At 36.1% G+C, this 55,018-nt stretch overlaps 1 protein-coding gene across 4 annotated transcripts; it reads right to left on the bottom strand.

Moving 5' to 3' along the window:
- Positions 1-2,626: 2,626 nt before the first annotated feature.
- Positions 2,627-44,612, bottom strand: SLTM (SAFB like transcription modulator). Of its 4 annotated transcripts, none has more exons than XM_057722568.1 (21): positions 44,256-44,612; positions 43,195-43,282; positions 33,174-33,238; positions 30,186-30,383; positions 29,237-29,284; positions 21,795-21,822; positions 20,000-20,240; positions 19,330-19,379; positions 17,068-17,186; positions 15,006-15,155; positions 14,676-14,779; positions 14,411-14,577; positions 13,856-13,941; positions 13,473-13,636; positions 10,911-11,091; positions 10,045-10,169; positions 8,783-8,953; positions 7,938-8,249; positions 7,688-7,832; positions 5,525-5,685; positions 2,627-3,693 (listed from the first exon to the last, which is right to left on the bottom strand). In XM_057722568.1, the coding sequence occupies exons 1-21, from the start codon at positions 44,415-44,417 to the stop codon at positions 3,585-3,587; spliced, it is 2,874 nt and encodes a 957-aa protein (XP_057578551.1). In that variant the 5' UTR covers positions 44,418-44,612; the 3' UTR covers positions 2,627-3,584. The 4 variants fall into 4 exon arrangements, with proteins under 4 accessions (XP_057578551.1, XP_057578549.1, XP_057578547.1 ...); XM_057722566.1 differs by having other exon boundaries at positions 20,000-20,414; positions 44,256-44,528; XM_057722564.1 differs by having other exon boundaries at positions 20,000-20,468; positions 44,256-44,528.
- Positions 44,613-55,018: the final 10,406 nt, after the last annotated feature.

Consider the following 55,018-nt stretch of genomic DNA (forward strand, 5'->3'; position numbering starts at 1 on the left):
CAATGCAATTTCAAGATAAAGCCCAGATCCCCACTCCAATCCCTATTCCTACCAGACTGCAGCCCCTAAGCCCCTTCTACAAAAACTCTGAATTCTCCATATATTTATTCGACAAATATTGAGTAGCTACTAAGTGCCAGGTGCTCAGGATATGGCAGTGAAAACAAAACAAAACCAAAAAACAGACAGACAAAAATTGCTGCCCTCTTAAAGCTAAAATCCAAGTTGGAAGAAACAAATGATAAATGTCAGATGGGAAAGGGGAGGGAGAATACTGAGGGTGGGCTAAGAGTATGGCAGCTTTAAATGTAATACCAGGGAAGGCATCACTGAGAAAACATTTTCACAAAGACTTGAAGTGAGATATAGGGGAAGTGCATTCTAGAGCAACGAATCAACGCAAAAGGCCAGAGATGGGATGCTGTATTCAAGAAACAGGAAGAAGCCAATGTGACGGAAACAAAGTAAGCAAGAAGAGTAGAAGGAAATGAGGTGAGAGAAGTAGTGTAACTCCAAAGACTCTGGATTTATTCCAAGGGAGATGAGGTGATACTTGAAGGTTTAAAACAGAGTAGAGAAAAATATATGCCGTTTGGTGGTATAGTATAAGATAAAGGTAATTGGTACAGAATACACAGGTGAAAATTAACTGTTTGGAACCTGTTAAGCCTGGTTAAAAGGGCTAAGTATAACAGAGAGAGAACGGAAAGATAGCTTATTTTGCAGGATGCACTTAAGGATTTCAGAAAAAAATTTGTTTCAGGTAAAAATAAGCAGTATTTGTTGACTGATGTAGTTTAGGTGATGTAGGAAAGAGAATTTTATGGATGGCAGCCTTACTGACTTTGAAGATAGTGACTAAACATTTGTGAGGATTAGCTAGTTTGTGGGGGGTAACAACATGTTAAGTTAGAGGCACCAAGAGGAAAGCTAATTAAGCACTGTTGGAGGTATTGGGAAAGACTCATCTTGAGGTAAGGAGATGGATTAGATGAGATTTTAAAAGAATGCAAAAGTAACTTGACATCTTCACAGTAAGGTTTCAATAAATGTTGAATTGTTGGAACAGGCTTATGTATGGAGGAACTGAGTCAAGTGACAGTCTAGCAAGGGATACAAATACAGGCAAGAAGGGTTTCTAAAATTTTCTATGAAACTCTGAAGTTTTTTTCTTTTGAAATTATTTTTGTCATGTGTAGTTTCTGACTTCAGTGTCTTGCCCAAGCTTATTAAGACTGGCTCTTTCTTGACCCACTGTAAGCTGTCTGTTACTCCTGTATCACTGAAACCCTTCTACATTATGCTAAAACATTTTTGGATTGTTCAACAAGTATATGAAGAGTAAAAAAACTTCCTCCTTTCCCTTGGTTTTGGGGAACCCATCTTCCTTTATAAAATCTCTAAAATTGGTTTTCACTACTAATCCTTAGCCAGCTAGATCTCTATCTAACTGGTGTCCCTGAACCCTGAGGGCTACTCCCAGACTCAATGCCAAAATTTCACAATGTGGCTTTGTTGGTTTTGAGAATGCTATACCCTGGCAACCTGAGGAAAAAATAACTACCTACCAGTCTGTGGACTGTCGAACCATTCAGTGTAGGTATAGAGAAGATTACGACAAATCAAAGATCTAATATTTAAGAGATAAATTCTCACATCCCCATCTGAAAAAATAGGTAGGACAATAACTGTTACAGCTAGTAGGATTCTTTCGCGTATTAGGCAAAAATGCTTAAAAATGCTTAAAATGCTTAGTACACTGCCCAGCACATAAAGTGCTCAGCAAATCCTAGCAACTGTGTGATCCCTTGTGGTAAGCATAGCTCCACTCTACAAATGAGGAAAAAGACCAAAAGTGACATAAAGACTCAAAGTCACAAAGAGAGGCAGAGCAGAAGTTAGTTCACTCCAATACATACTAAGGCGTCTCTTGTGCCATTCTACAAAGTGTGATGGGGATCAGGAAATGAAGAAGTAGACCCCTACACACACACACACCCACACACACACCCACTTGCTCCCACAGTTGTAGAGTTACAAAGGGAAGAAAGGAGTATGAAATCCAGAACAATACAAAAAGTGCCAGTTCCCCAAAGAGTCAAAGACGAGGGTACCCTGGCTACCCACAGCACTCAGAAGTCTGAGCCATCTCATGAGCACAGCCATATCCACCCAGGGACATTTATTTATAAGAACTTCTATAAAGACTCCTTCTCAAATCAAAAGGTGGCCTCAGAACAATCCCTTGGCATCCATCTTTTACTTTGTATGAGCATACAGACTGCTGAGTTTTCCAAGAATCTAGACCATTCGAATTACTCATCAGTGATTTATATGAAGGAATATGGAAGGCTTTAAGAGGTGGTATTCTCAATTTACCTTGAAGGATTTTCCTGGAAAAGTGCCTTAAAAAAAAAAAAAGGCTGTAAGATTAGTGCTTAAGTTTCCAACACTTCAACAGAGTGTGCTACCCAGCTACTGAGGTAAATAGTGAAAGTTAGACTTATTTTCTAGCAACAAAAACCAAAAGACTGTCATTAAGGCTCTAAACCTAGTCAGTTACTCACAGTAAGGAAAAGGGCTGGAGGACTAACACCTAAAAAGCTGGAGACAAAGACACATACACTTCCAGGTGTGGATTTTTATTTTCACAAAGAGACAACAATGCCTTCCCACATACAAGTATTTACAAAACCCAACTGATTCACCAATCTAGAACCCGGGTTTTTTTTTTCCACTTCTCAACATAGTTGGGAATATGGAAACATTAATACCCACACAATTCCCAGAGATGGAATTTATCCATCAAACAGTGCAGATTACCTAAAAGTGCACTTACCTGCACAACTCAGTCTAAGAACCTCAGTGATACAAACCTCATGGCCAAGGTTTCGTTAATCTATTTGGTTTCATACCATGCAAACCTGAACAAGGGTGCTGCTACACTAAACTGAAAAATCGGTTCTCGTTTTACAATTAAAAAGGTTCTCAACGCTTTAGCAACTATACAGAATATGAAGGTTTATTTCAAAAAAGAGTACATTTTTTAAAACCAGGATACACAGATGCACTTAATGTAACAGTACCTTCTGCAAAAATAGGTTACATAATACTCAGAAATGCAAGGAACAATCTTATTCTCTAAAAATTAAACAGCAGACTTTTTAAGCTTAAACAGCCTTCAAAATGGAGGCTGAAAATGCTTGGTGACAAGAAGTAACTCTAGAGCCTGACACCACAGAGCTAATGCTGGAAATTAAACTATTACCACACACCTGCAAACTACTCTTTATAGTCACACAGCGTTAAACAAAATGGTCTTGATTCCTATCTTTTCAAATGTGTCTCGGTGCTGCAAGAAAAAAAGTTGAATGATACACAAAACTATTAAAAGTTACAACAGAACTATTTAAACATCTTCTCCAAAATTGAGAAAAGCAATCATGTTAAATTTTAAAAAAAGAGAAAAAAAGGAAAAGTCTGACAACTCTCAAGCAAGTCAGAAGTCCTCTTCATAAGTAGTCAAGTAAAGTTTACAGGAGATTTCAATAAATTATCTTGAAACCATGGCAGAGAGCTAATCTTCAGAATCGTCGTGGAGGTCCACCCTTAAATGGCTTAAATCCGGAGCCACTTCCTCTCGGCATGGAATTGCCACTGATCTGTACAATTCTATTAATTGGGGATGCGTTACTGAAAAAGGTTTAAAAGAAAAAATGTCAGAACAAAAGAACAAATAATTATAGCTAATACCTAAAAAGTGATTATCATTTAACAGACACTGTTCTTTGTCCTTTACCCATATAAAATAATTTATTCTTTTCAACAGTCCTGTGAGGTATTTACCATTACTAACCCCACTCTCCTGATGAAGACAGATCTGGAAGTTAAGTAACTTGCCCAAGATCACAATGGTGGTCTGATAATAAATGGTGGTGTCAGGATTTCAACTCAGGCAGCCTCATGTCAGAGCCTCTGCCTCTGAGTAAGCCCTTTAATGGTCTGTGCATGAATGGGCTGCAGTGGTTCTCAGAGTGCGACCCCCAGATCTGCAGCATCAGCATCAACTAGGAACCTGAACCTCTGAACTATAGGACATCATTCAAGAAATATTTCTGGAATTTCTTTTATAATGCAACATAGTTGGTACAAATGAATAATACAGGAATAAACACCCACCCCAAAACCCTGTAAAAAATTTGAGAGAGAAAAACCCATGGTGAAATGGTTTAAGTAGGATAAAACCAGATTACAGAAAGGTTTGGATGCCAGGCTGAGGAATCTGGATTAGATCCTGTAACCTAAAGAAGCTGTCTGTAGTTTTGGAGCAAGTCCCAACAGTTTAAATTTAGAAATAATGTGAAAAATGGAGGAGAGAAAAGACTCATTTGGGAAGATCTGATAGAAGCTGAAATAAGGAAGAAGATAAAGGAACCACAAATATTTTTTTTAACTGAACCATACTTAGAAATTTATGCTGAGAATGAAGAAAGATAAAGATGAGGCCCATGTTTTTCCATTCTGGCAATGGCAAATTAAAAGCTGGAGACAACAACTGAAACATAAAGATTTGAAACAGGAGAGGAATGAGTTTGCTTATGACCCTGAATTTATGGAGACATCCAAGCATTTACATGCAGATCACAATATAAAACTAAGAATAGTGTCTAAAATCCAACCATGTGAAGCAGCCAATAAAGTAAATTAAAAAGGTAGAAAAGAAAATTATGGCACATTAGAAAACAGAGGAATGTTTTAAAAAGGAAAAGCAAGGAGCCCCAGAACTAAAAAAATAAAGGCATCTATATATATCAAGAAAAAATGTTATTGGTGACCTTTAAAAACCAAGGACAGAATGAGTGATGAGGTTGTGCAGGCACAAGTATAGTAAACACTCACTTAAGTTTGATGGTAGAAGCAACCAAGAGAATAGTAGTAACTGGATCACTGAGCCAAGCCACTGTCTCTTCCAAGACAGATGAATGGGAAAGAAAAAGTCATGGAAGAGACATAGGGAGGCCTAAGACTTGCCAGCTGAAGGGCCACAATGGATGTTGGTATGAAGAAAAAACAAAGTTTACCTCCTAGCATCTGAACAGGCTTTGGGACAAAAGTCCAGAAATTCTGCTAGAGCTATTTGAAAAGGAAGGAAGCAGAACATACTTTCAGCTTCTTCTTTCTTTCTAGGAATTTTCAGAATGATGGTAAACAAGAAGACGGTTCCAATATGAAATTAATATTCATTATCTACTCGATTCTGACATACATACCTACCTGTATCGAGATCGATGTGCCAAAATGCCAATCAATTAACTTACAATGAGGAGTATTAACTAACAAATTAACATCAGCGGCCCTGCATATAATCTCCTGGAGACTTTGAGTTAATATCAGGAAATATCTGGGCAGACCTAGAGTTGTTACTAGTTGCAATTCAATCTCTCAGAAACTATAATGACCTTTAAGGAAAGGAAAAAGGTTTGGTTGCATGCTGGCAGAAAGTCTTAACTGATTAACTACTTACCTTGTATGTTGGGTTATCATGCCTGCTCCCGTCCGGCCATCACCCATTCGCCTCGCATCATGATAGCCAGGCCCCTGAGAAGGTGGACCATGCCATTCTTTCCTTGGTCCACTTGTGTCTCGTCCATGGCGTTCGACCACATGTCGTTCTTCAGGATAGTGCTAAAGAATAATGTATTAAAAGAAAAGTCAGCGAGGGAGGGAGGGAATATGGGGATATGTGTATAAAAACAGATGATTGAACTTGGTGTACCCCCCCCAAAAAATAATAAATAAATAAATAAATAAATAAATAAAATTAAAAAAAGAAAAAGAAAAAAGAAAAGTCAGGACAGCCTCAGCCTCAGGCCAATTTACTTATAGTGTACGTTTAACGTCAGAAGGAAATAAGATGTCTGAGAAGATGAAAGAATGAATAATATGAGAAAAGGTTTCCATTTACTTTGAACTGAGAAGCTTATCAGGCTTCAGGCTATAAAAGGTAGAAAGACAGAAAATGATTCAACACTTATTTCTCTACCTTCTAGCATCCATCTACTTTTTTGACCCTTGACTATTTCTGGATCTATATATAATGCCTGAATCTATATATATGTAAGAAGGTATACTGAGAGATCAAAACAAATCAAGATGGGGTATATGATCAACATGCAAATACCACACATAAACAGGAGCTGTCATCTTATTTTATACAGTACTATACTTAGTGCTATAGCTCTCACAAAGTCTTACATCCATGACTAGGAAAAAAAAAGAACAGTGAACATAAAGAAACGAAAGCAGAGAACTAAGGATCTAAGGGGGAAAAAGTAATAAGTTATGATACTTAACCTACAGAAATCTGAAAGCGCCCTACACAGATATACTACTGTCAGAACAGCTTATAAGACCAACACCATGAAAACCAAATTTCCAAGGGAGGAAAGGATCTCTTCCCTCAGGATACCTTTGGCAAAAAGGGTATCTGAATGCAGGAGGGCTAGCCTATGAGACTGCCTTAAATTTTACTCTAAATAAGGCAGAATATCTGGATTATGTAACAAATCTTAAATATTCTATTCAGGGTAGATAGCTCAGTGAATTGATCTATTGAACATTTCTACTTACTAGAAACATTAAACTTATAAATCCCAGCAAGGCCCAAATCTGTTTCAAAAATGCTTTGTATGAAATGGAAAACACATAGCTGTATTAACCAGAACACCAAGAGATTAAAAAATTTTCTGGTAAAAAATGTTACAAAACCTAGTATGTATTTAAATACAAAACAGAGCACTAGAATACAGGTTGATGGATGGATACACACATACACACACACTTCAGAATTCTTTTTGTATGTAATTTAAGAGAATATTCTATCTCCACTGTCAACCCATATTATACCAGTATTTCATCACAAAATGCTTTCATATCAAGTAAAAGGTTTTGCTCATTTGAATTGCTGAGATGTCCTCTGTCGAGGTTCATTAACTTATTAATACAAAATATTCAAGTCAATAAAGTGTCACAAGAGTAAAAAGCAATTAAAAAATACAAAATATTCCACTTACCTACCTTTAAAAATAAAAGAGCAAAAAAGAGACAAGTGTTTTATTTCAGTTCTACACTTTAAGCTACTTAATAAAGTGGGAGAAAGGAGAGAATATTATTTGAAAAAAAAGAAAAAAGGAAAAGGTGAAAGGAAAACAAGAAGTAGGGGCCCAAGATTTCCCATCCAGTTTGAAAGCTTCAATTTCTTAAAAAAGAAATAAAGCCAAAGTCATCATTAGGAAGGCTCATCGACCAAATATAACAATTCTCAGATTTCAACAGGAAGTTGAATGAAAATTTCAGGACTATAATCATTTCATGAGGTATGTAAGTCAAATCATTATGTTGTACACCTTAAACTTACACAGTTCTTTCTGCATGTCAATTATATCTCAATAAAACTGGAAGAAACAAAAATTTGAGAGCTAGTATCCTGCTTCTCTGGACTACTGTGTTCAACTACTGACTTGAAAATACAAGAAGCACTAAGATCTTCCAAAAGAAACGAGACTCTCAATCATTCTTACCTAACTAGTTAGGGCCACACCCAAATGATACTATAGATACAATGTGTCTCATAAGTCCCCTAAATTTATTTCTGAAGAGTTGACAATAAACCTTCATAAGCATTTACCTGTGCTCCACTTCCTCGGTCTGTGATTACTCCTCGGTCTCCCTCTCTGTTTCCATAGCCTGAAGCATTACTGCGATTCCCAGGGGGAGCCCCTCTCACACTGTGCCCTGATACTTCTCTCCCAGATCTTTCTGGCCTTTCAACTCTGTTAAACAAAATCCAAAAACATATACCATCAAACTCATATAGCTTTTTTTGAAAAAACCCAAATATACCACCACTAGCTAGTCATTAGAAACTATGCAAATACCTTGCTTCCCGTTTGTCACTGGACATGCCTCCTTCACTTTTCCAGGAGGTTGGTCTAGATGGATTGGGCCCGCCCTCTCGAGGATGTCTAGGGTGAGTGATATCAGGCCTGTCATGAATGATCACTGTTCTCCTCTCATCTCGTTCCCCTCGAACTTCTCGCCTGTCTGTTTCTCTAAGTTCATTTCTTGGTGGAGGCTCATTTCTTCTGGAATCACTGAAATTTTTGGGATACCTTTCAAAACCTGGATCTTCTCTTCGTGTAGAAGGACGTGTTTTTTTCCCTTCACTCTGACCAACAAAACGTTCTCGCCTGTTATCCAAAACAAAGAACACAGGTCCTAGAAGTACTTACTTGGCTTTATTCTTAACTTTATTTGCATAACCTACAATAATAACACATTCTTTAAACATTAACTTAGGGCAAAATGACCAAAATGGCCACAATTATTGATTATAATAACCTATATTCTTTTAAATTGAGCTAAATGTATAGCACGAAGGCTGGTTTTTTGCCATGTAAGGGAAATCACATCAAATACTCAAGTTATTACTAACCTGAAAGATACTTACTGTTCTTCACAACTGAGGCACATCCAAAGTTAACAGTACTCCCTCTTAGTTTTAAAGGTTAAGAAGATAAAACCAACCTACTTAACCACGTTATGGTGGCTGATAAAACTAATTTTGAATACTGAATCACATAAACAAATATAAAAACCAAACATATGATTTGTTCTGAACACTCAGTTATGACCTGTACTTCTTAAGATTTTAATAGAGAGGCAAACTATCAGTAACAAGGCTCATATACCAAATACAGCACTTTTCAACGTATCTGTTTACCTTTCAAAAGAGGAAGACTGTATTGATGAACTCTCAGGAAACCTGCCCCTCTCTCGGTGATCAAAGTCATTAAATCTATTCTGTTGGCGAGAGTAGTCAGATCCATGGCTGAATCGTGCATCTGTATCTAGAGACAACTTTTTATTCTCGCTCCAGTAAGGATCATCTCGCCTTAAAGAGAAATATTTGCTTGTTTATATAAATTAGTTTTACAACACTCAAACAACACTTGCTTGGAGTCACACATACCACATGCTAGGAACTGTGGATACAGAGGGCTAAGACAAAACATTGTTACAAGAACAAGCTAGCAAAAAATTAAGTTAGATGAAGCCATATAGTATTAGAGGAATTTCACAGGAAAGAAAATACTTGAAAAATTGTTTGTTTTCAAATTACTAAAGAGAAAACACAAGGTAAATACTTGAGGACTTTCCTGGTGGTACAGTGGTTAAGCCAATGCAGGGGACACAGGCCTGAGCCCTGGTCCGGGAAGATCCCACATGCCACGGAGCAACTAAGCCCGTGCACCACAACTACTGAGCCTGTGCTCTAGAGCCTGAGAGCCACAACTACTGAGGCCTGCGCGCCTAAAGCCCATGCTCCGCAACAAGAGAAGCTACCACACTGAGAAGGCCTGTGCACCACAGTGAACAGTAGCCCCCCGTACTCTGCAGCTAGAGAAAGCCCTCGCGTAGCAATGAAGACCTAACACAGCCAAAAATTAATTAATTAATTATTTTAAAAAAGATAAATACTTGAAACCATTTTATAATAAAATTCTAACCAGGAGTATACAACCTTTTCGGTTATACTTAAGTTCGGAACAGTTAGAGCACTTAAGTCGCAAACACAACTCATTCACTCCACTTATTTCTCAACACAAACAACTAAATCTCACAGAATTTATAATAAGAAAATTAAAAGTCTTCCCAAATTTATGACTTTAATTTCTGTACTATCTGCACTACCCTGTAAGAATTTTCAAAATGGGTCTGAGTTTGAGAGCCATCACTGAAGTCTACCATGTATTTCCAATCACAGGGGAAAACCATTTGCATTAGGAAGGGAAACGGAAAGAAGAGCAGACTCTTCTACTTGACAATGCACTGGATCCAATTCAATACTGCAATCATTCCCATCCCTGTAGATCATGACCTTTTATTCCAGTGATGAGTGCCTATACTTTCTACTTATAGAGTTAGTCTTAGCTTGAAAGAAGTAAGATAGCAAGTAACTGTTAAAAAAAAGCAAGCAACTACCTATGATCTACATCACGTGGACGTTTCAAAGAATTCCTTTTTTCTTGTTCATAACGAAGCTGCTGCTGCTGCCTTCTCAGTTCCTCTCGTTCTCGAGCAATACGTTCAGCTTCCTTACGTCGTTCCTTCAGACAACACAGAAGGAAGAACCAACCAATGCAAAATGAAAACATAAGGTAAGTATACATGCAACCTTGTTTTAATCCTGTCATTAAGAAACCATCATAGGCAAGCACCAGGCAAAACACACACCTGGGACAAATAAACAAATCTGACTTCAGTAATTAGCAATCTAAGCTATGACTATTGTTTTGCAACATTAAAATTAACAGAGATTGGGTGTTGAAAGCTGGCAAATTTTTTAAATTTGGAAGGTCAGATTTAGTTTAATAATTTGAAACAAAAGCACCTAAAGGGAATTGGAAATAGAATTCTTAATATGTATGAAGACTAAGTGCCTTAAAACCCTGGATACAATTCTGCAAAGAGAGGCATTATTTCCTTCCAGCCTTGGGAAATCATTCCCACTATAATATGTAAGGAAATAGTTATTATTTTCTAAGAATGGGATGGTGACAGAGCCTGGATTACAACTACTCTGGACTCATAGTCCTATGCTCAGACTATTACGCTGCCATGATATTGCAGAGCTCAAGTTATTACCAATTGGCTAGAACAAAGTCATGACTAAACGTATTTTTAACTAGCACCTAATTCACTGTTATCTTTCAGGGACACTTAATAAATGCTCATTAGCTAAATTTATTCTATAGAAGCTTTACAACATGTAAAGCAAATTTTAGGGCAAAAATCACAGGGTTTGAAAAAGGTCAGTTATTTAAGATGAAAAGATTTTCTGACTGCACCTGTTCAATACGAATGCGTTCCCTTTCCAAGCGTTCGCGTTCCATTCTCTCTCTCTCTAGTTTTTGCCTTTCAATTTCTAGGCGCTCTCTCTCTCTCTGTAAGCGTTCCCGTTCTTCCCGTTCACGAATTATTCTAATGCGTTCTCGCTCTCGACGCTCTCTTTCTGCAATCTCTCTTCGTCTAACAAAAATCAGTATTTAGAAATACTTAAATTATGCTAGCACTGTGTGAAAGAGAATAGCTTTTGAATTTGTATTTTTCCTTGAGGTTGGCAATTTTAAACTTCAACTTATTCTAAGTAGTTTTAATGTAATTGGAAAGAGAACTCAAAATAAAACTTTAAACAGATTTCAATACTGTCACTTATTTATTAAGACTGTCAACTGAACAGCTGAATTTTATAGAGTAGTTGCCTCTTAGATGATTCCAGTTTAAATAAAAATCCCACTATAATAGCCCATTAATTAATCAACACTTTTAAAAGGAGATATTCTACATACATGAATTTACAAAACTACAACCTCTGTTTCTGATAGGAAAATGGGATATATTCTATCTCCTTAAATGAGGTAGGCCTTATTTTTGATGACTTGGGATCATAACCATCAGCCTGAATTAGAGCAAATGCTGTACGTGATAAATGGTTGCCCGCTAGGCCTCTTTTGGAGTGTTCACAGCCCGTAACAGATGGCTCCAAGTAACATGCTTCTTTGATTCAGGAGGTACTTCAAATGTTTGTTCAACTAAATTATCATATTAAGACTTAACAGTTTTTTTTTTAATCATTTCCTCACTTTATTAAGGCACCTACTGTATTTCGTCTATCAGCATGTCTTCCCCTAGTAACCCAACGGTTCTCAATGGTTCAGTACTGCCCCCATGGAAATCTGAGGGGCATTTTTAATGATCACAATGACCATGGGGCTTTACCAGCAATTAGCGAAAGGGACCAAGGATTCTAAATACCTTTAGATGCATGGAATTGTCACGATAGTCCTGCATAACAAAAAAACTGTCCAACACTCCTAATACCTTTCAAATGCCATAACGGACATTCATATCATCAAAACAAAATCACCTCTAGAAAAAAAAGAATCTGGCTCTAGAACTTAACTCTTTTTTAATAAATGCTAGGTTCATTTGCTTTGGCGTAGTTTTATGTACACTAAAATTTCCAGGAATGCAACTTCATATAAGTAAGAGGGAAAATTATACTTGAGAACATCACCAAGAGTTGTCCACCATTTCAGAAATCATGTCATATCGTCAACAACACTCCTGGTATTTGACTCACCAGTACGACAAACCAGTATCAATCTGTGTTTGTAGCTGTCACATTCTCACTGAGTCTTAAGAGGGGTGCAAACATCTGACTACCTCATTAGATCTTCTAGAGAGTCATGCCTAAACATTCAAATCTGGAATATACGCTTCACTATAAATTATTTTTCCTTCATATTAGAGTTAAGGCTTTATATTGATTTTTTTTGTATATCAGTATAGGTAAGTATGTATCAATTTCACTTCAGGTAAGTAAAGAAGGTGCTGCAACTTTTTTTTTTTAAAACTATGAAAAGGGTGCTGGTCTAATGGGTTTGAGAAGTGCTGCCTAATAACTCCCACTCTCACGCTCCTCTCAACTTGTGGTCATCTAAACAGGAAGCTAAGCATATTGAGACTTTATTAAAAAAAAAAGGTTCTGAATAATGCAAGTATTATTTCCTTTTAGTAAACTGTGCGGCAATCATAGTATTATTTAAGTTGCTAAAAGTATCTCTGGTAGTTCCTAGCACTCTTGTGAATGAATAGATGAAATTTCATAAGTGACCACTTGACAGTATAGTTTAATATCTGGAAATGTTTATTATGAAACACTTTCACAAGAATATTTTAAGTGGCATCCAAAAATTGATATATGAAAGCAAACTGGCACTCATGATGAACTGTTGAGATATTGCCACTAAAAATAGAAATGTTTTGTTCTCGTTTTATTTTAAAGAGAATGCCTGCTTTGGGACAGAGCTTGGACACAATAAGGTTCCCAGGGTAAACCTGCCTTCACTTGGGCTCCAATTCAAAGTACAATAAATTTTTCCTAAAATGTCAACACATTATTTGACCACTATAGTACTTACATTGAGACTATCATCTCAAAATCAATTTTTCCTTTAAAGTCATGTTTTTTATGGCGGCAGCTCTGGAGTAGAGGAAAGAGCATTGGACTTGGAGTCAGAAGACTTGGGTCTGAGTCCCGACTCTGCCACTCATTAGCCATGTGGCATTGGAAGAGTCATTTAGCCTCTCTGGGCCTCCATTTTTTTCACTTACATAATGGGCATAACTAACCTTACAGAACTGTCAAGATAGAGATAATAGATGGATAGGTATTTTGTAAATTGTAAAATACTATGCAAACTTAAGAAATCATTAGGTTTTACTGCAGTTCTTAAAAGTGACAAATATCTTTCTACAGAAATACAATTTCCAGAAATCTGGTTTTTAACTAGTGTTAAAGATGTACCTATAGTTAAGGACAAGTATAAAATAGACTCTTTTCCTACCTTCGAAGTTCCATTGCTCGTCGCAATCTTTCAAAACGAACTAAATGTTCTCTCAATCTTTGCTCCTTCATCTTTTCAAAAGGCAAGATGTCTTTCCTCCTGTAGTCTTTGTCCCTTTTTTTATCTAAGCTAGCTCTCTCCTTTTCCTTGCTTCTTCCATGAATCTACAGAAAAATATATATATATATCTCTCTCTCAACAGGACTAGAAGTTAAAATAATTTTGATTTTTCAAGTTGATCATTTAAAAAGCTTAAATGAGTAATGACATTCCCTTTTTCTTAGGTTTTCTAGCATAGCAGTATGCAAAATGGTTAGAGATACTGAATTATCTTCTTTTGGAAACAGGTGGAATAGTATACAACATCCCTCTCAGAGACTTACTTTCTCATATCTTCCTCTTCTTGATGGCCTACAATGATCTCCTTTAGTTTGGTCTAGTATTACCATATGTCCTGGACTCTTTGAACCTAAGAGAAAAAAAAATTAGATAAGCAAACGTCTAAAAATATTTCAGTAAAAAAGAAAAATATAATGTAAAAATGCTGAATTCTTAGACAACAAAATATTCACAAACCAATACATGAAATATAAAATTTACTCTATGAGAACTTAAATGTAAAGAGTTTTTAAAGCTCTATCAGCTAACATAAATACTTTCAGAGATACCCAAAGATCAATTACATAGCTATTACTCAATGACTGCTTTCAGTCAGCCCAGATTTAACAGTAAATGGACTTAGGTGGAAGAAGACATCTGTTTCCTAAGAGTGGAAAAGGAGACAATCAGTCCTATTAGACCCCCTTTCCTACCAGTGACACCTAATAATGAAGTTTAAATATTTATCTGGATTATAATCTCAAGTTTCCCCTTCCACTATAAAAATTAAGTTGTACAATGCATTAGAAAGGGACTGAGAAGAAAGATACATAGCATACTTATTCGTTTCTTTTCTTCGCTTTTTTTAATCGATTCTGAAGTTTGGCCACTTGATCCATTATCATTCTTCTCATCTTTACCTTCTATTTTCTTAGTATCCTTGCTTTCTTTTTTTTCAGCTTTCTCAGACGACCTTTTCTCTTCTTTTTTGACTGAGGCTTGTGTCCTGACCATACCACCCCACACGAGAAAACAACAAAATGAGGACTACTTCATCAGTGTACCAAAAAAGTCTACATGCTTATCAACAAAATACATCCTTACTTGCTACTTCTATCACTCATGTTTTTTTTGTCTCCAGAACTTCTTGAACTACTCTTTTCATCATTTTCTTTCTTCAATTCTTTCTTAGAAGGATCACCTTTAACCTGAAAGGTTTAAACAGAAAAAAATATGTTTTAAAGTTACATTTTTATGTTTGTAAAAAGTATGTTCATGGTAGAAAATTTGGAAAACAAAAGTAAAAAAATAAAAATGAATATATAAATATAAAAATCATTCCTAATTCTACCCTCTACCAGTATAACATCTTTAAACTGAGAATTACTAGCCCTCAAAGTAACCTCCCATTTATAAACAGTTAAGCAAGCTTACTTTTTCAACAGAAATTAGCTGTCCATGCAGCTCAGTGCGATGAAGATGTGCAATACATCTGGACACCTCTGTGCTTGAAGACATAGTTACAATGCCATAGCACTTGGCCCCTGGACTTCGGGCATTTGTGACTACCTTTGCACTGAGAACCTGTAAAATGAGATTATACTTTAGAAAGTTTTACAACTTTACAACCACACACATTTTTAAATAGATTAAACTTCAGAATGGAAACTATTCAAATTAAAGGATATGTTCAGGATGTATAAATTCAGGATAGAGGATAAATTTAGGACATATATTATTCTGTGATCAGCATCTACCCTGCCTATAAGTACTTAGTAAATATTCAGGGGAACAATTTTAAATGTCAAAAAGCAATTTAACCTACTTTTAGTTTTTTCTTTTTATTTTTTTCAAATACACTTGCAAAACAGTCAGTCACGTCAATGAAATAATGGCACAATTAACGAAGGCGAAGAAATAATATCTTCAATTAGATTTGGGCCAAAAGTTCCCTATCAAAGGCCCACCCTGAATCTCTTAAAGACATTAAAACAAAAAGGGTAAGTTCCTAGAAAGTGTCTAGGTAAATGTTAACACTTGTCCATAATGAGTCTTCCAAAAATAAAGAATGTGTCACATGTAAAAAAGCAGCCTTAAAAATACACCCTTAAAAACACACTCTGAAAAGACACACTTTATACATCTATGTACTTCTAAAATGTATACCAATATAAAAGTGACAAATAATTTCAATTCTATAAAATGAATAGCCAAGAGAGACAAGGCAGGGATGGGTGAGTGAGAAGAGAAGTGAGAGACAACAATCTAGTGCTGAACAAATAGGAACAGACACAATGTTAGGAAGAGGTCTGTAAGGAATTTAGGAGGTTGTACGGTGTGGGTGGCTAGAAACTATCAGCTTTTACCTCAACTCTGGGAAGGCTGACTTGCCCCAACAACAATTTAATTTTTAAGCCCAAAATCCTTGTTATAAGTACGTGGCTTTCTAATATAGTTTTAGTCTTACTAAATGCCAACATCAAAATATTGTTTTTATAGTTCTAACAATAAATTGTTGAAAATAGAACCAAAAATATACCACAGCTGATCATGGGACCACAACTCTCAGTGTTCTGTATCTGACATCTACAAGAACATCCTTAAGGTACAGGCAACTGTCTAATTAAAAGAAGAAAAAAAAACAACTCCTAAAATCAATAGGATAGATTTCTGTAACACTCATTAATGGCTATTTACCGATAATGGTCATTAATTTAATAAATATTTGAAAGCCTACCATGTGTACATAAAGAATGGTAGATAAGATCTCTGCTATCAAAGTTTACAGCAGAGTAGGTTACATATGATATATCGATATACTGAAAACTAAAATGTAAAGCAGAAAATACTGAGTGCCTTAAAGGGTGCAGATAAACTGCAACTTAATTCAATAGCTATTAACTGAATATTCAATTCATTTCATTATTGACTATTCTTCTCTTCTGTTAGGTATCCCCTTATATGCCAGAAAAACTTCTGATGAACCAACCACAGTAAAGCCTCCCCTTTTGCTCTCTAACACCCTGCACTCTTCCTTTAAAGCACATATCAAAACTTCTGATTAAGTGTCTTTCACCAGTTTTACATTTTTCTCCATCACTGTACTGGAATTTGTGTAATGACAAGGACCACATCAGTTTTGGGGTCTTTTTCCCCCATATTCTATATCCCCTTGCCTAATAATAGTCTATTTTCCAGATGACCAGAGCAGCCTCAGCAATTCTAAGTCCAAGAAATATCATGATGAATGTGATGAATTAAACTCAGTCCTGGGCTTAAATGGGCTTAAACTATGAGCTCTTAATAAAAGATTCCCAGGGCTCAGAGTGAGATTACATGATGAAACTCACCATTACCACAGCACTTAATAATTATGCCTATAACAGTCTTAAGAGAGATAAGAAACTAGATTTTACATATACTGTTTTGAATACAACCTCTATTTAATATGGAGACACTAGAAAGATGGATAAAAAGGTAAAAAGAATGTATGTACCTTTCCATATTTGCCAAAGAGGTTCTTCAAATCAGCAGCTTTGGTATTAGAAGAAAGTCCACTAACCCAGATATTTTTAGTTGAGCTTCCACTGCTACCACTAGTACTACTTGTACTTCCTAGAAGAGATTCAATATAAGTTTAAGTATCTCAACTGGAATTTTTTTTTTTTTACAAATTAGGGCCATATTCTTCCAAAATTATAAAATCCTCTAATTTTAATAGTATGACTTTATTGTATCAAAATCCTACACATCTGCTATTATTAAAATCAAACACAATAGGATAATACAAACATGTCTGAACATTTGTACATTTCCTACTGCACCAGTTTTAAGACAAAGTGGGTAAAAAAAGTCAATTACATGTCTTGGAGTTTTGCTGTTAAGTTCAATAATTTATACTCAACCACTGAACACAGGCAACCAGGAAGTAGTCACCTAGGAATGTAAAGACTGCTTAATTACCTACGTCTGTGGTGGGCTGCAGATCCTGAGAAACTGGGAGCGCAAAGGGAAGAGTCAAACAAAGGGATAAACTGTTTTCAAGAATTCAAAGGTTTAATAACAAAGACTAGCCAACCACAGTTTATCGTCATTCTCTATCAGAGAAAGGGTAAGAGAAAGTGGGAATTATATGCAGCTTGATAACTGATTTAAAAAAAAAATCTTCTAAAATGAATTACAAAAATAAGATGCAAGATCTCAAAATCCTTTAAGTAAATGGTTACACGAATTATTTCTGCACTCTTTCCATACACAAATTATGGTTTCATACAGATAAATGCCATTTCATGAATACAGTCCTGGTCAGTCACCCTTCAGTGCTTTACTTCAAATGTGCTATTATAAAAAAGCAATTTTCATTCATTTGACTTTATTTGGAAAACAATTCTTACCCACTTTAAGAGAAAGAGTAAGCAAACAAAAGTAACAATTTTTATAACTTCACATTATTAAATGTAGAGGGTAAAATGTTTAATGCTTTGAAAATTACAAGCCACAAGTTTCGGCTGAAGAACTACTGTCAGTGTACTTATGAGGAGACAACACATGCCTGACTCAAATATTTTAAATATTAATGGATGCTGCATTTCTGTTCTTAAGAAATATACTTATCAAGAGATCTGCGATAAAATGTTAACTAAAGGTTTGTGTATCTTTTTTATTTTACCAGTAACATCTGGGCCATGTAATTCTCTAACTACAGAAAAAAATTTTAATGGTAGGAAAAAGTTAACATTTAATTAAGACTACACTAAGCTTCTAAATTTAAAGGACAACATTTAATAGATTTATTATATCTTACCCATTAACCAAAACTGTAAGGGATGTGGGTAATGCAATTAATTGTCAATTACTAAATCAATCACTAAAATTTCTAATGATTAAAATATACCAACAAAATATACTGAATAAAATATAAGGGACACATAACATTCCTTTTTTAGGCACTCAAGATGAATTTTCAGAATCTGTAGTACCTAAATGGTGTTATTTTTCCCTTGCGTTTTTTTAGGACACAAGAAATATTTTTCAAGCACACAGCATATACAATATAACATTAAAGCATATGACCAGGAGATAACCAGAGACTTCCCAGTAACAAAAAGTAATCAAATAACTCACTTTTAAGCTTACAAAAATTTAAAATAAAACTACTTTCCTACATAAAACTCTCATCAACGCAAAACAAGTCAATGAGGAAGTAAATTCTGAAGAATTAAAATGCTGCATAACTGGCTATATTAAGAGAAGTGTGCCCTGATTTAAAGAATCAAGAAAGTAAAACCAAATGTTAGAGACTGACTTTCCTTCAGCTCCACAAATACAGAGAAATAATATTTGTACCACATTTCCTACTAGACAGAACAGGGAAAAGACCGTGGTGGTATACAGGGGTTACAAGTGACTGCAATCAAATACTTCTGAAATTATAATATAAGAAAATGAAATATATCTGTTATATGAATATTCAGTACAGATGCTTAGAACACAATGTAAAAAACACAAACCAAATATATTTTAAGCAAATTCATACCAGTTTACAAATTAAGTAATTAAGAAAGTAATGCCTTCAATCACACTGAGAATTTGATGTAATCTAACTCCACTGTTTACAAAAAGGCCATCAAAAAATTTTTAGTATGTCAATTTTTAAGGACTAAATGTCAAAGGACACCCTGGGCAATTATTACTTTTTAATGAAAATATGCAATTTATCACTGAAAAAAAATTTTTTTTAGGAAAAAAAATCCATTACCTTTGTCATCTTTGGATGATGTCTTGCTGTCTTTAGATTCCTTTGAAGAGCTAAAGAAGCAAATCACCAGAAGAAAATTGAAAAACAAAACAAAACAAAAACAAAAGAACAAAAATCGAACGGCTTGATATTGACTATATTGCAAACTAGTGCTATTCATACAAATTAATAATTCCAAAGGCCTAGATTAGGTTATTTGAATAAATGATTCCCTTAGGATTCTTGCACTGATTTTCCCCAAGATGCCTGAAGATCTAGATTTTCTGACAATTCTATTCAGTGGATATATGGCCATCTTCTCCAGATTTCAGGACTGGGACTTGACTTCATTTTGTGTTCTTAGGACTGATAGTTGTTCATTAACCATCATCACAAGGATTTTTAAAAATAAAACACAAAAAAATTGTGAATTTGAAAAAAAAAAAACAAAAAACAACAAAAAAACCAAATATATGCTGACAATTCGACAATGCAATCAGTAGGACACACTGCATATTACGAAGATCTTGAAATTTTTTTTTTAAAGTAACTTATGACGGTCAAAAATATTATAGGCAGGATCATAAGTACTAATTACTGTACACGGTCTTGAAGCCACCCCCTTAATGTAGAGTGATCTTATTGAATGCTGGAATTCAGTATCGTAAAGAACTGACATAGAAAAACAAACCTCTTTGCTTGACCAGAGGCCCCAGTAGACGAGGGCCCTTTCTTCAAAGTATCCTTTTCTTTGTCTCCAGATTCTGCTTTCTTAGAACTTTCTCTGGCTTCCTTCTCGACAGGATCACCCTTCACGCAGTCTTCCTTCTTACCATCTTTATGGTTCGCATTCATCTCATAATCCTTGCTTTCCTTCTCGGGGCTCTGTGCAATGACGTCCTGCCCATCTTTTGGCTTACTTGCTTCAGAATCTGTAATTTTCACATTTTTACCTGTTTCTAGGAGGTCATCACCATCAAAATCCAGAGTGATGGCATCTTCAGCCTGGATTGTGACCGAGATGTTGTCATCCTCAGCTTCTTTCACAGTCGCATTAGCTTCCATCTCTTCATGAGCTGTGTGATCAGCCTCAGCTAGGTTCCCTTCTGAAGGAAGAGGTTTAGATACTTCTTGTGTACCATCACCAGAACCTGCTATATCTAAGAGGATTTAACAGGAATAAATATGGCAAAACAAGAAGTTTAAACAATTTCATATTCATTAGCTAGAATAGGACCTAGAAAATATAAAGCCAGTTATTAGCACTGATGGAAGGTTAGGAAGAAAAACACAAGGGTATCAACTAACATAAACAATCCTTTACCCAGGATCACTTATTCTTCATGGAAAAAAAATGATCTCTAAATACAAATACCAAACAACAAGAGTGAGGAAATGGTTCCATCCTGAAGATATGAGCTCTTCATTTCTGGTTATAAGTTAATGGCATATGGAAGATTTTTTTCCTCCATGAGAGTGACAAATGTGCAGATTTGTTATTCAATGTTCAAATTATCTTGGGATTTAACCCTTGTGACCTTCAGAACTCCCATGGTGACGTCTTGAAAGGTCATCACAGTCTGAGGATACCAATTGGGTCTTCAAAGTATTCAGGGCCTCATCTTTTTCACTCTTCTTATTCAATTCTTGAGTAGTCCAGATCGTATGGAAAACTGCTACAAGAGGCTCCAAAGATGGCCTGCTCCATAACGTTTGGGAAAGTGGTTCTTTCCAGGCTTCATCCTGTCCAGTCAGTCCTGCAATTACTATTTTCAAAGATGTCTTGCATTCCCCCAAATAGAAAGGCTTCAGGCATCTGAGATTTTCAGTCGGTAGCTTTACTTCATCCTTGCTTCTAGGTTTTTAATTCCCTGTTCCATGTCCTTTCTAGTCCAAAGAAGGAGGATCCTTTGATGTCTTTCCAAGAACTCTTCCATAACCTCATACTGACCATATATATTGCTACTGATGTCCCTGTAATTGTATTGGATGAGACAGTTCTCCTAAACTACTGAAACCGTCAGAAGACTGTGTGAAATTTCTCTAAGCAGCAAACAAAAAGTCAGTCTCCTGGTAACCCAACATTTTTAGGACTAGCTGTAAAATTAATTATCCATTACACACTAGGACTCCCAATAAGCACGTATGAGTTACTGCAGTGCCAGTCTTAAGGATGTCATCAACTTACCGTATGCCAGAAATTATTTTTAAAAATAAAATTTAAATTGGGTTAAATAAAAAGTGGCATTGTCCACTACAGTAACTGATATGTACCATTAAGTTAGAACATATCTTTAAAGTGTTAAAAAGAAAATTAAAACTAATTGAAAATAAAATCAAGGTGCTAACTTAATTTACTAAATTGATAAATTTGAAAACAGAGTCATTTCAAAAATAAGATTTCAAATAATGAATGCTTTATTTTCACATAATTTACTATTTTTCTAAATGTCGCCAATTTTTAAACTACTTAGCATCAGACATACCTTTCTCATTTTCTTCTTCCTCACCATCCTGAAATTCAAAGAATAATCAAATGTAAAATGAATTCACTTAAAACTGGATTTCAGTAATAGTACAAGATCTATCAGGTTAAACTGTTGAATAATTTAATAATATTAATTAGAGACACCTATCACTAACAAATACAAGCTATTCCAATCAGAACCCAACTAAAACATGTTTACAGAAATGTAGTATATGTCTGGTACACATGATTTTAGACAAGAAAACAGGCAAATCTATCAATGATTATATCAACAATGAACTGGATTATTTAGTTTCACTAATCAAAACTAGTTTAAGTAACCCGCATCTTACTCATATCAAAAGCCTCTAGGAATTCCCTGTCAGTCCAGTGGTTAGGACTCAGTGCTTTCACTGCCAGACCTGGGTTCAATCCCTGGTATGGGAACTAAGATTTCACAAGCCTCAAGGCGCAGCCCCCCACTCCCCACAAAGATGCAAAAAGCTGCCAATGAAAAGCCTGCCCTGATTATTTTACATGACTCAGTTCAAAGGTACTCTTAGGACATACTATTCAAAATGTACCAGAAAATATAACATGAAAACATATACTTTTTCAAGGGATGGAATGCACATTAATAAACAAAACAATAAACGAAAAACACTTCCTTTTTAGGCATCTCAGAAGTAAGAAGAATGACTACAAGAGTAGTTGCAAATTCTTCATTCCTTTTTATCTGTTAAAAATGAATTTATAAGCTGTCTCATATACACTGGTTCACATAATTCAGCTACTTTAAAAATGGTATTTGTGCTACAAGTAATCAAAACAAGTAACAATTTTTTAATGATTAATTTTAATTTTAAAATACCTAATACTTTAATTTTAAAATATGTGACTTCACATAATCTAAAATTATGCATGGGATGGTGTGAAAATAGGAATATCACAAAGGGGAAAATCTTTATTCACTCTACACGGAGCATATACTACAAAAATAACTGAAGTAATTATAGTAAGATAGAAACAACATTTCCCAAAATTAAAGATCATAACAAATAAGCTAGTAATATACATTATAATCTAAGTAGTGGAAAAAAATTAAGGAATGTTTTAACTTATAACTTTTAAAATAAAAGATGAGAGAAGCAGATCGCTTTTAGTCAAGGTGGTGTGAAGCTACCACATACAAAGCCTTAGAGTAGTGGTTCTCAAGAATCTCCTGGCGGGCTTGTTAAAACACAGATTGCTGAGAACCAAACCCAGAGTTTATGATTCAAGTCAGGAGTAAGGCCTGGAAATGTGTATCTCTAACAAGTTTCGATAATGCTGATGCTGTAGGTCCTGGGACCACACTTTAAGAACTGTGCCTTAGAGCGGCAGCCTAGCAGTGAAGTTAGACTTTAGGCAAAATTTAACTGTAAACAAAATTTTAAATGCCATATTTATCTTATAACACAATTTTAGATTCACATAAATGCATGCATTCCTTAAAAATGTCAAATACTCTACCATATGCTCAAAATTACACTTGGATAACAAATATATTTCTAAGAAGTTATTTTAAATAATTTTTCAACTTTAAGTTAACATAAGTGCCCCAATTAGGAAATGACCAATTGTATTACAAACTAAAGTAACATGACAGAAACTGAAAACATTGAAACAAGCCACAAGCTAGGAAGTAAAATAGTCCTAAACAAGTAAATGATTGATAGCAATGTGAATCCTATTATTATATACTGTGCTCTAATAATCTAATTATACTGGAATTTAGTTTTAATCATTACATGTCTAATGTTCAACATTTGGAAAGGAAAGAAAAATGCTTTTAACTTGGGTGGACTGGTAAGCAGTGGCAGCAAAGAAAGGGATGAGTGATGCTGGAATTACTTGATAAATCTTTTTCTCCCAAACTCTCTTTTAGTTTAGTAATTTACCCTAGAGGGATAAATAAACTGCAATACCTTAACTTTTACTTAAAAGCAGAATAAAGGAACTTAAAAAATACCACTTGCCTCTCCTTTATCCACCTGTCTCTCCTTTATCCACCTGTGATACAACAGCACACCACTTCGACATTATTCTTTTAGAGATGCGACACTGATAGGTTCAAGAAAAAAATGGCCATAGAATCTGCTATTTTAAAAAGTAAAATTTTTAAAAATACTGTGATGTAAAGAACAAAATCTTTCTGCTGTACTTTCTGCCAATTAGAAATGTTATTTCTAGCTGCTAAAATAATTGGTAAGGTCTGCCTTACTCTGCTCAAGAGTTTCAGGTATCTATCCTAATTACTCAACAAGTCTTCTGAAGGGTTTCATAACTTTAGTTTCTCAAAATAGTGGTAACACTAGCCTTATTACACATACTTAAATGCCCCAGGAAGGGATTCTGATCCAACTTCTAGAAAACAAACTGATTACAACGGGGCTGAAGCACAAAAACAACTGGGGTTAGTAGAAAAAATAAGCCACATACCAGTGCATATTTGCGTTACTGTTCAGTATGTGCAGTAAACACAGCACTACTAGGGTTAAACCATTCCTTACAATAATGAAACAAACCAAGAAATACAAGAAAGACAATGGGAAATTTTCCCAGTAAATGATATATATGCACAGACATGACATGTACCTTATTTGAAAATAATTTTCCTCCACTGAAAACAGACTTTTTTTTCAGAATGAGGAATATGGTAAATAAGTAGCCACAATGAAAAGCATCCTTTTAAATTACTTTTTGTGCTTATCTTTAAAAAATATAATATTTCACATATGAAAATGAAACAAACGCTTTATGATGTCCATGTTGTTTATCTCTGTAATGGGGTCTAAAATCCTTAAGTCAAACGCCAAAAATCATACAGAAAGCTCCTCTATTTTTATTTCATTCTAGGAGCAGCAATGACTAGTGAGAGCCTAGGGCTTGCTCTTCAGTTAATAAAGTGTTTACTATATACTACATACCCATTCTATGACCTTCCCCTAGGTTAATCTTGTGCTAAGGAAGAAGACCTCTTCTGGAAGGCCTCCTTGTATATAAACACTGTAATCAGTCTGACTAATTTACAATAAACCTTCAAAATAACCCTAAACCACTAACTGCCTGCTATCTATCTGGCAATATGCTAAAGACCATGGGAAATACAAAATACCTGGCACATAATAAGCACTTAATAAATATTTGTTGAATGAATTAACTGAATAAATGTAGTGTAAGATTCCACTGTTTTTAGGTTGAGGGACTGAACTAACTGCTTATTTTATGTAGACAGAAGGCTTAAACTGCAGCACTGTGTAAGTACAGAGGAATTCAGAAAACAACACTTACTAGTGTGCGGCTATTTAGTGAAATGGATACCAGACTAGGCACCATGAGATGTATGTATTTATTCCGTCTTTACCACTAAAACAGTTTTACTCTGTGGTACTGTCATCTACCTACTGGGATTTTTACCTATAAAAAAGAGATAACATGACCTAAACAGGATATAGGATTAAAGGAAATAATGGGTGTAAAAAGTTCTGTGTAAAAAGTTCTCTGTAAACGGTAAAGCACTACATGAAAGAGATATGAGAGGGAGCTTTATGAAGGAGACAGAGATAAATCCGGCTTTGAGAGGCATATAAACTTCCTATGACAAAAAAAGGGAAGGCCCTTCAAATTAATGAAACAATAGGGGCAATGGCAAATGGAAAAAAAGAATATACATGATGCAATCATAGAAGACTGACAAGACTGAAACAAGAGGAAATTTTTCAGATTTAAAGCATTACCAAATATAAACATTTTGGAGAAAATTTTCCAAACAATTCTCAAGTAACTGATATCTTCAAGCTAGTAATACGGCAATACTACAAGTAACAACTATTACACATGTTTTATGTGCCAGGATATATGACTGATCTTCACATCAATCTAGCAGGTAGGACTTACAATGTTCATGTTACAGACATAGAAATTGACTGAGAGAACATGTCCAAAGTCACAGTATTATAAGTCACCAACAGAATGTGAACCAAAGCCTGCCTGGTAAGACAAACTGCCTAGAGGCTAACACCAAGGAGCTAAAGATTTAAGCTTCAAGTCAAAGCCTGAAGATTGGCTTTAAATAAATATATTCCTATACAAACGCACTGCCCATTTACTTATATTTTTAAACACAAGTAATAAAAGGATAAATCCTGAATTTTAAAAAGTTCATCAACAAGGGGATGGCTGAAAGGGACTTTTCTGAATATATTCTATCTCTTGAATTTGACTTTGGAACCATGTAAACATTTTAAATAATTACAAAATTAAATTTAAAATTCTAACTTTTTTATTTTGAAATAATTATAGATTCACAAGAAGTTACAGATTAAATTTTTTAAAAAACAATACTTAAAACACTGAAAATAAAATGAAACAAGTCAACCTAAATATGTATTAGCTGGTGATTATATAAAAGACTAGTCTAAAAACAGTGATTTGTTCATTCCTAGAGGGGTACATCCTTAGGAAAGATATAACTGGGGGGGGGGGGGAACCTTAAATTATTTTCAGAAATCACAATGGTGGTGGTATTAGTATTATCATTTTAGGACTATTGTATACATACTGTGAGATATAGGAAATAATTAACTTAGAAGTATGCTTATGAACTCAAAATCTATTTCATCTTAAAAGTAAAAACCAATAAAAACAAATAACAGATTCTCTAGCACTGTACAAGGAAAAGGCCTAGAAAACATGAATAACCCAGTGGCACCGAACACCCCTGCCATCAAGATTACTGTCTTAAAATACCATTTACCAACTAAAAGGAAAAAGTGGCTAATTACAGGTCTGGAGCGGGAAATGGAACATCTTAACCAGAAAGCAAAGAAGCAAAGACTACTAGGACCACCTTGAAGAGGTTCTCTCTGGTTACAGATGGGACAATTTGAGCATTAATAAGGATAATGACTACAATGGACTGAAATACATTAAAAATATTTAAGTCCATGAGTTCAAAATGAAATTAAGGGAGAAAAAGGAAAAACAAACAACTCATTAGAATATCACCACTCTGATCTCCCTAATTAATCAGTGCAGTGATGTATCATCAATGATTGGTACTATCACCAAGAAGACAGTCAAACATTATGTGTATCCAAACAGAAGAACATAACGCTACCCAGGAATTAGCTGTGTGTCTTGGGGGATGGGGGTGGGGGCACCAGAATCAGATAGCAAGCCTCTGGATCCTGTAACCAACTTACTAATTTACAGGAAATACAGTAAACAGAGGAACATGTTGAACAAATCCATAAGAATGTAATCAGCAAAATACAGACTTTAGAAGCTCTATGGCAGGGGTTGTCAAACTACGCTAGACGATCTTTTTGTAAATATTTTTATTGAAACAGCCATGTCCTTTCATTTACCTAATGTATGTGGCTGCTTTCACATAACAATGGCAGAGCTGAATAGCTTTGAGGGTCCATATGGCCCACAATGGCTAATATATTTTCTACCTGGCCTTTTAAGAAAAATTTTGCCAACTTTTGCTCTATAGGATAAACAACTCAATTTCTTTAACAAATAAAAGAGTAGGGGAAAAAAGACGGAGAGAAAACCTATAGATTAAAAGAGGCCTAAAAGACATTTCAATCAATCACAATGACCTTATTTGTAACTGGATTCAAATAAAACCGTTTTTAAAAAAACTATCGACAGCTGAATATTTGAAGATATTAAAAATTAGGAGTAATAATGTAAAAAAAAAATGTTCTGCAGTTTTTAAATTTTTACATACTGAAATTTTTAAAGTGAAATATGATATCTGGAATTCATTTCAAAATAATGCAGAAAAGAGAAAGTGAATAGAGGTATAGATGAAACAATATTGCCCGTGAACTGTTAACAGCAGAAATTCTGTGATGGGTACACACTATGCAGTATTCCTTAACGCACATAGTTAAGACAATACATTCATGTTTAGAAGCATCAGATCATGATGGAACTCAGATACACACATATATATTTCTAGATATTCCACTATACACCATTTAGGAAGAGGGAAAAGGTCTTTTTACTTAAAACTTCTCTGAAGATATAAGCTCCGTCTCTTTTGATACAATAAGGCAAAACTTGCCTCTTGATGAGAAGTAAATAAGTGTTATTTCACTCTCAGGATGGAATGGGAGCAAGGCCAAATCTAACCCATAAAAATTTGTGAAAATTAGAAAAAAGCAATCATTCCTTAAGATACTTCTAAACCTGTTCAATTTTTATAACTATAATATAGTCTATTACGAGAATGGAGACCCTTAGATGGGATGCCTTCAGACACTCACAACCTCTGCAATTTTAAGAGAAGCCGTTGATGAAAATTTAAAAAGGCACTGCCAAAGAATATGAAGAGTTCAACTCTACCTCTCTGCAAATCAGTAATCTAGAAAAGGTACTCCTCCAATTTGGGAGTTAACCTTCCTCATCTATTTTTTATCATTCAGAAATGAATGTACCTGAAGATAGTATGGGAGACAAGTCTACAGACTTTCACAGTCCTAATATTTCCTTCCTGAATATTCCAAATTACCAAAAACATTTCTCCCAGAAATGCATTTCTCCCCCATTGCAATAAACACAAGGAGTCAATATATACCCTCACCAGCACTTCAAAGGCAAGAGAGCTGCAGGAAAGAAGGCATGATAGAGGAAATCAGCTAAGCAGTCTATGAATGTACGCCCCATTACATATTCTTCCAGCTATTACAGTGAGGAAATAACAAACCTGATCACTATTTTTTCTAAATTTAGTAAACAGAGGGAACCCCCATCTCTATTTGAAAATATACTATTTAAAGAGGGTACGTGAACAAGGCATTCTTGAGTATAAATATGAGAAAAAGACAAAGGATAATATTTTTAATACAGAAATTGACCTATAAATGCCTGTTTGCAGCATCTGTACGTCACACTTTAAAATGTATACTATGCATATCACATATCCCAAAAACAAAATCTAACACACAATAGAAGAGTAGTCATTTACTCCCCCCCCCAAAACTAAATTACTCAGATATTTTTATCATTTTTATCCTGTGCCCATCCTTGGAGTGTTAACAAAATTTTAAAACTTTGACAAAACTTTTAAATGATTTATTTTATACCAAAGTGACCAAAAAAAATCGAGGAGTGTGAAGGCTTCCCAAAAGACTGGTAACTAGAGTCATGTTTTATAGAAAAGATAAACTTTTTATTTTTATTTTGAAAATGGTAGGAACCTTGTTGTAATAACTTCCAATTACTTCTATGGCAACAAAAATTTCAGCTGCCACTTTAAAAGTATTTTGCATATACCACATAAGTAACTCAGTATTAAATTTAAGGCAATTTTATGAATTAAAGAATTAGAGAGTTAAAATAAGATTCCTTCTCCAAGCCCTTCCACCCACAATATCAAATTCATAGTACTAAATGTAAACTTACTTGGGCTGTTAGAAAGGTATCATCTTCACCTTCTTGAGCTTCAATTTCCTAAGTAAAAGGGTATACAATAGCTTTGCTTTATAAAATATCTGGGTAACATGAGAATGCTTTTATGCCACACCCGATTATCACTTGCCTCGTATTCTGTGCAGGGTCTATGGATACCATGGGTACTAAGTCAATGCTTAATAATTCAGACTATATTTTTTATGCCAACGTAAAAGCTTAGTCACACTGATAAAAGAATTAGAAAAATGTGCTTCATGAGCCCTTCCCTTATTAGGCTAGGTAGAACAAAGTGTTCTAAGCATGAATAGTGACCCCCTAAATCCACTGATTTTCTTAAGATGTACTAACATACTTGAAAGCAGGACAAATGGTCTGTTTCATTCAAAGAAAAGATTTAAAAATTACATGCTTTTAAGTTAAACTTTCATAAGTAATTTTCCCACCCTTGATAATAACCAAATAAATGCAAACTAATCTTTTATATCTACTAAAGTAGTAAAAGAAGAAAAAAAAACAAAAAACCTACCACCTGGTAATGTTGGTAAGGTCAGAGCTAAACTGGTACACTCATTCACAATGGGGTAGTAAACAACTTAAAAATCCGAAATTAAAGGAGTAGCTATTAGACACATAGAAAACAGTCTAATAAATTATGGTGTAACACACAAATTATGAAGTCATTATGATATGTGAAAATATTATATAGAATAAATAGCAGCTTATGACATGATAACTACTAGGTAAAAATATATACATATGTGGAAGATAATAAGCAAAAATAAAAAGGTTATCATAGATGGTAGGATTCTGGGTGATCTATAAATAACTTTAAAAATATATTTTCTGAAAGTTCTGTGACTTCCACATTGAACTAGAAAAATACTTATTATTTAGTACTTAATTTAACTGTGTCACGTTTTAAAAAAAACTGGCTAAAGACCTGACTTTCGATGTCCTCTTTTTCTATATCTTCTATTGCTTCTGTCTCTATTAATTCATGAGCTCTCTTGTTCTCTTCTGCAGAAAGTAACTCCTTGGAATGCACATTTTCTTCTCCATTTTCCCCAGAGTCTTCAGAGTCCTTTAGTTCGTCATTTCCATCTTGTTCATGTGCCTCTTGATTCTCCAATTCACAATCCTTTTAATGGTAAGAAAATTTGGTACAACTCCAGGCAAAGTACTATAGGCTATCCACCAAACCTTTTTGGTAATTTATGTCTCTAAATGTTTTAACTTTTATCATATTTCGACATTATTCCCAAAGTTCAATCATTTTATATTACATATTAACGATGTCTTTAAAAATAGAGGGAGTCTAATACCGAGGTCATTAAACTATGCATCTGAGTTCCCAAATCTCTTACTGAAATACATACACATTAACTGCACTGCTCTCAAGTTCCAGTTATTTAATATTTACCAAGTCATATCCTAAGAGCTGTCCTACAAGACATGGCTTCAAAGAAATGACTTGTTTTCTCCACATGCCACAGTTTGATTTAACATCAAAGACTGTGGAAATCTTATATATGATAATATAAAGTTTATTTCTAATTAATAATAAGGAATCCCAGTGTTACACCAATGTCTGTTCTTAGAAAGTATGCAAATAATTAATCTAAATGTATTAGTTTTGAAATCTACCACTATGCCACAAAACCAATTAAGCTTTGTGGAACATAGGTTGGGATTGTCTCTGTGAAGGACTATCTGTTTGCCCTTCCGAGTTTATGGATACAACAGCACCTCAGTAGAAACAAAGAAAAGCAGCAATCTGCCTAGTTCCCTCTTTGATTAACTGCAGTGAAAGGGTTGAAAGCAATGAACCTTCCTTCCTCTTTTCCTATTCTCATGGTAAATCCAGCAGATTTAAGACAAAGTTTCTGGGTTAAAAGGGGAACGGTGCAGGAGTATAACAATTAATCATTCATAGCTGAACTGCGATGAGGCAATAGAAATTTAAATTTCTGAGAGAGGTGGGCACAGAGAAGAAACACGATTGTTTTGGAATGTGGAGTGCTTGGGGAGCAGGGCATCTCTGGGACAGCAGATTTAACCAACTTCACCACCTATGAGTGGGGGAACGTTGGGGATTGAAAATGGAGTAGGTGGTTGGTTATATGATGGTAGAAGAATAGGTGCAAAACAAAAGAAAATCACAAGGGAGGTCACTGAGGAAACTTCATCTACCCTAAAGTGCCAACTCTGACCAATCTCCTCAAAGAGAATGGGAATTAGAATTAATTCCCATGGTATTCACATATCTAAGCAATAGGTGATATTTACCTGCCACTACTGTATAAATTTCAAAATTACCAACTCTGAGAAATAGGGAAAGTATATTCACTTAATTTCTATCAAATTCATCACATATGCAGAAACTTTCAAAGGGAAAGAGAACTATAAAGAAGAAAGTGAAGATATATTTAAATAGGATTTTTTTAAAGCTCTTTTGTTCTTCTAGACATTATGACCAGGTTCATTTAATAATTCCACAAAGGCACCCTTTGCAGTACATATAAGAGACAGCAATATTACATCTCCTCATAAGGTTTCAAACAACTGAAACATTTTTATGAACTGAAGAGCAGAAAGGAAGTTAGAAATTTGAAAACTAAAAAGGTTTTTATTTTTACTAAGTCACAATGCTTTTCCACCTTACGGATAATTTTGGCTTAATCATACACTCACTAGTGAAGACAACTAGAGAAAATAAGAGCAAAGGAACAAACCTAACCGAAGACAACAGAATACAAAAACTGAAGAGTTCTTAAAGGCTCAAACAAAAGCTAGTTATAGGTATGCAATCACCAATTTTAATGGATCCCTGAGCAAATATTTCCTAAATTATCTGACTTCAGGGCTAACTCTTCAACCGAACATCTCTTTCTCTCTGTGCCTGCCCTCAAAGTGCAAGATACAAAGCATGAGGTACATGGTGCTCTGTGGCCTGTGTGTGTATAACATGGGGAGGGCAGAGAGCTAGATGGCAGGAGAGATGGGTGGGTGAATGGACATGAGCTGACTTCATGGTGGAGCACACAGATGTCCTGAGATGTATGGCAATATGGCTTAACTGCACACAGAAAACAGAATACCTGGGGTGTAAATGTACATAACTCAAGAGGAACTATGCTCATTAAATAATTTCTGCAAATGCCACACTCCCTAAGACCCAATGATCACTAAAAAGATCACATTTTATTAAAATGAAAACAAAATAAACAAAAAAATCTAACTATGATTAAAAATAACAGCATATAGAACTGCCACAACCTCAATTAAAATTACATACTTCATTTTTCTGGCTGGTCAGTTTTAAAATACATTCTTTTTTAGCCAATAAAGATATGGGGATATGTGTATAAATACAGCTGATTGACTTTGGTGTACCTCAAAAACTGCTACAAGAGTGTAAAGCAATTAAATTCCAATAAAAAATAAAAATAAATAAATAAATAAAATACATTCTTTTTTAGCCAATAAAGACCTGGCTTATCTTTAAAGGGCAAAACAAACCTTAATCTAATCTTCACCAGCTAGCAACACATTAGCAACTTTCTCCATTTTAAGGACTACATTAATCTGAGTTCTGTTTATTATATACAAAAGCTAAATGCCATGGGCAGGACCTTGTCCAGGAGCTAAGATATCAATTGTCCTGTAGCTGTTCCTCTGGCCCCTATTTCTCAGATTTCTACTTAAAGGCCTGGACAAACATTTTTTGCTTTGTCTCATTTAACTAAAGATAAAGTTATTTATCATATTTCTCAACTATGAGAAGTAATAAGAGTGACTATTATATAAGTCTCTATCATTATTTTAGCTACACATTTCAGCATCTATTGTTCAAGTAAAACGCATGAATTCATCATGCAAAATACTAGGCTCAAAATAAACATCTTAACCTGTGTAATTCACACTTTACCTTGACAAAAGCATCATCTTCCACAGAAGCATCTCCACTCAACTCATCTGCTTCCTGTTTTTTACCTGCGAAAGAAGGAAAATGGGCTAACAACCAATATTTTATTACTTTAAAAGCAAAAAACATTCAGAGAAGTTTACCCCGAGGTATCACTCTCCACTCCCAAATCACCTGACAAAGCTAACGCCAACTGCTTATAGACCACGTGGCCGTAGCTGTCCCAAACGAAAAAAGCTTTATTAACAAGATCATGCTGTTTCATTTCACTAAAATAAACTGTGCAAATAATTAATCCTACATATTAACCCATCATCTTAACTGAGATACGTTTTTCTTTACACTACTCAAATTCTCTACCTTCAATTTTCCCAGAAGTAGCAGCACCTTTCAATAGTACTCTACTAACTGTACACATAACCAGACACCTGATAGCTAAATTCAAGACTCATATCTTTCTCTAAGTTCTCCTCATCAACAAGCTTTCTCTAAAATAAAATTCTCACACTTGACACCTCACAGTCCATCAGCTGATTATATATGGCCTTGTACTCTCAGGTACATCCTGCTTCACCATTAGCAGAAACACCTTAAGTACAGTCACTGCTTTTATGCTTATTTTGTGTTTCTCCAAAGGCCTAAATATAAATAGTGCTGGGCACTTAACATAATGACTGACTTAACTGATTTAAGGCAAGTAGAAATTACTTCAGACTGAAAACTGTTAATAGCTTCCAGATAGACTACAGGCCTCCCTGATCCAACCCTCATCTTCAAAACTTTGCAAACTGGTGGTTGGAATTTTAAAAATGTTTTCCACATCAAAAAAGAAAAGTTTTCCACAGAGCCAAGGCTAAAAGTTTGTGTTTTCAACCGAGTCCACAAAAATCTACTAAATAACCCATAATGTATCAGAAATGCTGTAAAAAAAAAAAAAATTACAGCTGCTAAAATTTTACTGATAAATTTTTTAAAATTTATTTTGAAATGTTAATGAATGTTCTTTCCTGAGACCAACTAATCAACCTTTCTTTTGCGTAAAACAGAACTGCCGTGTACCTATCTCAAGCTTCCATGACCCCCAAAAGTAGAGGGTTTAGCTGTGAGGTAACTGTAAAAAAAAGTTAGGATACTTGCCTTTCCTGTGTCTCCTCACCAGCTCCTATCTCCCATCTACTCTCAATCTGAAATGCTTTCCATGAATGAGAGATAAAAAGGGAAACAAGATACTGGTCCTTCCAGGTATCTTACTCTAAGATTAAAAGAGTTTTCTTTTATCCACTGAGGTAAAAGAGGTCTTCATGTCCCCAGGGGCTTGTGTGAATCAAAAGAGAAACAAAACGTGGAGCTTAGTGACATTTGTGTTTTTAGAAAAAATACAAATTAGAAGTTACTACAAGGCCAACAGAGAGAGATGTTCCTTCCTTAAAAAAAAAGAAAACCATATCAGGTGAGAAAGAGCTCACTAAATGGTTCTATGACATTTAGAGAAAGTTCCATAATATAAAAACCTTAAAGATGCTATCTTTAAGAAGAAATAAGCTTTTTAGAACTGTAGGATTCCACCCCCCAACAACACACACCACCAAATAACCTACAGAGTAGAGCTTTTGGGTGAACTCCTGCAGAGTTTACTCTTTACAAATACAAAATGCTTTACAATTTTCAAAGCACTTAAAAAAAAAAAAGTTCAATTGATTTTGCCTAGCACCCTATGGTACATAGGGCAGGTAATCACAATTTTACAAAAGAGAAAATGAACTGAGGTTACACAGCTTGACCAAAGCTAGTAAAGGCACTGTCAGAACTGGAAGCCAAGGCTTCTCATTTCCAGTCCTAAATTCTTTCCACTTCATCTTACTATGACCTACTTAAAAGACATTATTCTAATAAGGAGTGGTTAATTAACTCAATTTAAAAATATCATCTTTGAAATGGCAGACCTCAGCATAATGACAAACTACATATACTATGCACACTCCATGGTGAGTTTCACTTGCCTTAGTTTACTTAAAAGAAAACCAAATTGCACTACGTCAACAAAAACGACAAGAGCAGACACTATCACTACTTAAGCAGCTTTCACACTGCAGGCACTAGGATAAATGCTTCATATATATTAATACATTTATTTTATTCTCTTAATTAGTGCCATTTTACAAAACAGGATACTAATGCTGAAAAGTTAATCAGATTACAAAATTAGTAAGGACAGTGTTTCAGTTTAAACCCAAGCGTATTCCCACTCCTCAAAAACCACAAAACCATTAGCTGTTCAAGTAGCTACAATGTGTCAGTCATTAAAAATGTTCTCTCTTTTAGCATGAACAGAGGCTCCACAAGTCACACCTATAAAATTTTAAAATGTGAGAGTCACAGAGATTATGTAACTTGCCCCATGACAGACAGGCATCAAGAGGCAGAGATACACAAAAAGGTCCAAGTTTGCTATCCCTTATTGTTTTTAACAGCTGTATCACATGGAAGCACTGGACACAACGTGTCATCATCAGCTTGTAAACATAAAAACCACAAGGACAAGATTTTTTCAAACATATAGTGATGAAACTTTAATAATAACCTGATAGGCACATAACATGTAAGAAAACTGACATTTTACACACTAGTTTTTGGCTGTTCTCATAATCTGCAACTCTGTACTTGTTTACACATGCTGAATTTCAAACTATATTGTAATTTCTTCCTTCAGGAAAAATGTTTCACCCCTCCCCCATACAAAAATAATTCATATCTTAAAAAGTTATGCTGTTCACCACCCAGCCCAGAACCTAGTACAAATGCTACACAATGAGCAGATATTCAAGCATTACATATATCCTGACTGATAATGGTGCAGGTTCTACCTTGGACACTAGCAGTAAACAAGGTCTGCATTTCTAGTCAGCCCTCACTGGGACGAAGGTAAGAGGTGACAAGCCAGTCAAACTACCGTCATGTGCAACCCCATCCTGTCGGTAAGGACTGTACACTTCAACTTTAATGATGTTACAAAGCACATCTACAGATTCCTAACTTCTATGGTGTCGCAGATAAGAATTTAAAAATCAAATCCCACTTAATTCAACAAGCACCACCAGCTTAGGCACATTTTTGTCCAGTCAGTAACCATTTATACCCCATTTCCTATTTAAGCCTGTGCTATGAAAGCTCCTACAACAAACTAATAAATGAATCTTTTGTCCTTCAAGAAATCTTGCACGTACCACAGAAATGTGAACTGGTCCAAAGGAAAGTAGCAGCACCAGGATAAGAAAGCTAACTGAAAGTGCAATGTAGGTGGAAGCCTAAGCTCTAATGCTTTAAGGAAAAAAACTAGAAAATAAACTGAGTGGTAAAGATAGTCTGAATAGCAAAATAAAAAATGGAAGCAAAATTACTTGTCACATCTCAAACTATCATATTAGTAACATATAGCTATTTTGAAATTACATAAGATACACTGCAATGATTTTAGGGTCAAGAGTAAAATGGCAAAGTAAAAATGTATACACCAAAGGAAGATGATGCTAGAACACCTCCTTATTTATGCAACATAAGTTTGTACAGGTCCACAAATCTTTAGTGAAACCTTGGGGGCCAGACATGTTTCAGAATTGTCAGATTTTAAGAGTACAATAGTGTACATACCATTTGTTAATTTAAACCTCCCAGTGGCTTCTGGAACAGTTTCTCTCAATCAATCAAGGAAATATTTGTGCAATGAAATATATAAATATTAACATCAACTAGGATAAATCAAGATTATAAGTAGCCTCACTTCTGCCACCAAACATAAGAAAAAACTTCATTTGCAGAACATCTGTATTTCAGAATTCAGAATAAAGAATTCTGGATGGCAATTTGGTTTTCTCCTTCAAAGGCAAACTGGTCCTTATAAGGGTTGGCAATTTTCCTTTTCAAGTTCAGAAATATCTCCAAAAACAAAAACAAAACAAAAAATCCACTTAATAAGTAGATTTTAAAGTAATCGTCCCAAAAAAACTTTGTGGCTGAGTAACTTTTCCCCTAAACATTTACAGAAGCTATGAAATGTAGAAAATGATGGGTCATAAAATTTCTGTTGGAGAAGAGGAGGGAAGACTCAGAGACCAGGCCAAACTGAACAACATTAATGTTTCCAGCAACAACCTCTTTTCAACTGCATGAAATCTTAAAATAATCACGTACTATGTCTTGTGTTAACTGTTTGCATATGTGTTTTAGCCTCTCTCTTCCACTAAAATATTTCACTAATGAAATCAGTTTTCTAAAAGGCTTTGCACATTATCTTAGGCATTAGCAGTCATTCAATAGGTCATTTTATTATTTTTAAAAAATCTACCATAAAGATAATTCATACTCATTATAATAAATCTGGAAAACACCGATTATTATTATTTTTAAAAATCTGTTAACTTTGTCATCTAAAGACAACCAAACTGAACATCCACACACACTTGTGCGTCTTTGCACAAGATATTAAAAGACAGCAAAAACGTAACGGGGTTCTTAATGGATTATTTTTCTCTCCTATCAATAAAAAGAAAATAGTACTGCTTAACTCTCAGCACTGTTGTGAGAATCAAATAAAGCAATGTTAAAGTTTTTTGAAAACTGTTAACGGATAGAGAACTAATTGCAAACTGACAGGCAGAAAGAGATGAATGAAAATGATGCTAACTTTCAGGCTGTAGTCTAGAGCAGCCAGTGATTCTTAACACTAGCTGCATGAGAATCACTTGCGGAACTTTTAGAAAATATTGATTCCTGGGCCCCCCACAGAGTAACCAAAACCAACTCTCTGAGGGGGCAGGAGCCTGGTACCTGTATTTTTAAAAATTCAAGTGACCCTCATGTAGAGCAGATTGAGCATAACTGAAGAAGCTGGAGTAAGAAGAGTATAAGAGGAAGGTTACTGTTTTCAGATTTTCCAGACTAGAGAAAATTAAAATTCTACCTACCTTCAACCCCTTGAGTAGGTACAAGCCAATATTAGTTCTCGAAAAGGTAAAAGGAAAAAAAAATCCTGGGGCTTCTCTGGTGGCACAGTGGTTCAGAATCTGCCTGCCAATGCCAGGGACAAGGGTTCGAGCTCTGGTCTAGGAAGACCCCACATGCCTCGGAGCAACTAAGCCCAAGAGCCACAACTACTGAACCCATGTGCCACAACTACTGAAGCCTGCACACCTAGAGCCCATGCTCCACAACAAGAGAGGCCATCACAAGGAGAAGCCTGCACACTGAGTAGCCCCCACTCACCACAACTAGAGAAAGCCCAGGCGCAACAACGAAGACCCAGCTCAGCCAAAAATAAAATAATTAAAAAAAAAATCCTTAACATAAACCTCCTATGAGTACATACACATGTACATATACGCCTTAGACCATGTTACCTGTCATTAAAAACAGAGTGGTGGAATTAAGGGCAATTTTCACTTTTTTGTACTTTTCTGGATTATCTAATTTTTAAAATGAAAACATTTCACTTTTACCATCTGGAAAACAATTCTGTAAAGCCATACTACAGACTACTATTCCAGGGTACCAGAACTGCCACATAAGGCTAACTCAAGCTGCAGAGTTTATGGTGTGACCTGTTAACTCCTGGAACTGCACCACACCGAGGCCCTTTTATTGTAATATGTGAGAATTATCTTATAGTTGATTAAATACATCAGTCAATTTCAGCCTTAAACCCAGCCTCTTCATTAAAGTCATTTCTGATGTCACCAACTGATAATAATGATTGCTTTTCCCTCTAATTCCTGGACAATTCACACTTTATTTTACATGAGTTCATGGAAGAGAAGATAAAGTCTGAAGTCTTCTGTCCTTAATTCAAAAATGCCTAGAACATAAATGACATGGCACAAAGACACTGTCTTAAAGTACTAGAAAATTTTGCCTATCTCCCAACCAGGATCCTTGACACACACCATATTTGACAGAATAAAATAGCTGAAAAAAGTAAAAAAGTGCTTTGATGGTAAACATAATCCATCATATACAACTGCGTAAGTCAAATGCAGGTTTTAAAGGTTAAAGTAAAAGGGCCTGATTTTGTGAAATGAAAATGACACACACAACTTCTGAGATTGGACAATATTCCAGCAAAAGTTATGAGGCTTTCCAACACAGCAACAACTTGGTGAGGGATAAAAGGGGAGTGCCATGATTCACATATTCTAAAAGTAAGTGTGTGTCATACATCAGTGCTTAAGGAGAAGCCACTAGTGCTACTGAGAAAGGCACCTTAAAAAGAAAAACTGTTTGGAAAATAGTAAAGACTATTAATCTCTGATATAGTGCTTCCTACAAAGAAATATGCAATTAAAATAAGCGCCAAAAGAAATATTTTTTAAAGCAGTTGTTAAGAAAGTCATCATATGGCCCTCAGTAGTCATTCAACAAATATCTTCTGAGCACCTGTTATGTGCCAAGCAATATGCTAGGCATTACAGAGACTAATATAAATAAAAGGCTATGTTCTTACCCTCACAAAGCTTCTGGCCCAGTGGGTACCCAAAAAGGATTTATGACAATTTTGTCCCCAAAATGTTTCTCAACGCCACAGTTCTGATTAAAGTTTCCTTAACATCCAAACACACTAGTTTATTAAAAAAAAAGGAAAAAAAGCAAGCGTTACAGTACACTATGATACTATATTATAGTAAATTCATTTTATGTGGTTGTTTACTATATTCTTATTTGGCATACAAATTTTAGAAAGCTGTACACAGTAAACATGTAATTAATTATACTGAGTGTGGTACTTTCCATACATAATCAGGCACTATGTTTGGATAAACCTGTCACCCCAAAATATACCTGTTTCTATAGTGGGAACAAATTAGATTTTATATATCAGTTTGAATCATTATTAAATCTGCAGGTATTGTGAGTTTCAATTCAGTAAGTACTGATTATACATACTTCTGAATACTGCACTGATTAACTACTTAAAGTAACTTTTGCCAAAGTTCAGAGGTGACTCTAAAGGTTGAATACCCAAATGAATGATATGCTATTTACAGGTGAACCAAAAGAAAGTTTAAATCTCTAATCTCTAAAAGAAGCTAATGAGGAGTTAGCGCTACCTGTTTAGCTGCTTTCTTAACACACACCCAAATAATGACAGTAAATCTCACCGGTGAAGCTTTCTTCCAGGTTACTTATTAAAGGTTTCACAGCAAAGAGAATGTGAAAAGACTCAGAAGTAAGAACCAATCTAAACTACAAATTTCACCATACTAACTCTATGCAAATAGATTTTACAAATGCTAATCATAAATATCAGTATCCACAATAACATTCCCAACATTTGTTACAAGTTTGTGAGTTTGTGCTTGTAATAACAGTATTTTAAAAATATTCTACAATATACTTAAGAATGCAGATTCCTTTTCCTCTAATCTGTCAAAACATAATCATTTTAACACAAAACAATTGTTTAAGAAATAGGGACCCTGCACCTATAAGAGAACAAGCTTAATCTCTCACCTAAGTAACTTTTCAAGACCCATGAAGCTACTCTTGCCTTATCATTCAACATCGTTTAACTTTTATTTGCTACATTAAGCCACATCATCATAAGAATTATTTATTTTGCCTAACAAGCTATTAAATGTGGTGTCTTGCTGTTGTCTACGTGACTGCCTCTAAGTAATCCCTTTCTTTATTCTTTTCCTTTTCTAGTATTCTCAGCTAAAGATATCCATACTGACTGAGGACCTATGAGCTTTCCTGTTCCTTCCTTACACATCTATTTTAGCTGAACAGAAAGAATTTTCCTTCTGGCTCCTAGCTACATATAATTATTAAATTTCAGAATTAAGAGACCTTTATAGATGGTCTAGTAAATTTTCCAATTTTACAAAAAGGAAGTAGACTCAATGAAGGAAAAGTAGTATGACCAAGATGAAATTACTTTCAAGATAGATACTGTTAAGTGAAATAAGATGTGACAAAAAGAACACCATATTTCAATAATATTTAATTTCTTGAATCCTTAGTTTTAAAAATCTGTTAATTACTGACATTTTAAAAAGTTTCCCTAAAATTTTACTTATAAGCATCTTAACTGCAAATTAATTCAAACTAGGTTCTTAGTTTGGGATTTACATTATGTTCTTTGTAATTCATAGGATTTTCAGAACAATGATAAATGGAACTCAAGGAGACAAGAGTTATTTATCACACGTCCCAGAATGAGTCTCATGAAGTACTCAGTTGTTGTTTGCTGCAGACAAATAATTAATGTTACAACTCCTGACTAAATACTACAAGATATCTTAACATTACGGAAAATTTAAATTTCAGGTATCCTTACAATCCATATAGGAGGAAAAATTAACACACTTATTTTATATATATATATACACACACACATATGTACACACACAAACATATGTACACTGAAAAACTTAAAATGGTATATTGCTGAATTTATTTCTAAAGGTAAGATAAGTGAAGTTCCTAATGACTGGAAAAGAAAGAGATACACAGAGAAATTAAAAGTAGGTGAGAATGAATAAATCAAATGAGATTTACTTTACACGCTAAAACCAATAATCAGCTTAAATAATTTGGGACTATGATTAATACATAACATCTATCAAACTACCACAATTTGCTAAATAAATGACATGAATCAAAATCATTATAAGAAATCACAATAAGAAACATGGTTAATTCCTGATGTACTTATTTCTGAATTTTTTATGCTTCCTCATTTTGAAACGGCCTCTGGGTTTGTCAGCAGAGGCTTCTCAACACAAGCTTCTCTAACACAGGGAATGTATCTCTCAAAGTGATATACTGAGTAAGAATTACATTAAAAGCCTCAGATCTTCAAGAAAACTTTCTTATTCCTCTAAACTCCATTTCTACCTCTGCCACTCCCACTCCATCCAGAAAATCCTTCTTAGCCCTTTTCAATTTCCTGTGGCACAAATAGGGCACTCTTGCAAACCTACAAAAACTCCTATAGTGAGATGGCATCAAGATGTGCCTGGTGCTGATACTCATACGGATTGCTTAAGATCAAACTTGACTACTCCCTTCTTTCTGAGGTTAATCCACTCAGCCATTTTACTCTAGTTGCAATCAATCTGGTCTACAGCAGAGTAGCATTTTGATCACTTAAAGCAGTAAAGAGTGTTAGGTTTATTAAAATGCTGCAGCCGCATGGAATGTGTAGGTAGGTACCAGGATCCAGATACCCACACCATGCCCACCCTCTGACACTGTCCTTATGGGACAGAAGGAGAAATCTGTAATTATTTAAGTAAGGATTTCACTTGCCAGAACCTTTTAAATATATCTAAGTCCCATTTATATTGTTAAAATGTTAATTTAAAACCACCTTTACATATTCATTAAATCACCATATCCTAGAACTATATTCTGGCCTAGTTTAAAGTTACAAAATCGAAATTTTAACATATCCCTATAACCTACAACTTTTTTTTAAAGCTAATTAGTCATGGATTTTTTTTCCCTACCTTGTTAGTATGATTGGTGAGATCTTTTTGAATTTCACTGAAAATTAGAACGTATAATGGCATAAATGCATTAAGTTCCCCAAGTCAAACAAAATACTAAACACAAGGTTATAAAATTTTAATATACTAGAGAAAACAGCAAGGAGCCAAGGTGAAAGATTTGGTAGAAATTCCATCAATACTCTGCCAATTGTGGGGCAAGGTAGACATGTATAAAACCATATTTTATTCTTCAGGTCTTCACACTATGAAGGAAGAAACATTATAAAACTTGACTTTGTAATTTTTTCTGAAGCAATAAAGAACTGGTCTCACTTTCAGGTCAGCTTCAGCCAAATCTTAAGGGCTACTAGTTACCCAAAGCCTGGCAACGGTAACTTTTCTTCCTTGACCCAACAAGGCAGAGTGCCAGAGGGAAATAGCAAAGAGTAGCACTATATAAACAGGGCAAGTGGCACAAGAGCAGAGGCAAGTTATATAACCAAAATATATTTTAAAATATGTTTATAACTCGTAACAACCTTTGCCTTTGGTTGGTTTCTTGTTTGGAGTATCAGTTGAAACAGTTAATTCAATATTATCTGGATCGCCTCCTTCCTCTTCAATAGCCTACATTAGAAAGAGAAGTTAATATGCTACACAGTCTATCTAAACTTATTTTATAAAAACGAAATAAAAAAAATTAGCAAACCTCAAGCCTCAAGACATTAGAATTGCCAGTCATTTCATAAACCAACTTCACAAAGGAGCAATTAAACTACAAGAGTGAGAGAAACTTTCAGGAGGAAATATCATTAGGTATCAAAATCACATGGAGTTTTACATTTTACCCAGTCGAGAAAATTGACTATCACATATTACCATACTGATCAAAAGTCTAAATATTCTCGATTGCAGAAAAGTTGCTAGCTACGAAAGCAAAGAACTAAAAGGAGCTTTCCTAATTTCGATAATGCAAACTTATTTCTCCTCTACTACAATTCCAACACTCACTCAAACCAGAAAGATAATCAGGGAAGGAAAAGCAGACTATTGCGCTAAGGCAAAAACTGAAAACCCAGCGGAAAACAAACCCTTTCTGTTACCCACCCATCAACTCCCACTACCAATTCCTCCCCAATATGGGAAGGAAACGGTTGGGCACAATTAAACGGTAACTTCGCATAAGTCACCAAAGTAACCAGTCCCTAAGAGGCCAAGAAATGCACGCGCTCGCCATGGATAAAGGCTGGGGACCGAGCGCCTCCCGGGTCTCCACGATCGCCCCTGGGAGGCCGCGTCGGCCGGCCGGCCGCAGCCCTCGCAGCCTGGCAGGGACGTCCCGGGGGAGGCACGGGCGCGCTCGGCTGTGGCGGCCGGTCCCGGGCAGCTCGCGGGCTCCCGGCAGGCCCGGCCAGGCGCGCGGGGGCGGGGGCGCCGCGGGAGGGTCCTCGCCCTCCCTGCGCGCTCGGGCGCCGCCCGGGGCCTCCGCCCCGCGCCGCCCCGCGGGCCCCGGCGGCTGCAAGCGGCCGGGGGCTGCGGCGGAAGTAGGGGCTCCGAGGCGCGGCCTAAGCTCGCCTTCCCGGACCTAGCCGGGCCTCACCTGCTTGAGTCGGGAAACGAGCACGGTCTTGACTCCGGTGATGTCCAGGTTCCGCCGTTTCAGCTCGGACTTCAGATCGATGACCCGCAGATCGGTGATCTTTTTACCTTCCGCCTGACCTGAGGCGGCCGAGGCTGCCACAGCACCGGTAGCGGCAGCCATCTTGGAGGAGCGGCGCGCTGCCGAGGCAGCGAGTGAGCTGCAGGGCGGCGGCGGCAGCAGCTCCAACTTCGACCCAGGCCTCGCCGGCCGCCGGCGCCGCGCAGCGCTGCGCACAATGAGCCGCTGGCCCCGCCCCCTGCTCGCCACCCGGCGCAACCTGCAGCCGCAACCAGCACCCGGATGACGGGCGCGCGTGCGCACTGGCTGGGGGCGGGGGACGGCGCCCCGGAGCCGGCCGCTGCCACCTGGGCGGTGCGACCCCTTGCGTGGGCTGGGCGGGCGCGTTCAACCGTTCCAACGTCTGCCGCGCCGCCGTTCCTCCGCCGCGTCGTTAGCCATTTTTCTGGCGACGTCTCGAGTCTTGAGCGATAGCAGTGTGCTAGGCACTCTCGGCGTAGGTAGTTCGCGTTTCTCTGACACAAACCAAGGGGCGTGTGCGCGCTCGAAGCCTCTTCCAGGGAACTACTTTATCGGTGCCGCTGAAGGGTCGGAAAGAATGTTGCCCCTGTGCGCGAACGGACTAGGTTCTCCGAGTTCCTTTCAAAGGCTGGAAAGAAAGTCTAGGGCGGTTAAGATAAAGAGTATAAAGGGTTATAAGAACATATAGGGCTGGCCTGTGTGACAAGTCCCACTAGCTGTCTCGGGGGAAAACATGCCTTTGCGCTAGGAGGCTTATTCCGTTCTCACTGAAAAAGCAGGACAACTTCCCTTCTGCACTGGCCTCAGTTTGCCCTCCTCTCCGGGGGTCCTGATGGCGCAACACAAAACTGATTACTGAATAAGGAATCTAGTTTGTAAGTACTTGTTACCATTCTCATATACTGCGTTCGTTGTTTTGTCCCCCTCAAAATTTAGGATTCCAAGAACAGGGACCATCTTCTGCGGGACTAGCCTGTACAAGTGAGTAACTTTAGCCACTATTATTAATCATCAAAGCATAAGCACTTACGGAATAAAGCTGTTTATAAATTCCATAAACCGAGTATGACACACAACTCTTACTGGCATTTCCTGGTTTTAAAATTAAAATCGATGAGGTCTATGTCACTTTAGGTTGCTGTTTCTCATTAACTAATTAGAGCAAAAAGAAAAACTGGGTATTATAAGATAATACCCGTCAGGTAGGTAGTTTTGTATGCTTTATAATGCACTATGACATGCAATAACCCCTTAATCCTTCTGAACCCAGTGAGGTAAATCTCTGCAAAGTTTAGAGAGATTAAATGCCTTGTCCGTGTTCACATAGCTGGTATGTGGTCGAACTGGTACTCAAATCCGGTCTCCTGATCCCAAATCCATCTCTGTCTCTATTACAAGTTGATTCATAGTCATAGAATATTAGAACTCAAAGGATCTTTAGAAATCTTCTAACTCAATCCTCTCTCTCTCTCTGTTTTTAATATATGAAGATTTTAACATTTTTACCTAGGGATCCACAATTAATTACTGACCGAATTGGCACTAAACCTCAATTCTCGTGCCAGTGTCTTTTCCACTCACCCACCCTGCTCCCACCTTCTGTGGACACTTGTAAAGAGGGGCTATATTAACTCAAAGCTAATGTTATACATAAAATGAATGTCTTTAAAAAAAATCTAATAATGGAGTTATCTTAAAATGGAGACTTGTACCTTCTGATCTGACGCACTGGAGGACACATCAGCTGCCAAATTGCCAACAATGTTTAACCTAAATCTCATCATGAGGAAACAATCAGACAAATCTAATTGTAGGACACTGCACAAAATTACTGCTCTGGACTCTTAAAGCAGTACAGATGTCCATTGGTATCACTGGGGAATTAGTTTCACAACCCCCTAACATACCAAAATCTGCAGATGCTCAAGTCCCTTATATAAAAGTGTACCATTTGCATATAACCTATGTTCATCCTCCTGCATATTTAAAATCATCTCTAGATTATTCATAATACCATAATACCATAATGTAAATGCTGTGTAAATAATTGTAAATACAATGTAAATCCTATAAAAAGAGTTACCAGTACGTGGCAAATTCAAGTTTTGCTTTTTGGAAATTTCTGAAATTTGGGGGGAATATTTTTGATCTACAGTTGGTTGAATCCATGGATGGTTGAATGCATGGCAATGGAGGTTCCTACTATATCATAAAAGTGAAAGTAGTAGAGCAGTTCTAGAATAAAGATGACTAAAGAAACATGATAACTAAATTTTATGTGTAGCTGTTTGGAACGTGGATCAAAGAATGAAATAGCTGCTAAATAGACAATTGAGAAATTTGAAGCAGTTGGGAAATTTGACTTTGTATTAATCTTGTATTAGATTAATCTTGTAATTTTATTAAGATTAATTAATACAATTAATCTTTGTATTAGATTATGTTATGGTACCAGTGTTGAATATCTGGAGCATTATATCATGTTTATGTAGAATGTTCTAGTTCTTAGGAGATGCTTGCAGAGGTTCTTAGAGGTGAAGTGTCATTCTGTCTGCAGTTTACTTTCAGATGGGAAAGAGCACACAGCACAGAAAAAGAGAGAATATACAAACATAGCAATGTTACAATAAAATAAGTGACAAGATGTTAATAATTCAGGAGACAAATGTGACAAAATTAACAATTAGGAAATCTAGATGAAGGGCATAAAGTTGTTCACAGGTCTGAAGTTATTCAAATTAAGTTGGGGGGAAACCCATACATAAATCTAATTTTTTGTAATAGAGAAAAAAAGACACAATATATTTTTTCACTTTTAATGTATAGGATATTTAATTTTGTCATTTGACCTCTGACTCTTGTTTTTTGAAATTATCTAAATAATCCACCTTTAAATGAATCTTTTTTTAGTACAATTTTTTTTTCCTGTTTTCATCTTTTAGTGAAATATATTTAGGTAAAGAAACATGATGCATTTATTTCTACATCAAGAACACTGCTAAAAAATTGACAACTTTTAAAAAAACTTTTATTGGAGTATAGTTGATTTACAATGTGTTAGTTTTAGGTGTACAACAAAGTGAATGTTATACATGTACATATATACACTGATAACTATTTTATGTATAAAGCCTCTTGCCATTTATTGAGTACTTCTGCACCCATTATGTTATTTTGTTTTTTATAAAAGCTCATCATTAAACAAATATTTATTGAATATTTACTACCTACCAGGCATGCCAAGCTCTAGGAAGAAAACAAGTACCTTATGTATATTTTTCACCATTGTGTGGCCTTCTAACAAGTGTAGACACTCAATAAATACTGATTGCCTGAAGGAAAACAGACTGGCCTGCCCTTATAAGGAAAACTAAGACAGACATAATCAATCTTAAAAACACATGTAAAATTGCAAATGTAGCTAGGGGAATGAAGGAGAAATACACAGTGCTCTGAGAGCCTCTGATAGGCTTATAGGGATAGATAGAATGATCCTTATTTTATGAAGGAGAAAACTGAGGTTCAAAAATATCAGTAAGTTGTCCAAGAACATAAAGTTAATAAATGGAAGATCCAGGAGGATTGCAAACCTATTGCACTTTTTTTAATGTAACATCTTGTTTTCATTCAAAGTTTATTTGCGTTCCCCAAAAGAGCTTTCTTCCTTTCTCCTAATGCTAGGTCCCAGTTTATACTGTTCACTCCATTTTTTACAGACACCTTAGTCTCTGCTTACCATCTTGGTGCCAGTATCTTGGTTCCTTAGTCCTACTTTCAGGTAGGCTTTAAAACCTTTTATATCTTGAAGTACCCTTGCTTGACCTCCATATTTACTGTTGGCAGTAATTCCATTATTGTATCCTTTTCCTAATGGAAAAGTGTATAGCTTCTGGTAATGACAGAGGAGGTAAATTAGATAAGTGCTCCCTCTGAAGATAACAAGATGCTTGACCAAATATATAGTTCAGATCTTCTATGTCCTTACTGATTTTCTGTCTGCTTGTTATATTATTTACCATGAGAGGTCGGTTAAATTTCCCAAGAATGTGGATTTGTTGATTCTCTTTGTAGAACTGTCAAATGTTACTGTATGTATTTTAAGGCTTTGATGTCATGTGCATACAAAAGTACAGTTGTTGCATCTTTGTCATTAATTAAGTGAGCCTTTCTTCTTTAAAGGGTTTTTTTTCCCCCTTTAATACTATACCAGCTTTCTCTTGGCTAGTGTTTACAAAGTTTTGCCTTCAGCTTTTTTTGTGCGTTCCTTAAATGTGCTTTTCTAATTAGCATACAGTTGGTTTTGTTTTTTGTTTTTGTTTTAATCTAGGCTGACAATTATCTCTTTTACCTGAAATATGTAATGCATTAACACTTAATGTAATTACTCCTAGATTTGGATATTTATCAGGGTTCCCTAGAGAAGTAGAACCAATAGGATAGAGACGCACCTCTCTCTCTCTCTCTCTCTCACTCAGGAAAGCCAGAGGCATATATATGTAGAGAGAGAGAGACTTGGCTCATATAATTATGGAAGCTGAGGAGCCCCAAGATCTGCTATTTGCAACCTGAACATGTGTCTTCATGTTTGTTTGTTTGTTTGTTTTTTGAAATTAGAAAATATTTTAAATTTAATGATAATTAAAAGATGACATCAAAATTTGTGAGATGCATAATTTTTTTTAACTTTTTATTTTTTATTTCTTACACTAAACTGCATATATTTAGAGTGTACAATTTGGTATCCCGGTCTCCCAATTCATTCCCCCCAACCCTCCCCGCTTTCCCCACTTGGTGTCCATATGTTTCTTCTCTACATCTGTGTCTCTATTTCTGCATTGTAAACTGGTTGATTTGTACCATTTTTCTATAGTCCACATATATGTGTTAATATACAATATTTGTTTTTCCCTTTTTGACTCACTTCACTCTGTATGACAGTCTCTAGGTCCATCCATGTCTCTACAAATGTCCCAGTTTCCTTGCTTTTTACAGCTGAGTAATATTCCATTGTATATATGTACCACATCTTCTTTATCCATTCATCTGTTGATGGACATTTAGGTTGCTTCCATGTCCTGGCTATTGTAAATAGTGCTGCAGTGAACATTGGAGTGCATGTGTCTTTTTGAATTATGGTGTTCTCTGGGTATATGCCCAGCAGTGGGATTGCTGGGTCATATGGTAGTTCTATTTTTAGCTTTGCAAGGAACCTCCATACTGTTTTCCATAGTAGCTGTATCAATTTACATTCCCACCAGCAGTGCGAGAGCATTCCTTTTTCTCTACACCCTCTCCAGCATTTACTGTTTGTCGATTTTCTGATGATGCCCATTCTAACTGGTGTGAGGTGATACCTCATTGTAGTTTTGATTTACATTTCTCTAATAATTAGTGATGTTGAACAGCTTTTCATGTGCTTCTTGGCCATCTGTATGTATTCTTTGGAGAAATGCCTGTTTAGGTATTCTGCCCATTTTCTGATTGGGTTGTTTATTTTTTTGATATTGAGCTGGATGAACTGTTTATATATTTTGGAGATTAATCCTTTGTCTGTTGATTCATTTGCAAATATTTTTTCCCATTGTGAGGGTTGTCTTTTCGTCTTGCTTATAGTTTCCTTTGCTGTGCAGAAGCTTTGAAGTTTCATTAGGTCCCACTTATTTATTTTTGTTTTTATTTCCATTATTCTAGGGGGTGGATTAAAAAAGATCTTGCTGTTATTTACGTCAAAGAGTGTTCTTCCTATGTTTTCCTCCAGGAGTTTTATAGTGTCTGGCCTTATATTTAGGTCTCTAACCCATTTTGAGTTTAGTTTTGTGTATGGTGTTAGGAAGTGTTCTAATTTCATTCTTTTACATGTAGCTGACCAATTTTCCCAGCACCACTTATTGAAGAGGCTGCCTTTTGTGCATTGTATATCCTTGGCTCCTTTGTCATAGATTAGTTGACCTTAGTTTATCTCTGGGCTTTCTATCCTGTTCCACTGATCTGTATTTCTGTTTTTGTGCCAGTACCATACTGTCTTGATCACTGTAGCCTTCTAGTATAGCCTGAAGTCAGGAAGCCTGATTCCCCCAACTCCGTCTTTCCTTCTCAAGATTGCTTTGGCTATTTGGGTTTTTTTCCGTTTCCATACAAATCGTAAAATTTCTTGTTCTAGTTCTGTGAAAAATGCCATTGGTGATTTGATTGGGATTGCATTGAATCTGTAAATTGCTTTTGGTAGTATAGTCATTTTCACAATATTGATTCTTCCAATCCAAGAACATGCTATGTCCCTCCATCTGTTTGTGTCTTCTTTGATTTCTTTCATGAGTGTCTTATAGTTTTCTGAATACAGGTCTTTTATCTCCTTGGTTAGGTTTATTCCTAGGAATTTTATTCTTTTTGTTGCAACGGTGAATGGGATTGTTTCCTTAATTTCTCTTTCTGATCTTTCATTGTTGGTGTATAGAAATGCAAGAGATTTCTGTGTGTTAATTTTGTATCCTGCAACTTTACCAGATTCATTGATTAGCTCAAGTAGTTTTCTGGTGGCCTCTTTAGGATTTTCTATTATAGTATCATGTCATCTGCGAACAGTGACAGTTTTACTTCTTCTTTTCCAATTTGGATTCCTTTGATTTCTTTTTCTTCTCTGATTGCTGTGGCAAGGACTTCCAAAGCTATGTTGAATAGTAGTGGCGAGAGTGAACATCCTTGTCTTGTTCCTGATCTTAGAGGGAATGCTTGCAGTTTTTCACCATTGAGAATGATGTTTGCTGTGGGTTTGTCATATATGGCCTTTATTATGTTGAGGTAGGTTCCCTCTATGCCCACCTTCTGGAGAGTTTTTATCATATATGGGTGTTGGATTTTGTCAAAAGCTTTTTCTGCATCAATTGAGATGATCATGTGGTTTTTATCCTTCAGTTTGTTAATGTGGTGTATCACATTGATTGATTTGCGTATATTGAAGAATCCTTGCATTCCAGGGATAAACCCCACTTGATCATGGTGTATGATCCTTTGACTGTGTTGTTGGATTCTGTTAGCTAGTATTTTGTTGAGGATTTTTGCATCTAAATTCATCAGTGACATTGGTCTGTAGTTTTCTTTTTTTGTAGTATCTTTGTCTGGTTTTGGTATCAGGGTGATGGTGGCTTCATAAAATGAGTTTGGGAGTGTTCCTTCCTCTGCAATATTTTGGAATAGCTTGAGAAGGATGGGTGTTAGCTCTTCTCTAAATGTTTAATAAAATTCACCTGTGAATCCATCTGGTCCTGGACTTTTGTTTGTTGGGAGATTCTTAATCACAGTTTCAATTTCATTACTCATGATTGGTCTGTTCATATTTTCTATTTCTTCCTGATTCAGTCTTGGAAGGTTATACCTTTCTAAGAATCTGTCCATTTCATCCAGGTTGTCCATTTTATTGGCATATAGTTGCTTGTAGTAGTCTCTTATGGTGCTTTTTATTTCTGTGGTGTCCGTTGTAACTTCTCCTGTTTCATTTCTAATTTTATTGATTTGAGTCCTCTCCCTCTTTTTCTTGATGAGTCTTGCTAGAGGTTTATTGATTTATTTTCTCAAAGAACCAGCTTTTAGTTTTATTGATTTTTGCTATTGTTTTCTTTGTCTCTATTTCATTTATTTCTGCTCTGATCTTTATGATTTCTCTCCGTCTGCTAACTTGGGGTTTTGTTTGCTCTTCTTTCTCTCATTTCTTTAGGTGTAAGGTTAGATTGTTTATTTGGGATTTTTCTTGTTTTTTGAGGTAGGATTGTATCACTATAAACTTCCCTCTTAGAACTGCCTTTGCTGCATCCCATAGGTTTTGGATCATTGTGTTTTCATTGTCATTTGTCTCTAGGTATTTTTTGATTTCCTCTTTGATTTCTTCAGTGATCTGTTGGTTATTTAGTAGCATATTGTTAAGCCTCCATGTGTTTGTGTTTTTTACAGTTTTTTTCCTGTTATTGATTTCTAATCTCATAGCATTGTGGTTGGAAAAGATGCTTGATACGATTTCAGTCTTCTTGAATTTACTGAGGCTTGATTTATGACCCAAAATGTGATCTATCCTGGAGAATGTTCCATGTGCACTTGAGAGGAATGTGTAATCTGCTGTTTTTGGATGTAATGTCCTGTAGATATCTATTAAATGAAGCTGATTTATTGTGTCATTTAAAGCTTGTGTTTCCTTATTAATTTTTGGTCTGGATGATCTGTCCATTGGTGTAAGTGGGGTGTTAAAGTCCCCCACTATGATTGTGTTACTGTCGGTTTCCTCTTTCATAGTTGTTAGCATTTGCCTTATGTATTGAGGTGCTCCTATATTGGGTACATATATATTTATAATTATTATTTCTTCTTCTTGGATTGATCCCTCAATCTTTATGTAGTGTCCTTTCTTGTCTCTTGTAACATTTTTAATTTTAAAGTCTATTTTATCTGATATGAGTATCGCTACTCCAGCTTTCTTTTGATTTCCATTTGCATGGAATATCTTTTTCCATTCCCTCACTTTCCGTCTGTATGTGTGCCTAGGTCTGAAGTGGGTCTCTTGTAGACAGCATATATATATGGGTCTTGTTTTTGTATCCATTCAGCCAGTCTGTGTCTTTTGGTTGGGGCATTTAGTCCATTTACATTCAAGGTGATTATTGATATGTATGTTCCTATTACCATTTTCTTAATTGTTTTGTTGTTGTTTTTGTAGGTCCTTTTCTTCTCTTATGTTTCCTGCTTAGAGAAGTTCCTTTAGCATTTGTTGTAGGGCTGGTTTGGTGGTGCTGAATTCTCTTAGCTGTTGCTTGTCTGGAAAGCTTTTGATTTCTCCGTCGAATCTGAATGACATCCTTGCTGGGTAGAGTATTCTTGGTTGTAGGTTCTTCTCAGTCATCACTTTAAATAAATCGTGCCACTCCCTTCTGGCTTGTAGAGTTTCTGCTGAGAAATCAGCTGTTAACCTGATGGGAGTTCCCTTGTATGTTATTTGTCGTTTTTCCCTTGTTGCTTTTAATAGCTTTTCTCTGTCTTTCATTTTTGTCAATTTGACTACTATATGTCTTGGTGTGTTTCTTCTTGGGTTTATCCTGCCTGGGACTCTCTGTGCTTCCTGCACTTGGGTAGCTCTTTCCTTTCCCATGTTAGGGACGTTTTCAACTATAATCTCTTCCAGTATTTTCTCAGGTCCTTTCTCTCTCTCTTCTCCTTCTGGGACCCCTATAATGCGAATGTTGGTGCATTTAACATTGTCCCAGAGGTCTCTTAGGCTGTCTTCAGTTCTCTTCATTCTTTTTTCTTTATTCTTTCACACTTCAGTGATTATCACCGTTCTGTCTTCCAGGTCACTTATTCGTCCTTCTGCCTCAGTTAATCTGCTATTGATTCCTTCCAGTGTATTTTTCATTTCAGTTATTGTGTTGCATATCTCTGTTTGTTCTTTAATTCTTCTAGGTCTTTGGTAAACTTTTCTTGCAACTTTTCAATCTTTGCATCCAATCTTTTTTCGAAGTCCTGGATCATCTTCAACGTCATCATTCTGAATTCTTCTTCCGGAAGAGTGCCTATCTCCTCTTCATTTAGTTGTTTCTCTGGTGTTTTATCTTGTCCCTTCATCTGGTACAAAGTCTTTTGCCTTTTCATTTTCTGTGTCTTTCTGTGGCTGTGATTTTCAGTTCCACAAGATGAAATACTGCTGATACTGTTTGATACTGCTGTCTGCCCTCTTGTGGAGGAAGCTGTCTAGGAGGCTCGTGAGTGCTTCCTGATGGGAGGGACTGATGGTGGGTTGGGCTGAGTGGGTGGAGCTCAGTAAAACTTTAATCCGATTTGGTGGGTGGAGCTCAGTGACACTTTAATCTGCTTGTCTGCCAATGGTTGGGGCTGTGTTCCCACCCTGGTGGTCATTTGGCCTGAGGCGACCCAGCCCTGGAGCTTACAGGCTCTTTGGTGGAGCTCATGATGGACTCTTGAAGGTCTCACACCAATGAGCACTTCTCAGAACCCCTGCTGCCAGTGCCCCTGTCTCCTTGGTGAGCCACAGCTGCCCCCCATCTCTGCAGGCAACCCTCCAACACCAGCAGGTAGGTCTGGTTCAGTCTCCTATGGGGTCACTGCTCCTTCCCCCTGGGTCCTGGTGAGCACACTTTTTGTGTGCCCTCCAAGAGTGGAGTCTCTGTTTCCCCCAGTCCTGTGGAGGTCCTGCAATCAAATCCCGCTGGCTTTCAAAGTGTGATTCTCTGGGGATTCCTCCTCCCGTTGCTGGACCGCCAGATTAGGAAGCCTGACGTGGGGCTCAGAACCCTCAGGACTTCTGTGGTATAACTGTTCTTCAGCTTGTGAGTCACCCACCCAGCATTTATGGGATTTGATTTTAAGGCGATTGCGCCCCTCCTACCATCTCATTGCGGCTTCTCCTTTGTCTCTGGATGTGGGGTGGTGTTTTTTTTGGTGAGTTCCAGTGTCTTTCTGTCGATGGTTGTTCAGCAGTTAGCTGTAATTCCAGTGCTCTTGCAAGAGGGAGTGAGCACATGTCCTCCTACTCCGCCATCTTGATTCTTCTCCTTCATGTTTGTTTTTTAAAAATACATCCTACTTGGGCTTTGTTGAACTTCTTAAATCTATACAAGAAGATATCCTGATTTTATACCCAGGAAAGCCAGTGGTATAATTCCAATCCAAGTCCAAAAGCCTGA

This window comes from Hippopotamus amphibius, chromosome 2, assembly GCF_030028045.1.
Source record: "Hippopotamus amphibius kiboko isolate mHipAmp2 chromosome 2, mHipAmp2.hap2, whole genome shotgun sequence".
Taxonomy (NCBI): domain Eukaryota; kingdom Metazoa; phylum Chordata; class Mammalia; order Artiodactyla; family Hippopotamidae; genus Hippopotamus; species Hippopotamus amphibius.

Coding starts and splice junctions, on each gene's coding strand:
- SLTM (XM_057722564.1), bottom strand. CDS start 44,417: ATGGCTGCCGCTACCGGTGCTGTGGCAGCCTCGGCCGCCTCAGGTCAG. Junction 11,092..13,472: donor CGAGCAATGGAACTTCGAAG/GTAGGAAAAGAG, acceptor GATTTTTGTTAG/ACGAAGAGAGATTGCAGAAA. Junction 7,833..7,937: donor AGTGACAAACGGGAAGCAAG/GTATTTGCATAG, acceptor TTTGTTTAACAG/AGTTGAAAGGCCAGAAAGAT.